The sequence below is a fragment of the Eschscholzia californica genome, unplaced genomic scaffold, assembly GCF_041429995.1.
Source record: "Eschscholzia californica isolate CP2 unplaced genomic scaffold, dmEscCali1.0.p SCAF_5, whole genome shotgun sequence".
Lineage (NCBI taxonomy): Eukaryota > Viridiplantae > Streptophyta > Magnoliopsida > Ranunculales > Papaveraceae > Eschscholzia > Eschscholzia californica.
This window is the reverse complement of record NW_028238472.1, coordinates 19,397,406-19,469,494: the sequence shown is the minus strand read 5'-3', so window position 1 is coordinate 19,469,494 and position 72,089 is coordinate 19,397,406. Positions and strand designations below refer to the sequence as shown.

The 72,089-nt window shown below is 36.8% G+C and overlaps 3 protein-coding genes and 1 long non-coding RNA gene across 8 annotated transcripts; 1 reads left to right on the top strand and 3 right to left on the bottom strand.

Annotated features, from left to right (window-relative positions):
- Positions 1-5,136: 5,136 nt before the first annotated feature.
- On the top strand, positions 5,137-8,799 carry LOC147537679 (7-deoxyloganetin glucosyltransferase-like). Of its 2 annotated transcripts, XM_086640856.1 has the most exons (3): positions 5,137-5,795; positions 7,391-8,372; positions 8,615-8,799. In XM_086640856.1, the coding sequence occupies exons 1-2, from the start codon at positions 5,267-5,269 to the stop codon at positions 8,335-8,337; spliced, it is 1,476 nt and encodes a 491-aa protein (XP_086496982.1). In that variant the 5' UTR covers positions 5,137-5,266; the 3' UTR covers positions 8,338-8,372; positions 8,615-8,799. The 2 variants fall into 2 exon arrangements, with proteins under 2 accessions (XP_086496982.1, XP_086496981.1); XM_086640855.1 differs by having other exon boundaries at positions 5,148-5,795; positions 7,391-8,799.
- Positions 8,800-8,852: 53 nt separating this feature from the next.
- Positions 8,853-10,963, bottom strand: LOC147537678 (cytochrome P450 71A1-like). Its single transcript, XM_086640853.1, has 2 exons — positions 9,947-10,963; positions 8,853-9,653 (listed from the first exon to the last, which is right to left on the bottom strand). The coding sequence occupies exons 1-2, from the start codon at positions 10,928-10,930 to the stop codon at positions 9,042-9,044; spliced, it is 1,596 nt and encodes a 531-aa protein (XP_086496979.1). The 5' UTR covers positions 10,931-10,963; the 3' UTR covers positions 8,853-9,041.
- A 44,743-nt stretch (positions 10,964-55,706) lies between these two features.
- On the bottom strand, positions 55,707-60,229 carry LOC147537677 (uncharacterized). Of its 4 annotated transcripts, XR_015225719.1 has the most exons (10): positions 59,884-60,229; positions 59,135-59,323; positions 58,837-58,984; positions 57,861-58,596; positions 57,647-57,741; positions 57,223-57,495; positions 57,032-57,103; positions 56,544-56,793; positions 56,208-56,380; positions 55,707-55,908 (listed from the first exon to the last, which is right to left on the bottom strand). It is a non-coding gene; the product is annotated as an uncharacterized LOC147537677 (long non-coding RNA). The 4 variants fall into 4 exon arrangements; XR_015225716.1 differs by lacking the exon at positions 57,647-57,741; XR_015225718.1 differs by lacking the exon at positions 57,647-57,741 and having other exon boundaries at positions 57,032-57,097.
- Positions 60,230-64,283: 4,054 nt separating this feature from the next.
- Positions 64,284-66,593, bottom strand: LOC147537676 (cytochrome P450 736A117-like). Its single transcript, XM_086640199.1, has 2 exons — positions 65,405-66,593; positions 64,284-65,086 (listed from the first exon to the last, which is right to left on the bottom strand). Exons 1-2 carry the CDS (start codon positions 66,356-66,358, stop codon positions 64,475-64,477), a joined length of 1,566 nt encoding a protein of 521 aa, XP_086496325.1. The 5' UTR covers positions 66,359-66,593; the 3' UTR covers positions 64,284-64,474.
- Positions 66,594-72,089: the final 5,496 nt, after the last annotated feature.

Sequence of the window (72,089 nt, the reverse complement as noted above, 5' to 3'; positions counted from 1 at the left end):
AGCCGATCTCGTGTCTCCTCGAAAGAAGACCATGAGGTCGTCTGCAAAACAAAGGTGAGTGACCTTCGGTACTAGACACTGAGGGTGTAGCAAAAACCGACCTACCCTTTCCTCTCGATCAATAAGAACCGCAAATACCTCCATCATTAAAACAAACAGATATGGAGATATCGGACAACCTTGCCGTAAACCCCGTTTTCCATCAAAATAACCATGGGCTTCACTATTGACCAAAATAGAGAACTTAGACGTAGTAACACAAGCCCGTATCCATTCTATAAATATCCTTGGAAAATGGAACTTACCAAGGACTGAGAATAGTGAAGACCAACAGACTGTGTCATACGCCTTCTTAAGGTCAATCTTAACCGTACACCGAGCTTGACCAGTAGGTCGATGGTGATTCCGGACAATCTCATGGGCTAGCATGATATTGTCCTGGATAGTACGGCCCGAAATGAAAGCTGACTGGTTCAGACTAATCATCGAATAAATGACTCCTTTCAGTCGTATAGTGAGTATCTTGGTAATGCATTTATACAACACATTACAACAAGATATCGGTCTGAAATCTGAAACTGAAGAAGCATTATCGATTTTAGGAATAAGGGTTACAAAAGTAGAGTTTACCTCTTTGAGAAGTTTTCCAGAGCTGAAGAAGTTCTGAATATCCTCCACAAAGTCATCTCCCACGATCGACCAACACGCCTTAAAGAAGTGAGAAGAAAACCCATCCGGCCCTGGCGAACGATCAGAACCAATAATTTGCAGAGCTGCATATATTTCATCTCTAGTCACCCTCATAATAAGAAGAGCTCCTTCAGCTTCCGTCAGCGGTCGTGAGAACTCCACATTAGATATGTGATCTACTGCTTCATTATCCCCACCCTCTCGACCGAATAAGTCCCGATAGAAGTCCACACACATATTAGCAATTTCCACTGGATCCTCGACCACCGAACCATCCTCTCTAGTGAGTCGAGTGATAGCGTTCCGAGACTTTCGCTCCTTAATAGAATTATGGAAATAAGCTGTGTTGCTGTCATCGAGAGTGAGCCAATCAACTTTAGCGCGTTATCGGAGCATTGCTGTTTCTGCCCGTACAACGTTACTATAGTTTTCAGTAGCTACTCTCTCTTGCCTCCGTAAAATCGGGTTTGCTGGATCTCCCTGCAATCGGACCTGCACTGAATGTAAAAAATTCCGGTTAATGGTTACCTGGTTCGTCACCCTGTTAAACCGATCTTTCTTCCATTCATTCAACCGAGCCTTCAAAGCTTTGAGTTTTGTCACCATACGAAACATCGGGTTACCCCGTACTGACACCTTCCATACATCATTAACAAGAGCTCGAAACGTGAGATCCTCCGTCCAGGCATTGAAGAACCGAAACGGAGTACGCCGGTGTATATTAGGTGCAGCGAGCGGAATAATGATAGGAGAGTGATCTGAATCTCCACGCGGTGGGAAGTCTGCTTTAGCTAGAGGATAGCAGGTCAACCAACCACTGTTAATAAGGGCCCGGTCAATCTTGGAACTGACATTAGCAGCTCCCATCTGCCTGTTGGACCATGTATAGAAACAACCTGTAAACGGGCAATCAAACATGCCCAAATTGGTAACACAGTCAAACATCTCATTGGATCCTTGAGATGGTGAGCTATTACCGCCTCTCTTCTCATTGGCCATCATCGTGGTGTTAAAGTCACCTAGCACTAGCCACGGAGCCTCAGAACCCATTATGAGAAACTTAAGGTCTCTCCAAAGCTCCCGGCGCTGAACAGTGTTATTGCTTCCGTATACCACTGCCAAAAGAAAACCCGAACCATCTGGAAACCGAACACCACCTGCAATAACTTTTCCTCCGACATGGGACACAGTGAAATCAACCCTACTCGGGTCCCATCCGATCCAAATCCGTCCATTTGGAACAACCACATAATTATCAGTAAAAGTCCAGCTAGTATTAAGACTACGTTGAATACGAGTCTTATTCCTTTCCTGGACATGAGTTTCTAAAAAGCCACACAACCCAATATGCTTCAATCTCACAAAATCTCTAACACTCTTCGTACGGAGAGCGTCGTTAAGACCTCTCACGTTCCAACATGCAAGATTAATCATTAAACTATTGAGATAATGTTCCGACCTCCGTGGAGGTCTCGGTGCTACTATGTAAACTCAAAATGGTTGTATTTGGATCAGGATCATAAGGTGGATTAATTGCTAAGTTATTTCCTTCCTCATGAGAGTTATGATCCATTCGCGTCATCTCCTTCTCCGGCTCTCGACTAGGATTATCAACATTAATATCGTCTCCATTAGCTAGAAGAGAAAAGGAGTTACCTGTGGAAGGGCCATGCAAAAGCAGTGGTCCAGGTCGTGGTTCATTTCTTTTTGCCATCTTCCGACGTTGTTGGTCAGATTTATCAGGTTGGCTTACTCCGGTAGTAAATTTGTTGGATTTCGAGTGTATCATAGACCACCCTCCTTCTCTTTCTCGGTCCTCGTTTATGCTAACAGTTGGTGTCTCCCGGTTACTAACCATGGCAGGTCTCTTTCTACCGCCACCAAGTCGGCTAGACTGGTTTCTCCGTTCGGTTGGAATGCTTTCTTTTCCCGTTTTTGCATGGACAGGTTGCTGATTTGAACCTTTCCTAACGTCTAGGCGAGAAGTGGAGCTATTCACAACCTGACCAGCAGTTTTATTGTTCAATTTGTCTCCAACATAAACATTGTTTTCTTTTGTAGCTTTCGGACATTTCGGACATGTTTCCTCGTCATGTCTGAACACTTGACATACCCCACACTTAGCTGGTTTCCAAGAGTACTCGACTTGGATCTTAACCGAGTGTTCGGAGTCACCATCGTCAACCCAGATTTCAAACTCATTTGGTAGGTCCGTTTCCACTTTAACCTCAACACAAACTCGAGCGAACGCCATTCGCTCTCTTGATTCCGTGTGACTATCCTGCATTAAAGGAACACCTAGCACACTAGCAATGTGTGAAATACCGTTAGGGTTCCAAAAAAGATAAGGTATGTTTCGCAAGTTAATCCAAATGGGAATGGTTTTCATTTCTTGTAGTTCCTTTTCCACATTTAGACGCCACGGTCTAACCACGAACGGCCTACCGGCAATGAAAATAGGCTCACATTCCAACGCTCGTCTCCTGTCTTCGAGAGAGGAGAAATGTATAACATAGGCCGAATTTCCAAGTACCGTAAGCTTCATTTCACCTGTTGGAATCCACTTCTTCAATAAGACACTGTTCACTAAACCATAGGCTAGCCTCTCACCCACGAAACAAACAATAAGGATATTCTCAGAGGACTTCATTTCATTTACAAAATCTGAAGTTTTCAACTTTGCACCTAAGGAACCATTTCTTAGTATTGGAGGGACATACCTTAACTCAAAACCATTTGATGTTTTCTTTGTATTAAACAATGCAGTCCAGTTGGAGAGTTTAGGGGCACCCACAGCTTCCGACCCAATTGGGCTTTCCGTAGCCGTGTTTGTTGTCGGTAATTGATTCACCACCGGTGACTCCTTGTTCATGGTGATACCCTCCATTGGATTACGGAGAGATCGTGCAAACATGTTGTTTCGAATCGCATCCGCAAAAGGATTGTTGCCCAGATTCTTTCTCTGACTCCCCACGGTTTTGCCTGTAACAATGGAAGAAACTAGGGTTTCGTTCTCTCTCAACTCAGTCATTTGTAATGTAGACCCATCAGTAGAACTATTTGACCCTTTTGATGCCTTAAAACGCAATCCAACTAAATCAGAACCTTCTTCAACTCGTCTTTGTTGATCTTCTTGAACAGCACCTGAGTTATCATCTCCCTCCATTTCATCATCACTGCAAGGAGAGTTTCCAGCCGAGGGAAACCGCCCCTCACCCACTGCCTCATCATCTTTCATGGTTACCAAAACTTGGACGTGATCCTCGGCCTTGCCTCACTCCTGTCTTCAAAAAAAAATATATTTTATTTTCTCGAGGCAAAATTGGACGGGTAGAATGTAGATCATATTTTTTTTTCCTCGAGGCAAAATTGGAAATGGATAAAGAAACATTTTATTTCCATATTAATATTCATCAAATACAGATAATCCCTTCTAAGGATTAATAGCTTGTTAGTTTTGATCTGCTCTACACCATTAAAACCTCCTTATCTTTATTTAGTGAAGATTAATGGACTGGTAAAACGAGGGGAAGGAACATATTCAAGACTGACGTTCTTGCGTCTTTCTCTCGAATTGCAATGTAACTCGAATCCTCCATCAAGGCGTTGCACAATTGCATTCTTGCAAATCCTGATTACTCTGGTCTCGCCTTGACAAAGATTCATTGGAAGCATATAAATTCCCATAGTTCCCTCACAAGACCTTGGTTTCTTGTTTACTCACACTAATACAACCTCCTCGTATAGCCGAGTCCCGACTCTCCTACGAGCCAAACTAAACTCTAACGATGTCTGCAAACATAGATCCAATCAGACATACCCCGTTGTCACCCCAAATCATTGACTTCTATTGTTTACCCATGGACCATCGTCTTTTTGACCGTAGCCACTTCTATTATCTACAGTTTCACGCCCACCTTGAGCCTCTGACAACAACCAATCGAAGATATCGTTGTAATGGAAGGAAATTTTACCACTTCTTAAATAGATATTTCAATCCAACTTGCTACTCCGATCGATTAGATGCGCAAGAACGCCGAAAATATCAAACAGTGAGGCTAGGGGGACCGTCCAAAATTTGCAGTGAATAACAACAAGGGACTAAATTAGAATGAACCCTCTTGTTGTAACTTAAAAGCACAGGTGTAACCCAACCCAAGATTACAAAGTGGGGACGGATAGGTGGGCTTATGATAAGGAGATTTCAGCTTTCGGTTATTATATTTCTCGAGGCACCCCAATTTAAGGGCTAATGTGGCTCCAATATTTGGTGGCCCAAAACAAGTGAAGCCTAACTGGCTGAATCTACCTAAAATCTTGGTGCCCAAGCTACTCGTGGGGCTGCTCTTCTCACACAAACGTATTGACCAAGAAAAGAGAATGAAGGTATTTGACTATTTCTATGCGGGACCCACATAGATATATATATATAGTTTAAAAAGAAGCACCCTCTACTTGTACTTATTTATAACACTCCCCCCACCACTCACCACAGCAATATATATAGAGAGAGAAGAATAGAGAGAGAGGAGAGAGAGAGAGAGAGAGAGAGAGAGAGAGAGAGAGAGAGAGAGGGATGGCTAATCTGAGAGTCTCAAAGCCTCATGCCGTTTGTGTACCAAACCCAGCACAAGGCCATTTAAACCCAATGATGAAACTAGCCAAACTTCTTCATTACAAAGGCTTTTATATCACTTTTGTCAACACTGAGTATAACCATAAACGTTTACTCAGTTCAAGAGGTTCTGATTCTCTCATTGGCTTACCTGATTTTGTATTTGAAACAATCCCAGATGGGCTTCCTCCTACTGATAATATCAATGATCCCCAAGATGCTCGTGCTCTTTGTGTTTCACTTACCAAGAATTGTTTAGTTCCTTTTCGTAAGCTCCTCGCTAAACTCAATCATTCTTCTTCGATCAATAATGGAAACATATGTCCTCCGGTAACGTGTATTGTTTCCGATAATTGTATGAGTTTCACACAAGATGCTGCTGCAGAGCTTATGATCCCGGATGTTGTTTTCTGGACAGCAGGCGCTTGTAGCTTCATGGGTTGCTTTTATTTAAAGCATCTCATTGAGATAGGCATTACACCACTAAAAGGTACAATCTATATAAATAATCTCTTAGGTATTAGAAATTAGAATTCCGATCACCATCTATATAATTCAATGGGTGGTTCTGTAAGCGCCCCTGGTTATTCTATGGGCCCTTTCAAGGGAAAAATCCAAAGGACATTTATGTGTAATTGGGGCGCCAAACTTTATTTTGAATGAAATGAGCTTAGTAATGAACTTACTTTTACTACATCAAATGGATAATCAAAGCATCGAAACAAAAAATGGGTTAGAAATAAAATCGATTTTCGAGTTAAAATACATTTGTCAGAATGCATTATGAACATTCATAATGTACATTATGAGTGCTCATAAAAAAGTCTAAAATTAGCCAGTTCATAATACATTATAAAGAACCAAAATCCTAATACTCTATAAAGTTTTCTTTTCTTTTTTTGTTGAAAGTAATACCCTGTAAAGTGGTACTCCAAACCAAAATTTATGGGATTTCATTAGAAGTTCTTCCAATTAGAAGTTGGTTACGAGTAGGAAACCCTAATATTACATAAAGGGGTCCAAAAGTTGTAGGCAATTCAATTAGCAAAATTCATTTGTTTTGTTTGTCTTTGGGAGTTTTTCAGTTTTCGATTTTCAGCTAATGTCATAAAAATTTCCCTAGTTTTCCCTTGTGTCAATACTGAGAATGAGAGATATTATAGTTAACACAATCCTTTAATTACATGTTCTCGTGTGTTTATTGTTATACATTCTACAAGTAGTGTTCGTGAGACAAAATAGTAACTCAAAATTTTCTCATGAACACACAAGAATCTAGGGACTCATGTTTGTCACAAAATCAATATGGAAATATGAACATTAGGTAATTATTAACATGAAATAAAATACATACCTTTCTCCATTGTAGAGATTAGAAATAACTTCTTACTATAACTAATATAAGCTCCTTATAACCAATAGGTTTAACACCTTACTTTCTACAAGATGAACTTGTATACTCTTTTCTATTCTATTCTTCAAGCACTAGTGATTGAGAGACCAGCTTGAGTTAATGAGCAAGAGCATAGCTACATCTTATACTCCATCTCTATTTATACTAGTTTAAGTCTCTAATCCATCGTAGAGTTTGTACAAGTTACTACATGGGTGTCATGTGTCCCCCTTATGTGTCAAGCAACAAATCCATTAGGTGTCATGACACAAGACAAGTGTCCCTTATGTGTCAAACAACAAGTCCATTAGGTGTCACGACACAAGACAAGTGTCCCTTATGTGTCAAACAACTAGTCACTAGACCATTACGTGTCAACACAGAAGACGACCCACCTCATGCTTATAAAATCACATAGTTAGTGTCCATAGATTCAATACATGAATGAGTTTTATGAGCACAACAAACCTTTAGCTCAACAAGTCTATACATGGTCTTATTGTATGGGACATACTAATGGGTCTTGTTCATGAAAATTGGCCAATGAGCTTTGCATGAACATAGCCCATGTTTACATTTATTGGATACACCGTGACATCAAAACGAACGTCTAGGTTAGCTTCTTAGCTGACTAACTTTTCTTGTCGGACTAAGGTTTGATTATTTCTATAATTTTATTTCTCTTTGTGCAGATGAAATTCAACTTACAAACGGATATCTTGATGAGACGAAAATTACCTGTATACCAGGTATGAAAGATATCCGTCTTAGAGATCTTCCGGGTTTCGTTAGAGCAACCGATCCAGACGACATCTTCCTAAACTTTGTAACAAGTGAAGCCCAAAATTGCAAGCGAGCAACGGCAATCGTTATTAACACATTCGATGCATTTGAAGGTGAAATTGTTAATGAAATGAAATCTATACTGCCTCCTGTTTATACCATTGGTCCGTTCCAATTACTTCTCCATCAAATACCCCAAGAAAACCACGAAATACACGGTTTTGGGTCTAATCTTTGGAGTGAAGAACCAAAGTGTTTCGAATGGCTCGACTCGAAACAACCCAACTCTGTTGTTTATGTAAATTTTGGAAGTATAACTGTCATGAATTCTCAACAACTAACTGAGTTTGCTTGGGGACTAGCAAACAGTAAGTATAACTTCTTGTGGATAATTCGTCCTGGTCTAGTCTTAGGCGATTCTTCGGTTTTACCACCGGAATTCATGAATGAGGTTAAAGATAGGTGTTTCATAGCAAGTTGGTGTGCTCAAGAGGAAATTCTTCGGCATCCTTCTGTGGGTGGATTTTTAACTCATAGTGGGTGGAATTCTACCCTTGATACTGTCATTGCTGGTGTTCCTGTTATCTGTTGGCCATTCTTTGCAGATCAACTAACAAATTGCAGGTATTCTTGTGCTCATTGGAAATTTGGGTTGGAGATTTCTAATAATGTGAAGAGAGATGAAGTTGAAATTCTAGTAAGAGAATTGATGAATGGGGAAAAGGGTAGAGATATGAAGAAAAGAGTAATGGAATGGAAGAATAGGGCAGAGGAGGCTGCTAAACCTGGAGGGTCGTCTTTTGTCAATTTAGACAAACTTGTGAATGAAGTGCTTCTCCAAACAAAGAAAATATGAATTCTCTTATCTATTCTAATAAAGTCTATTATGTTGTGAAAAATAACACGTTATCAACACGATTCGCTCTACTATGATGTGGTCTTGGGAGGGTGTGTCGTAAAGCAATCCCACATTGGTGGGAGACAGGAGTGTGGTGCTCCTCTTAAGAGGTTAAGCAGCCTTCCTTAGTGAGGCCTTTTAAAACCGTGAGGCCCAGGTGTGCCAAAGCGAACAAAATCACTAGCAGCCCAGAAGGCTGGTCCGCACCATCCTATAACATATTAAATGATTTTAGTATTTTTTTTTCTTTGTGTCGAATGTGTATTTTTGATTTCACTGTATTATGTTTTGTGCTGGAAGGGATGGTACATCGAACATACTACCCTCTCGGCTTAGCACATTTTGTATGTACGTTTGAATTATATGTTGTACTCTGTCGTTTGTAATAATCCAACAATAAGTGTTGACGTGTTGTTTCCACCAAGTGATTTCGATATTGGTAACATTTAATACAAATTACTAACGATACGCAGTAACAAAGAATAAGAAGATAAATATGCAACAAGGGTATCTGGACCATGTACACACACATTGAAACAAAAAGAAGGAATTTGACTTACAATTGCAAAACATATTAATACAAATAAACTATCATAATGATCGGTCGGGCTACTCATAACTCGTCAACTTTAATAGAGGTTTGCCTTGTAATTGTTCTGGTTTCAGAGATGATCAGTTGCCATAACTAGCAGAGGGTTTTTCTTATGAGTTATAAGCCCAGGTCCTGCTTCAACCATATCTAACTCCTCCCCTCTTGCACCACCAGGCAACTTCCAGTCATATCTATACAAAAGATTGGCTAAACCAACTCTAATTGTATATGTTGCAAATGTTATTCCAGGGCAAATCCTCCTTCCGGATCCAAATGGTATAAACTCGAAACTCTGGCCTTTGTAATCTGTAGAACAATTCAAAAACCTCTTTGGATCAAACCTCTCTGCTTCTTTCCATGAATTAGGGTTTCTAGCAATAGCCCAAGCATTAATGATAACTCTAGTTTTAGCTGGAATATCATAGCCTTCTATTTTAGTGTCATTTATCGATTCATGAGGCATAAATACTGAGACCGAAGGATGTAAACGAAGAGTCTCCTTCACTACTAACTCTAAGTAGTGCATTTCTTGGATATCGTCCTCGGTGATGTATGGCTTCCCTTTGCCTACCCTTCTTACCTCTTCTTGCACTTCATTCATTATTTCTGGATGCCTAAGAAGCTCTGCCATCGCCCATACTAATGTTGTTTCCGACGTATCAGTTCCAGCAACAAACATATCCTGCACATTAGATTAATGGACTATCAAATATCAAATTTTAGGTAAATATTGGCAGTAGAAATTTAGTTTCGGAGTGTTACAATCGCTTAAAATATTACCAAGTCTTACTCTATGTATTATCAACAATATGAACATTTGATTTTAAATTATCGACATTTTTGAAAAGTATACAAATGGAATATGTAGTCAGAAAGATGTCAAATCAGCTTCTAAGTTAGACTCCAAGAAGTACGACTCAATTAACGGATGCATTTCTCGTTTTAGTTTGTATTACCCTTTGAAAACTTACTTACCAAGATAACTCCTTTAATGGCATCTCTATCAATTGAAAGACCAAATGAAGCATCTTTCTCAATACCAAGCAAAACATCTACAAGATCTTCATTGACACGACTACCGCCACCATTCGATCTCGAGTTCCCCTCCTTACGTTCCTGAATATGTTCTTCAATTACTCTTCCGAGAAACTCATCGGCTGCTCTAACCGTCTTCTCTACTTTCGCGTTCAATCCATTAAAATTGTTCAAGAAAGAAAGCCAGGGCATGATATCTGCAATGTTAAAAGTACCCATCAAATTGGCAACATCCATAACCAACTGCAAGAACTTCCTCCCCGATTCATCTGCCGTATATTTCTTCTTAAAGGCAACTCGACATATTATATCATTTGTGAAAGACATCAAAATTTCAGTCAAATTCACAACAGTTCCCTTTGATGACAACGAACTTATCTTATCGATCATCACCACTGCTTCTTCTTCTCTTACCGATCGAAAAGATTGAACTCTACTTGGGCTAAGAAGCTGAAGTATACAAATCTTTCGAACTTGTCTCCAGTACTCACTATAAGGAGTCATAGCTATGCCTTTAGTTCCAAAGAAAAGTTTCTTAGGGAGTTCAAAAACAGGTCTACTACCAAAAGCATGATCATGGGTTTTCAGAATTTCTTTCGCATATTTAGCAGAAGATACTACAAGAGTCGGAGCAGGACCTAACTGTAAGAACATGAGATCTCCATGCTTTTGAGCTAGTTCTCGGAGGTCTCGATGGGGATGAATTCCGCCTAGCACACGAAGATGACCGATAATTGGGAGCTTGTTTGGAGGAGAAGGTATTAGACTAAATGAATGTTTCCTCTCTTTAAGATGACTTTTATTGATGAACATCAATGTGGTTACTGCAAGTGTAAGAACTAAAAGTAGTCCTAACAAAGAGAATGGTTGAAGTGATGAGGTTTCTAAGAACCCTAACCATGGTAGAAGGGAAACGTGCCACATTTTCTCTATTTTGGCATTCTTGTTACTAAACACAAATCATAGACTGGCTGTTCGTACAGTGTTGTTTTATAGCCAATTATTTCAATTATGACACGCCTTTACAAATCCTATTAAAGATAATAATAATGATGCTATGCCGGGTGGAAATCCCGTCCAATCCCGGGGCGCCTACATGGGTTCAAATGATTTGCAAGACAATCCACTTGTGAGTAGGGGTGGGAATCGGTCCGGACCGGTCGGTATCGGACTCTAACTTCATCGAACCGGTCGACTCGGACATAAACTGTTGGTGACCACCTATTTACTCGGGCGGACTAGGACGGTCACTCTCAAGAATTCTTTGTCCATTGACCGTCCAAGACCGTTTATTTTACCGGTCCATTCGGACACCGGACGGTCTCGGTCCGGACTTTCCAATAAATTTACTTAATTCAGAGCTTTATTTTTATTACCACAAACAAAATTACTTACAATTGAAGATGTTTAGCCAAGAAATCAAAAGTAAATATAAAAAAGAAAAAACACAGTTGATCATCATTCGACAAGATATAATTAAGCCATTCAGTAATGTTTGGTCTTCCAGAGGACTATATGACTATAGCCAACGAACATCATATATTTATATGTCTATAAAATTCAACGGTCAACTTCTAAAAATGAGGACAGTTTAGTCGGTCAACCTATTCGGTCACTCGTACCGGTCGGTCAGCGGTCGGTCCTTCGACATAAAATTTTGACCGTGACCGTCCGTCAATTCTTTCGGGCCGGTCGGACACTGACCGTTATGACCATCGGGTGTCCATGGACACTTTTTATCTCGGTCGAACGGGTCGGATAGCGGTCTTCCGGATCTTTTTCCCACCCCTACTTGTGAGTTTCCCTTTTTTCCTTCATGTGAATCTCCCTTTTTTCGGAAATTTTCGCACTCTAGAAACCTCACTTTTCCCAAATGTTGGAACTCTTGCAATGAGGTCAGAAGTAAAATTCAGTTTTAGGGATAGGCCCATGTTTCTATGAAGTTGAAACTTGATGGACTCAAACGAAATAAACCAATTTAAAGAGAAGCATTTGTCCACCCAAATCATTCCGTCAAATGCTCGGCCTAGGGATGTCAACGGGGCGGGTTTGGGACGGTTCATCCCCTTTCCAACTCTGTCTCGTTAGTAAACGGGTTTTACCATAACCGTCCCAATAAATAATCGGGGTGGATATTCAATTACCGTAACCATCCCAATTAAAAATTGCTAAACCATTACCATCCCGCCCCGCCCCGTTTAATATAAAACGAGTCGGGTCGGGTTCAAAGTATTTTTTTCACAAAAGTTATTTTAGTTTGAAGTAACATAATAATTGTTAACAAAATTTTATAAGACTTTGAGTTTATCAATCATAAACACTACAATTACTTAAATAATATAAAACATAAAATAATTAAATTGATGATATAAGATTAAAATTTAAAAAACATAACCTTAAATAAAACATATATTTAATACTATCTAATACCAAACCCGTCCCGAACCCGATTAGTTTTTTTTTAACTTCATACCAAACCCGAACCGTTTAATTAACAGGACGGTAAAACCCATCCCATTAGGAGCGGGTTTGGAGAAAAAACCACCGGCGCAGACCAAATTGCCACCCCTGCCTCGGCCTGCACGGTGCATCACGAAGGAGCGGGATTGAGGCGGGATTCCCACCCGGCAGAGCTTCATTTTTGCAAAGACAGTGAGTCCCACTCATGAATGCTGCTTACATCCTATGATGGGGTAGCTTCCCAATTATTTTGTGGTTCTATACTTCTGTCGAGAATTAAAGACATTAAATATAAAAATCTGCATAATTGTTTAATTTTATTTCTCTTGTAGTTGTTTCACTACAAGGTATCAAATTTAATAGTTTGTTTTTTTGTCTTTCACTCATTCTTTTTTGTTGCTGTTATTATTCAATATTTGAACATGTTTGGATGCATCAAAGGATGAAAACTAATATTTGATGGAGTTTTAAATTGGTTTCCTGAATTATAAAATAATAAAATTTATGTATTTATTGTGATATCTAAATTCTCCTTTAATTTTTTTCAACGTATTATTTAATTGAAAACAAAATAAGCAGGTATATCGATAACAGGATCTTAATTTTTTTGTTAAAAAGACAACTTATCTTTTTAACAAGCTAGGCCCCGAATAAGTTTTCAAACTATTCTTGAAGGACAATTTGAAAGACACTCTCATTTTGAAGGTCAAAAATACCTTTTGTCTAACTAAAAATACCAGGAAGCCCAATTTCCAATAAAGAGGAAGTTTCTTCAAACGACTAAAATAGAGAAACGAGCGAAGGAAATTTGGCGATTTCCCCGAGCTAAATCTATTGGATTGAAGTCGATTTCTTGATATAAGATCATCAAACTATTTTAGGTTTTGGTGATTGAATCTCATTATTTGTTGTTGAACATGATTTCGAGTGTTTTGAGTTAGTTTTTTGTGAAGAATTCTAGGGAGAGAAAGTTGCAGTTTCCTTCATAATTTTCTAGGATTTTAAAAGGTTTATATACTTTTCTTCATAATTGACTTATAGACAATCATGAAAGGAGAATATGTTATCGTTTTAAGGTATATTCTTACTTCTTAATTGCTTTATTTTCATGAAGTTATGAGTGATAATTATGAGTTATGAATGACAATTATGAACTATGAATGACAATTTGTTTGAAAGTAATGCTTAATAGTTTCTGAAGTATCTTTAATTTATGTTTTATAACGTTATTATGTTTGCAAGAGGTTTATAGGACCCTATAAATAGTTACAGTGATTAGGTAGTTCTTTGCAGTGTTTTTCAAACAGTGTGTAATTATTTATTATATTGAGTTCTTTTTTTGTTTTACAATTTGATGATGCGTACTATTGTTGGAATATTTCAATATCTTGGTAACTTTGCTTGTTCCAAAGTTGTAGGTGCTAGTACTTTACTTCAATTGAAAGAGTATTTATGCAAGCAATGAAATGATTTGACTACATCTCTTTTTAAATTGAGTTGCGAAATAGGTAACTAATTTATGAAGGTAGATTCTGATTTTTATTTATAATGAGTATTTTACTATTGCTTGGCGAAACATATTCACATTATTGAAGTACAAGTTACTGTTACAAATCATGCAAGTTGTTCTTCATCTATTATTACTACAACGTCATCTTCAAAGCATAACACAAGTCCAAGCACTGTTCCTTTACTTTCTAGTACTTGAGCTTTCATTTTTAAACATGTCGGTCATAAATTTCAAGGTGGTGTAGAAGAATTACGTATCGAGTTAATGAAATACTCTCTTGAATCAGACTATGGATTTCGTTTTGTGAAAAACGATCCTTATAGGGTAACAGTTGAATGTGCTAGAAAAAATAATGGTTGTAAATGAGAATCCATTCCACGAAATTCTCCAAAGAGGTTGATGTCTTTGTTATCAAAACGATGAATAGTTTTCATACTTGTGGTGTTGGGCTTTCATTTTTAAACATGTTGATCAAAAATTTCAAGGTGGTGTAGAAGAATTACGTATCGAGTTAATGAAATACTATATTGAATCAGACTGTGAATTTCGTTTTGTGAAAACGATCCTTATAGGGTTACAGTGGAATGTGTTAGAACAGATACTAGTTGTAAATAGAGAATTCATTCCACGAAGTTCTCCAAAGAGGTTGATATCTTTGTTATCAAAACGATGAATAATTGTCATACTTGTGGTGCTGGACTGAAAGACATTAAGAAACGCCGCTCCACAAATGCTTTGATAAAAACATTGGTGATGCATAGTGTTCAAAGTGATCAATCTACCAAATCTAGGCAAATTAGTGATTATATATTGACTACATATGGATTTGATGTTAGTTACTACTAATTTTATACTGGCAAGGCACTAGATTTGAAGGATATTCACGGGGATGCATCATCGTGTTATCATCATTTAGTTTCTTATGTTGATGCTCTGGGAAGAAGTAATTCAAATAGTTTTTTGAAACTTGAGGTTGATCTTATTTCGAAAGAATTTCAACTTTTATTTGTTGCATTTGTGGCTTGTATTTATGGATTCAGATTTTGCTGTCTGATTCTTTATCTAGATAGAACATTTTTCAAAGAGAAGTTTAGTGAATGTTTACTAGCTGCAACCGGAAAGAATGTCGAAAGAGGTAAAACATGTTCTTTTTAGCTTTGTACTTGGTATTATTTTATTCAAATTATTGCAAACAAGTTGCAACGCATTGTAGAACAGTTCCAATCACTTTGCAAATAGTTTAAATGAAGTTTTCAGTACCTTGCAAGAATTTGTAACAAGTTTGCACTGCTTTACAAACACTTTGTAGTGTTTTGCAACAAGTTTTGCAAGACTTTGCAAGCCACTGCAACTCTTGTACAAATGCATTGCAAACGTGTTGATTATAGTGTTATTCCTTTTATTATTTTTGCAGGTTTTTATCTAGTTGCATTTGCCCTGGTAGACTCGGAAAATCAAGCTAACTGGTTGTCGTGTTTGAAGATTCTTTATAAGATTATTCCCGAAAAAAGTTTCACATTTCTTACTGATAGACATCTTGGGCTAATAACTGGTATGTCTACTATATTCCCTTCAAGTCACCATGGTTATTGTGTTTGACATTTAAAGAATAATATATCTACTAAAACAAGAGATAATAACTTTCCATCGTCTCACATACTTGAGTTTTTCATCCCATTTGCTTATGTACCAAACCAATTAGAGTTTAAACCGCTTTTTGAACAGTTAAAATCTGTTGGCGACCAATCTTTTGAAACATTTCTTAGGACAACACCTGTTGAGAAATTGGCAAATGCTTACTTCCCAAACATTAGATATGGTGATATATGTTCTTGTATAGCTGAGAGTTTTAACTCATGGATTTTAGAAGGGCGCAATCATCCAATCACTCAATTGGTACATTCGCAAAAAATTGGTGGTTTTGTTTTCTATTAGACGTGATCGTGGGGATAGTTGGACCACTATTATTGGACCAGATATGGAAAAAGAACTTGATAAAGGATAGAATAAAGTGAGACTTTTCGAGTGGACCTTGGGAATCGTACATGTTGGGGTTATTGGAGAGGAAATAAGTTTTTTTTTGTTATCATGCTCTATGTTGTATTTCAGGTGCAGGTTATAGTCCATATGACTTCATTAGTGATTTCTATCATGTTTCTCATTACCGTGCGTCGTATGAGAAGGTTATTGGCCTGTTGTTGATTATGACCTTCTGTATCATCATCCCGGCGAGCTTATTGTTTTACCACCGATTAAGAAGAAGAAATCTGGAAAACCAAGGCAAAAGGGAATACCAAACAGTGGATCAAAGAGGAAGAGGTCGATAAAGTGTAGCGTGTGCCATATATTTTGGTCACAACAAGAAGACAAACTTGATGTTTGAATAAGATTTTAGACCTACATATACAAAAAAATACGCTAATCCACATTAACAGTAGCTAAAATCAACATAAATGTTGAACACAATAAAACATCTATGAAAAATAGCAAAAATGTTACTGAAATAGATCAAAAATAGATTAAAGTTACTGAAATAGATCGAAGAGATTGTCATGAATAGTGGCTAAAATGTGTAAGTTACTGTATCGGCCAAAATACATCACCAGGAGCGCCCCCAGAAATCTATGGTTGATGAGCTTACGCGGTGACAAGCCCATGAGTTAATGGCTAATGGGCCTGACCCACTTATCTTCGGGCACCCCGAAGCAAGATCAAAATACGCAAGCACTTCCAGCCATAGATAAAGAGGTTAGTTCTCACCTCCTCAGTGGACCTCCCACCGTGTATCCGTTGAGGAAATTTTACAGTCATTTAAGGTGACAATATCTCGGATATACCCGTTAAAGGGTTACGATATCCGTATTTATGGTGACAGCCCATGCGTTACCACCATTAAAAATGACAGCTCATCACCGGGTAGCAGCCGACCACCAACATTATAAAAAGACCGACAGGAAGATGATACAGATCATCCATCTTCCGACTAAAACACCTGAGCATGTGATCATTGGCAAAGACATCTATTTCTCGACTAATACACCCAATCAACGAATACAACTTACTTTCCCTTTCATAGAGTCCCGCTCTATCACTTAGTCATGCCTCCTTCCTCTCATCCAAATGTTGTCACGGTCTTACATTCATATACAATACCTTATCAGGTACCATTCACGGAAGGTGCATGACCTTATCAAGCTTACAAAGGGAGCAAGACCTTATTGAGTATTCACCGAGGTAGAAGACTTATTACCAAGTACAGGACTTTGAGGAAGCAAACATCTCTTGACAACCATGTCTGATCAAGGGTTTGTCTACTTTATCAAGGGTTCGACCACTTTATCAACAAGGGTTTGCTTATTTTGTTTCCCTTAGAGGTCAGACCCTTAAAGCTTTATACATCACCCACGTGATTATCTACATACAAGGGATACAAGGTCAGACCCTAAAGCTTCCCCTTTATTTACCATACATACCCTGGAAGGCAAACCTCACCAGGGTTGCCTCTTATATGAGGAGAAACCCTTAAGGCTTTCTACTTTATCTATTTACGATACATACCCCTGAGTGAGGCAAACCTCATCAGGATTGTCTTATCCATAAGATAGACCTCATAGGTTGTGTTATATTCTCTCCAAACAAATCAGCATACCCGTATAGATTGAGCTCCGGCCACTCTACGAGTCGTGGCATACTCCGACCATCCCACTAACGGTAACATTCCAAGGATATTGTTCACGTGTCTCTTACTTCTCTTGGAAGCTTACTGACTCGACCGTCGGAGTCCCCTTGAGCCAGCACCATCCCGGTGTCCCAAGGATCTTACGGTCACGTGTGTTTTGTCTCTAGTCATAGGTTGGCCCAAAGACATCGTCGGTGCCCATAAAAATATTAACAGGTGAAGGATTGATTTTTGGTCAATGACCCGGTTCTATGGACATCTTGACCTGCGATTTTGACTTCTCACAGTTACTGAAATTGATCAGAAGTAATTGATTACCTTTAATCGCAAGAGAGATTAGGGTTCAAGTTGAAAATCGTTATTTCTGAAAAAGGAGGCAAATCGTCGATTTTATAGAGAGAAAGAATGAATTGTGGGTTTAGAGAGAGAAAGAGTGAAATCAAAATCGTGTGGTCTTTTGGGAGAAGATTTAAGTGAAATTTAATTTAATTTCTTTGACCAAGGTTAATTTGGTCTTTTCACTAAAATAAAAAAATTAAATAATTGCCCGAGGAGCTGAACCCTAAAAAAGTTTGATCAATCTTTTTTAACTAAAGCCCAAATTTCTTAGGGAGTTTTGGCCAAATTCTCGATAAAATAAACATTAACTTTTAGAAGAAACAACAACAAACAAATTAATTATAGGTGTACAATGTGAAAATGGTTTCCAATGAATAACTTATTTTTTATATAAATTTAAGACTTTGTGGTTCGTTCGAAAATGTTTGGATGCGAAAATAATTTTTTTTTCCTTATGACAAAAACAATTATTATTTGTAAATGTGAAATTCAAATGTATAACTGGTTAGATTTTTTCTCTAGCTTTTTGACGAGAAATACAAAAAAATCTCATCTTCTCATACTTCATCCCCTCTTACACCTTAGTTTAAATTTGCAATTCAAACCTTTCAAAAATGCCTAACTACAACAACAAATGAACTACTGTTTTCTATTAGAGTTGCGAAAATGGGCGTTCCTCACCAACGTCCATCTCCTGCATCATCTCATGTTTTTCGTCCAAAAATTAGGTTTATTGAGAGAGCAAAGAATCTAGATTGAGAAAGGTGTAAGCAATAGAAGGAAAGAGTTATTAAAGGGTTTAAGGGTGAATAGGCATGTCACGAAGAGACAAGAGAGCGAGGGTTAGAGGGAGAGACAAATCTGTGAGAATGAGGGACATGAGCTAGTGCGCAACGATGGGGGAAAAGTGGAAAAAGTTGTTTTACTATTGTTGATCGTGGTAAATTTGTTCACACCTTCCCCACACCATCTTTTACCACGAGAAATGGATTTTCACATTTTTTTAGTTCAACCTAATAATCCAAAAGTTAGTCATCAGTTGAGTAGGTCAATAAGTAAAGGAAGATCAAGAACCAAACAGGTCAACCCTTGTTAAGTCGCCACAGAGGTGAATACGAAAGAGCTTTGGCACTAAATCCCAGAATTTGGGGGTCGGTACAAGTGTGATAGGCGCCTAAGCTCTGCTCTAGTTCTAAGTACAATCAGGTATGCCCTGAATTTTGTAAAGATAAAAGAAGGTCTGCGGAAGTGGAACTGATACCTTAATCTTGAAATATGGGGGTTGGAAGGGTGTCTGATACTTTCCCAACCTAAACTCGAATCTGATCCAGGATCCTAGGCGACAAATATCTTCAGTATTTCAATGACTTGGGATACAAGAATCTCGCAGGGAAGAAATTTTCCCACCAAATCTAGACGATTGGCAATATTGTATGGGACAAAATCTGTTATCAAAAGCGCCCCTGAAAATCCACGATTAATGGGCCTGCGGGATGACCAAACCCATGAACTACATGGCTAATGGCCCCCATCCATTTATCTTCGGGCACCCAAAGCGATAGTTAAATATGCGAGCACATTGAACATTGAATAAAGGTGTCAGTCCCCACCTCTTCAGAAGACCTCCCACCGTTTATCCGTTGAGGATAAGTTACAGTCATTCAAGATGACAATATCTCGAATATACCCATTAAGGGGTTACGATATCCATATTTATGGTGATAGCTTTATGTGTTGCCGCATTAAAAAGACAACTCACCGTCAGGTGATAGTCGATCGAGACACTATAAATGACCGAGAAGATAATGATACTAGATATCCAATGATCTCCAACAACATCCGTGATATCTAAACATTCAAACCACTTTCTCTATGATATAGAGCGATCATCGAATTATTACCGAGTACAACTTACTTTCTCTCTTTCTCTCATCCAAGTGTGATTACGGTCTTGCAACCAGGTACAGGACTTCGTCAAGTGTTGTTCCCAGAGGATACAAGACTTACCTTGAGAAGGCAAGCATACATTTTCTCGCTCCTAACAACTACTTTCTCAAGGAGGTTGACTACTCTATCAAGGAGGTTGGCTACTTTATCTCTCTTGGAGGCTGTCTACTTTATCTCTCCAAGGACGCAGACTACTTTATCTCTCTAAGGAGGCGGACTACTTTATCTCTCCAAGGAGGCAGGCTACTTTATTTCTCCAAGGAGGCAGAGTACTTTATCTCTCCAAGGAGGCTGCCTACTTTATCTCTCCTAAGAGGGTTGTCTACTTTGTCTCTCCTGGAGGTTGCCTATTTGAACAACGATCAGACTCCTTACCCATCATCCACGTGATTCACTTTCACGAAATACAAGGTCGACCATTCACTAAGGTAGGCATCCCAGTTCATTTACGGTACATATCCCTTTCACTTTATCTTCAAGGCAGACCTCACAAGGGTTGCCTAGACTATCCGACCGACCTCATAAGCTGTCATAGTCTCTCTTCAAGTCAGTATAACCCGTAGAGATCGAGCTCCGATCACTCTATGAGTCACTCTGAAGGAGTTGAAGGAGATGTCCTTCGACCAAGGTGACAATGCGAACAATTTGTCGGATAGGACAATTGATGTGGAAGATCATCAAGTCCGATCGATTTAGGGATCGTAGAGTTGTAACTAGAGACCAACTACGATCGTCGAATTACGAAGTAATTCGCGGCTAACTTCGATCGGATCCTACAACGGGTTACACATAAGAGTGACAAATTGATCTAGGATATGACTAGTGGGAGTGAGATATAATCATGGGAGTGTCCCATAAACATATCTCATAGGCCTAAAAGGGAATTAGGCAAAGATAGTACAAAAGGGCCAAAAACAGGGTTTTTGGGCCTAGACCGGTTCGGGTACTTCTAGGACTCGGATTGGGCTGAATTTTGGAGGTTTAGTTGCTGATATAATAAACATTATATCTGCCAATTTTTGTGGTGTTTGGGCACCTCCTCCTTAGGGAATTGAGAAAATACCAATAGTTGCTATTTTCGACTATTTCCCTAAATCTTATTCTAAAGGGTGTTTTAGGAAACCTAAAAGGAGATGGATTCTTATTAGGGTTCTATATAAACACTCTTAGGGCAGAGAATAAGGTGTGGAATTTCTCTCTAAGCTTTCTTACTCTACCACATCAAGTAGAGAGGAGAAAGTGAGCTAATTCCCATTAACTATCTATCTAGTCAAGAAGAAAGGAGTTCTTCTTTTCCAACCACCATTGGTGTGCTAGCTATACAACAAGGTGGGAGATCAAATTGATTGCTCGTGTCCCAAGTAGAGGAGCTACACTTGAAGCTCTTGGTCTTCTTCATTCAATTCAACTAGTTCGAGGGAAAAGCGATTAAGGTAATCTACTATCTCCATTAGATTAATTACTAGTTTTGCATGTGATCCTGGGAATACTAGTGTAGACATTAGATGTCATATTTCCGCTATAAACACTAGTAGAAGGGTGTAAATCCCTACAGTGGCGTCAGAGCCTCTTGCAATGAACTAGTTTTTGCTAAGAATCGAACTAGTTCATATTAGATATGATTGATAGTTTGATAAATTAAGTTTATAAAAGTATTTTAAAAGTGTTTTAAAATTATTTAAACTCACAATTTGATATTATTGAATGGGACTCAATGAATTTCAAATTGAGAATCAAATTGATGATTAAAAGTCTTTTAAAAGTCTCAATTTGATTGAATTTCAAACTAATCCATGCTTGATTAAATTGATAGTTATGTTTAAAAGGATTTTAAACATAAAATTTGATTAATTTTGAATTGGATTCAAAGATTTTTTCAAAATTGATTTCAAAATTGTTCTTTGAAAAATTTCAAAAACCTAGATTTTGATCCAAAATTGGTTTGATTAAGAGTTGTTTTTAAGTTTTGGAAACTTTTGAAAAACAAAAATTTTGGAATTTTAGAAGTGTTCTAAAAAGAGTAGTTTTGAGTTTGGGAAACTCTCAAAACAAAATTTGGAAAATTTTAAAAGTTTCTACAAGTTTTGTAAAATTTTAGAAGTGTTCTAAAAGATTTCAAAATTTAGAAAAGTTTTAAAATTGGAAAATAGCAACTTAGAGTTGCATAAGAAAAAAAAAAAGGTGGAAACTTGAAGTTTTAGAAACTTCAAGGTTGCTGTCCTGGTCAGGCCAGGACGCGACCAGGACGCGTCTGGGACGCGACCAGGACGCGTCCAAGGCCGCGACCAGGACGCGTCCCACTACTGTGGTCGCGTCTTCCAGACGCGACCAGTAGCTATACCAGGACGCGTCTAAGACGCGTCCAGTAGCTACCACCAGACGCGTCTTGGAGACGCGTCTGAGGTTCTGGGTGTCTCGGACTAGTCCGAGACACCTAGTGCTGGTCCGGTCCAGCACCAAACACGTCTAGGACGCGTCTGGTACATGGACTAGCGTCCTGGCTCCGGCCAGGACGAGACCAGGCCTTGATAGGCCTCGGCCAGGACATGCCGGCCCTATGGGCCGTGCTATGTCCGGACCTTGTCCGAGCCCTTTTGTGGGCTTGGGCCGGGACTTGTCTAGGACTTGTCCCGGGCTTTTTCGAGGCTTTTCGGACCACGAAAAGGGACCATCATTCGAGTGGGAGTTTTTGCCAAAAAAAAATTTTCCGATTCCAACCAAATAATTCCAAAATCAATCCGGGCCATCCAAGAGCCCAAAACGGATTTCTCTTTAAATTGATTTATGAAATCATTAAGAATCGAACCAATATTTTTTCCGAAATTGACCCGGGCTTTCTCGAGCCCAAAACGGAGTTTTTCTAAAAGATGATTTTAATCATAAAACATAAAACCGGAAAGCACCATTAGTTGAATTCTTCGAATTTAGACTTAAGGTCCGCAATGTGACATGTGATGTCAACAAAAGTATCTCCCAAGATAATCATGCATATATAATTCTTAGCCTTGATATATTATATGATTGCATGTGATGTGAATGCGGGAAACTAGTATGGCCATAGATTTATTTCCTTATTCTTGTTTTAAGCACGGATGGGTGCATGCTTTGTAATTAATTTTAATTTCAAGTTTATACGATCTGCGAATCGTTAGAGTCTTGTAATTAGAGTTTAGGGTCTATGAGTCCATTGAAGAAACTCGAGGATGAAATCCAAAGGCGAGTGGGAGAAATCAATGGAGGTTCAAAGATGGCGATCCAAGACGAACCAAAAGGCGAAACAAGAAGAAAACCAAGGGAGATTAGATCTTCTAGGTTAGGGGCCATACTAGGATCCATGTCTGCTTGATTTACTTTCTCGCGCGCATTTACTTACTTATTTACGCTTTATGTCGTGGATGTTAGTTAGGCTAAATAGTTCACTATAACAAACGCCAGACTAGCGTAAAAGTCCCCAAAAGTAATCTTGAGTAATCGCCTATCCAGATTAAGACACTCGTTGCGCCCTTGTTCGAGGAAGGTGGGTCGGCCTTCGCAGAGTACCTCCTCTACCTTGGGACAATGCGGGTAGGCCTATAGAAGAGGCCTACACGTCTAAATGGTTCTACTCAACGAGATCAGCAAGAGAGTCTTGGATACTCGAGGCAAAAGGATAGATTAGTCATTCATTAATGAAATTTATTAACCAAGAGTCATAAGGTATGATCAGTGAAGTAGTTCACTCACCTGGAACGACGGAGTCAAAGGGTAGGGCCTTCGTCCGCTTTACTTCGAAGAACTGGGGTCTTGGAATCACTTATTCAATCGGGGACGATTTTTATTGAATAATGTGGGAAAACTAATGTTTTTCAAAAACGATAACGAGTTTTAAAACTTTGCCATTTCTTTTATGTAGTTCAAAGATGACAAAAGATATTTTCAACTTCCGCTCACTTCTCGACAAGGAGAAGCTGAATGAGCACAACTTCCTTGACTGGGAAAGGAACCTAGGAATAGTTCTCAGGATGGAAGGAAAGCAACATGTACTAGAAACTCCAATTCCTTTATTGGATGATAATTCGACTAAAGAAGAGATAGATGAAGAAAGGAGTGTGCGGAAAAAGGCAGAGCCCGTAACTTGCTTAATGCTAGCAACCATGGAACCGACTCTGCAAGAGCAGTTCATAGACATGGATGCTTACTCCATGATGCGACAACTTCGGGAAATGTTCCAGAAACAGTCGAGATTGGAGAGGTTTGAAACCTCTAAAGCAATTATGGACATGCGCCTTGAAAAGGGAAAACCAGTTGGGCCTCATGTTCGCCAAATGATCAGGCTCATAGGCAAGCTGGCTAAACTAGGTTTCCCTTATAGCCAACAAACGGCTACCGACACTATCCTTCACTCCCTCCATAGTGGTTTTAATCAGTTTAAGATGAACTACAACATGAATGGATGGGATAAAAGGTTGGAGGAACTTCATTCTATGCTTCTAACAGCAGAAAAGGACGTCGCTATAGTGGAGACTAAGAAGGACGTTCTTATGGTACAAAAGGACAAAGGGTTTAAGAAAGGTGGAAAACAGAAGAAGAAAACCGCGTCAAAAGGTAAAAGCAAACGAATTGCCAAACCTAAAGACAGAGGTCCTCCTCCTGACACCAAATGTTTCTACTGTGATGGCAAGGGCCACTGGAAAAGAAACTGCCCTAAGTTCTTGGAGGACAAAAAGAATGGAACAGTAGCTTCCAATTCAGGTATAAACAGTTAACTTATCAAATACTGTAAAATTCCCAAATTATGGTATGTAATACCTAAAATTGCCCTTTCATTGTGAATGAACAGGCGCAGCTGGGAACTGAGTATTTGGCTAAGGAAGACAAGATCCAAGAGGGAGCAGAAGCCTCGACTGCTAAGGATGCTGAAAGGGATCGAAGTCTACTTTAGGCATTATTCTAGATTAATCGTTTTTCTAGTTTTTTAACATCATCTCTGTACTAAGTATTATGGAGAATCAATAAAGAATTTTATTTCTAAATTGAGATGTTAATAAGTGCTAAGTTTAACAAACTATACCAAAAGATTCTAAACTTGGTCAAAAACCTATAAGATAGGTTCATCCCAATCGAAAGGGATGAGGACAACAAGTCCACTATAACCAAAACATGAATCAAACTGACAAGAAAGAAAGCCTTGAGTCAAAAACAGAGATTGATCTTCAAACGTACTTCTAACCTATCCATATTTGGAGTGTCCAAAAGGATTAAGATGAAGAACACGAATCAAACTCTATCCTCCAAAATCCATTTAGTCTAGACATAGCTTCTCACAAAACTACCAAAATTCCGTCTAACAGCTAAGCTTGTAAAAGCATTACAAAACTTGCTAATATCTGACGCAATTTCTTTTAAAAGAAATTTGGGCTTCTTCCATGACTAATCAAGAGAACAAAGTGTTTGTTGCTCATGATAGTATTCTTCTAATAATTAGCACACCTAGTAGTCTGGGAGAAAACACTAATTATTAAAAGAATAAGTGGGAGAAAAGTACAAGTCGATTTAATTCGATCATGAGAAAAATCATGGAGGGTCATGAAGAACAATCATGAAACTTGTACAAGTCGATTAAATTCGACCAAGAGCAACAAACTGCGGCTCCTCGGAAAAGGAAAGGTTAAAGACATGATCTAATAAACCCACCGCACAAAAGCGAATGTCATTCGCCGGAGAACTCTCAAAACAAGTGAAAGTGTCTCTAAAGGAATATCTCAAAGTAGTTGAGAAAATTCCAAATTGTTGTTCAAAAGCCCTAAAAGGTCAAATCTCAAAGACACAGAAAATAAAGGTTATTTCTGAAGAGATAAAAGACCTGCGTAGAAACGGAAACTGACTCTAGATTTTGGCTAGAAGCCAAAATCATCGTGGAATCCATATCTCGTCAAGACATGAAGCTTGATAATTTAAGTCAACAAAAGACCTAAATTGGTTTTCCAAAATAGAAAACTGAGAAGGATGGAAACATTCGTGTTTCCCGAAACGAGACAAGAAGAATAAAGATTCTTCCAATCAAGTTATGTCCACAAGCATGCTTCAGAAATCTATCGATGGATTAAAAGCACGCAAGAGTTAGAATCTTCGATTCAAAAGGCAATCAGAGAAATTTGATTCCTGGAGAATGAAGAAAATCTTGAATCACGAGTTTCAAGAAGGTAAGTGGGAGTAAACAAACCTTCCGGGTCCGTATGCAGAGTACATACAAAAGATTGAGTACGACATAAGGTGTTGTATAACAGTAACGAACTGACTCAATAAAGGACCACACACAAAAGGATAAAATGCCATTTTGGGCATCTGAAGATCTATAAGCATAGATCAAAAGGATGATAGGATTAGAGAGACTCAGTACGCTGAGATGCTTGAGATCCGAAACAGAAAATCTAAGACTCGGAAAGTCTAAAAGAATTTCGACCCAAAAACTCATGACAGAGGGCGTTGCAAAACTCGGAGTCTAAAAGACACCGATGAGCTAGCACGCATGAGAGAGACATTTATGTTCGAAAACATAAAGTCAATCATGTTGGACATGATTAGCATTTAAACATCCGAATTCGGATTGGAAAACCGAAACACTACTTAGTACATCCTAGAAGGCTAAAGGATGAAGTAGTACAAAGTTGAACATGTCATCGTAGCAAACTTCCAGACATGGAAGGAAAGTAGGCTAAAAGTGTTTTAAGCCGGGAACTGTTGCAAATACTACACAAAGAATTAAAGGCCTTAACTCTAGTAAAGATTACTAGATATTATCAAGGTTGAAGATAGTAATCTTCAAATTAATTGATAATAAGCAAAGTTTAAAACCGACTACCACGGTAGTCAAACTAAACTGTCACCTTAGACATAGTATGAGATTCATACACAGTCTAAGGCATGAGGTATAATTTTAAACCTCGACAAGTAAAACTGAGTGGGTAAAAGGAGTTTTACGGAAGAGGCTCAGATTTATAACTCTCGTTATCAGAAATAATAAGAATTATTTCACCAGTCGTCTAAACTTGGTTTAGTGTTTAAACGACAGTCCATCGATAATAAAACGTTCCGAATAGGTTTGTCAGATACGTGATCTGATGAATGAAACCCTATTAAGTGAACTTGGAATAATTATTATCAAAAATCCCTGGTCCAGGTCATTGCATGGACAACAATGACTCACGAAGATTAGCACGGGAGTCGATGGGATAGCGCAGTTTCATGGGCTATATGAATAGTATATTCTATTCGACTACGTGGGTGTGTAAAAGGTTTATACACTGGATAACCCTCAAATGAGAAGTACATCACTCGTGATGAACGTCAATACTTCTCATAAAGACAATTGGAGAGATTCCTCAAAACATGAGTGCTCCACTCATCTTATGTAAGGAATGCCTGACTTTGGTTCCGTTAAACGCCGCGCCGTAAAAGGAGGTTATAAAGACGGATACTGGGAAGGACAGGATAGACATGAAGTTAAGTGGGAGCGCAAGAATGGATTGTGTCACCCTAATCACATTAGGTACAAAGTGTCTCAAGGCCACTTGATGAGTAGCAACTGAAAATGCGTGGCCGCGCTCAAACGGATTAAAGTTAATCATTTGTCTTTTACAGTTGTACTCGGATATCAAGAAAGTCTGAATGACGTGACGTATCAGATGGGATACTAAATTGACACGGGAATCGAGGCATTGCACTTGTTCTAAGTCCAAGTGGGAGTCTGAAGGAGTTGAAGGAGATGTCCTTCGACCAAGGTGACAATGCGAACAATTTGTCGGATAGGACAATTGATGTGGAAGATCATCAAGTCCGATCGATTTAGGGATCGTAGAGTTGTAGCTAGAGACCAACTACGATCGTCGAATTACGAAGTAATTCGCGGCTAACTTCGATCGGATCCTACAACGGGTTACACATAAGAGTGACAAATTGATCTAGGATATGACTAGTGGGAGTGAGATATAATCATGGGAGTGTCCCATAAACATATCTCATAGGCCTAAAAGGGAATTAGGCAAAGATAGTACAAAAGGGCCAAAAACAGGGTTTTTGGGCCTAGACCGGTTCGGGTACTTCTAGGACTCGGATTGGGCTGAATTTTGGAGGTTTAGTTGCTGATATAATAAAAATTATATCTGCCAATTTTCGTGGTGTTTGGGCACCTCCTCCTTAGGGAATTGAGAAAATACCAATAGTTGCTATTTTCGACTATTTCCCTAAATCTTATTCTAAAGGGTGTTTTAGGAAACCTAAAAGGAGGTGGATTCTTATTAGGGTTCTATATAAACACTCTTAGGTCAGAGAATAAGGTGTGGAATTTCTCTCTAAGCTTTCTTACTCTACCACATCAAGTAGAGAGGAGAAAGTGAGCTAATTCCCATTAACTATCTATCTAGTCAAGAAGAAAGGAGTTCTTCTTTTCCAACCACCATTGGTGTGCTAGCTACACAACAAGGTGGGAGATCAAATTGATTGCTCGTGTCCCAAGTAGAGGAGCTACACTTGAAGCTCTTGGTCTTCTTCATTCAATTCAACTAGTTCGAGGGAAAAGCGATTAAGGTAATCTACTATCTCCATTAGATTAATTACTAGTTTTGCATGTGATCCTGGGAATACTAGTGTAGACATTAGATGTCATATTTCCGCTATAAACACTAGTAGAAGGGTGTAAATCCCTACACACTCCATACTCCGACCATTCCTCTCGACAGTAACATTCCAGGGGCATCGTTCAAGTATTTATTACTTTCTTGCAAGTTATTACTTGACCGTCAGAGTCCCTTTGGTCGGCACCATCCCGGTGTCCCCAAAACTTACGGTCACGTGTGTTTCCTTTCTTGTCACAGGTTAGGCCAAAAGACGTGGTCGGTGCCCATCAAAACCATTAACAAGTGAAGGTCCGACTTCCGATCAAAGGCCAAATCCTCTTGATTTCTTGACCCGCGATTTCGGCCCAAATATGATCTACCCAAAATAAAGAATCTCCTTGAATAACGGAACTTATATCTACAAAATTTACGGGATAAACCCAACGAAGGAATCTCAATATCTTAGGACTACACATAATAGTTTTATTTGAAGACGATGGGTTTTTGCCGCATCATGATCGCCACTCATCACAATCGGCTAAAAAGCCTTTATAGAGTAGCAGGTTCGCCTTGAACAAGGTATAAGCTATTCGTCAAGCTAGTACAATCAATCAGAGGTTCCATTGTTATAACTTTTAACTTCATAATTAATTAATTTAACTGCAAAAACGATATTGACTTGAGCGTCAGAGAAGTTACCGAGTTCTATAGAGGTTTCGTCCCCCAGTTCGTGAGGAGCGATTCAAGATTTGAAGCAGTGGTCTTTTTATCCTAAATGATAACCTAAAGCCAAATTCAGACATCATTAGATTTGTGCTAGAAGGATTCCTAACAATAACAGCCTTTAATTTATTTTCAAGAGTGGTGGAGAGACATGGAAAATATGTAAGCCATGCAGTCCAGTCCCTCAAAGCTTTAAAGGAGGTGAAGTCCTTGAAGACATCCAAGGAAGCTGGGAAGTCAAAATATTCTCTCCAGAAATCTATCCCCATGTAAGAAAAACAACAATTCAGAAACTATGAACTTGCTATTAAGACACAGTGAGGAGATACAAAGAAAACTATAGGCTCAACTGAAAGAGTTAGAGAAAAAGCAAGAAGGGATTGTTCCTCTGATCGAATCTGAAGGGGTGGAAGTAATTCCAAATACCATAGTAGAAGAAGATTGGAATGAGTTTCTGACAAATAATCTTGTCATACAGCTGATGGAGCTAACTAGAGAGGTCAGGAAAAGAAATATCGGCGAAGGAAAACATTGTCAGACCTCCTCTGAGCTCTGAAATACTAAAGGTCTAACGGCCCAAAGATTTAAAATTCCAGACTTGGAAAGTATGATGGTTCGACATGAAAATGTCCCATCTGAGTTGCCTGCAAAAGTGGCAAGTTAGGTTTAGTTTACGTTTCTTCTGGTTTGCTCGAGGACTACCAAAATTTAAGTTTGAAGATGTTTGATGAGAAATGAAAATGTCTCATCTGAGTTGTTTCACTTGAGCGATTTAGTTCATTTTGGAGCTTTATACTAGTAATGTGATTGTCTTTTTTGATCGAGTTTATTCTACGGAGTTCAGTGCGAAAAACAGATAAAGATGGTAGAAAAACACGATGGACATTTTGGTCACTTGCCAAGAGTATTCTGATAAACTTGGTCAAGATTGGTATGTGGATGAAAAATTGAGTCAAAGATGAACCTTGAGGCAAAACGGAGGTCAAGATAGAAGTGGGTGAAAAAACCCTAAAATTTACATTGCCTTTAATAAGAAAGGGTATTATTGGTTCAACAAAAGTTCTATTATATCCTTAAACTACATAAATAAAACGTCAACCTTGTTATATATTTTGATCGATATTATCTATTCAAATTTGTAGATATGAAACAGTAACATGATGCACCAATTTATGTAGTATTTAAAAATTTATTTAAAATAAATAAAGGTCTCAGCTAAAAACTTTTTGTTTTAAACATTATGAAATCGATTGGAATGAGAAAACAAACGAAATGAAAAAAACTAGAGAGAGTTACGTTCGAGCGAGAAAAAGAATTGCTATGGTGGTGGCTAACCATAGGTTTTAATTTTTTCAGTTGTGATTTTATGTGGAGGGCGATTTTAATAATAGTCATTCTAATGTTTTATTAAGGATAATTTGGTCTATAAATATTAAAACAAAGCATTCCCGGGAACGGGAATCACAAACCCGCCCCCTCCCAGGATTTGCTATTACCCCATTTTGAGGGAATCCTATTCCCGAGGCATAGGATTCCCCCTGCATTCCCGCGAGCCAAACAATAATCAGGATTGTGATTCTCAAGAATCACATTCCATTTCCATGCGATTCCCGCCCGCCAAACATGGCCTAAGAATTTTTAAGTGGGTGTTGCTTGAATGCATTTGCTAATAGGACAAAATATTTATATTTTGGGAAACTATCTTCCCTCACCATTTTTACATGCCACACTCACATTTGGGTTGACTTAATGAATTTTCACATTTGGGTTGACTTAGTCAATTTTCCTTGATCGAGTCGATTTTTGTTCACATTCACCTTTAAAGCAATTGTTCTCGAGATAGATTAAAAATGCCTAAAACCTTCACCAGGTCCCAAAACCTAGAAATTCTTCCATAATTCTACCATTTACCGCACTTACTACCACACCTACTTAAAATTTTCATTTATGAAAATATTCTGAAATCAAACAGCTATCCTCCTCTTAGCTCATATTCAAAAAACTTGAGCGTTTTATTGGTGTTAGTAGTGAAAATCGTGGAAACGGGAGAAACTTCTCATTCTTATTTTAATCTAAATAAAACTAAAAATAAGCATCCACTAAAAATGTATAGAAAAATTCCATGAATCTTTGTTTAGAATTTTTCTTTTAATTTTTTTTTTTGTTGAAATAGCTATATTATATTAACACGAAATAAGAGTTCTATTACAGTATAACTTTAAAAGAAAATATGGTACATTTTTCCAAGCTTTTGTTCTCTTTTCCTTCCTTGCTCATTTTGCCATCTTGTCTGCTGCTATATTGAAGTTCCTGCTCGTATATTCAAATTTAACAATGTCAAGCTTCCTTTTTATTTCCTGAATTCTTTTAATATGAATTTGCGATTGCCAATGAATGTCATGTTTACCATTCTTAAGATTTTTTATAAGGTTTATATTGTCACTTTCAATGATGATTCTGTTATATTTGTGTGATTCTGCCCATTTCATTCCATTGAGTATAGCAATTGCTTCACCTTCTTCCGGGTTTCTACTCCTTGTGGTAGTGACTTGAGCTTCTATAAATTTAGCCTCTTTGTCATGGATTATTAAACTGATTCCTGTCGCCGTATGAATGTCTCTGAAAGAAGCATCCACATTGATTTTCAGGAACGTCGATTCTGGTGGATTCCATTTACTTTGATGCATCTGATTTCTCGTCTTATTGGTTATCTGATTTTGTGGAAAAGTTGTGATCGTTGAAATGATTTTATCTATGGTGTTAATTTCATGCTGGAAGCAGTGATCGCAACGCGTTTTCCATATGTTCCAAAGGATAGTGCCATAATGGATGTTGTTCGTGGTATGAGATATCTGAGATTTATGTTCCCAAGAAAAAATCCATTCTCTGACTGAGTTGATTTTATCAGCTAATATATTAAAGTAGAACCATATATTTTTTGCCATAGGGCAATGGAGAAGAGCATGTTCCATGGATTCAATCTCATTACAGGAAGTGCAGTTCAGGTCATTGTTTATGTATTTACCTATTCTTCCTTTTACAGGAAGAGCCTTGACACAGATCTTCCATAAAAATATTTTTACTCTGGGGACTACAGGGATAGACCAAATAAAATTCCAATTAGGCGATGGAGGGTTTGGTGAGTTCATACTAATACATAGATGTTGATACATGGATTTAACCGTAAATTTTCCTGACTTGGTAAGATTCCATTTTCGTTGATCTTCACTATCAGTCGAAATCGGGATCGATAAAATCAAATTTTTTGTGTCTGTATCGAACTCATTGTGAAGGATAGCCTCATTCCATTTTCCTTGATCAATCAGATGGGAAACTTTAGTGAAATTAGGATTATGGTTATCGTTTGGGAGTAGCGGTAGAGTGGGGATCCAGTTATCTTTCCAAATATTTATCTGTTCTCCATTATGAACTTCCCACATGGTATTATTCTCAATAATGTTAAGATATTTGCTAATATTTTTCCAAATCCATGAGTGATTCGATTTAGCTGGGACTGGATTATCGTAATTTTTGAAATATTTAGCTTTTAGAAGTTGAACCCACTTAGCCTCAGGTTCTGATTTAATCCTCCAAGCTAATTTACACAACAAAGCCTGGTTATCCAACTCCGGGGAGTGGATACCAAGACCTCCGAGAAATTTAGGAAGGCAAATAGTGGACCAAGATTTGGTACATATGCCTTTAGACTTACCTCACCAGAACGACTTTTGCAAAGTCGAAATGCTTTTTCAGATGCCTTTGGGCAGGGCAAAGCATTGCATTTGGTATCGGGGTACGGCTGCCGTTATGGCCGAAATGACTATAGTGCGCCCAGCTTGAGAGAGGAAGTTATGATTCCAATTCTCTAATTTCATTTTAATCTTTTGAAGAATATCATTGAAAATCTTCTTTTTATTAGCCCCGATAAATAATTGGGCTCCAAGGTTTTTTTCCGAAGTGGCTGCATATTTGAATTTAAGGCAACGCATGATTAGACGTTTGAATTTCGGATGGGAATTCTTAGAGTAGAAAATATTAGATTTAGAGTAATTTATCATCTGCCCTGAAGCATTACAGAAATTGGTAAGAGTATTTTTTAGAGTGTGAATATTGTCCAGAGAATTGCGACCGAAAATAATACAGTCATCTGCGAAAAGTAGATGAGAAATATTGAGATTGGGGTTATTAGTCGGAAAACCCTTGAAGTTATCCCTGTCCTGCTCCGCTTGGAGCATTCGACTAAGACCTTCCATGGCGACCGTAAACAAGAAGGGAGAAAGCGGGTTACCTTGTCTGATTCCCCTGGATGGAAAGAATGTGGGACCCGGACGCCCGTTGACCAGGACAGCCATAGAGGAGGTAGAGATACAGTGGTAAATCATTTTGATCCAGTGATCCGAGTATCCTAGCTTAGACATGATATCCATTAGGAATTTCCATTCTATCCAATCAAAAGCTTTGGGCATGTCAAGCTTAAGACCAAAATAGCCAGTAGCTCCTTTCATCGTTTTGAAAGAGTGGATAATTTCCTGTCCCATGATAACATTATCTGTGATTTGTCTGCCAGGGATATAGACCGCTTGGAAGGGGGATATGATATTAAGGAGGGAGGATTTAAATCTGTTAGCCAGGATTTTAATGATGATCTTGTAAGTGGTGTTCAGGAGACTAATGGGTCTGTAGTCTGCTGGTGTTTGTGGAGCTGTAGTTTTGGGGATCAGACAGCTGTGGGTGTGGTTAGTGTCCTAAGGGAGTTCAGCTGAGATGAAAAAATCTTGAACTAGATTATAAGTGTTGGGGCTAACTGTTTCCCAATTAGATTGAAAGAAGAAAGGCGGGTATCCATCTGGGCCAGGCGCCGATTTTTTTTTAAGACTATTAATGGCATTATTGATCTCTTCATGATCAGGAATTTTAACCAGCTCTTGATTTTGGTCTAGAGTGATAGTGCTATGGAAAAGGTTGAGTATATTAGGGTTTGTGTTGTAACCATTAGAAGAACTAATGTTAAGCAGGTGCAAGGTGAAGACAGATTGAATCTCCTCCAAATCCTCTTGCCAATCTCCGTTGATGTTTTTAATCGCTACCATTTTATTGGTCCTATTTCGCTGGATGGCCTGAGAGTGAAAGAATTTGGTGTTTTTGTCTCCAACTGTCAGGAAATTATTCCTCGATTTTTCTTTCCATAAAGTTTCTTGGTATCTGTACCATTCTTCCAGCTGAATATTTAGAAGATTATATTCTTTTCTATTAGTAGTATTGTTAAGCTTGATAATAATATCTTTGATGTTGTTCTCAATGTTACCAAAAACCGTTTTGTTTCATTTTGTTAAGTGTCTACTGAGGTTTTTAAGGTTTATTTGAATATTCCTATTATGAGTCCATTTATTCGAGATAAAATCATAACAATCAGGGTGAGACATCCAGGTACGAAGAAATTTAAAAGGTTTAGGTTTATTATGAACAGTCTCTGTATCAGACAGAAGGATAGGTAGGTGGTCAGAACCTACCGAATCAAGGTGGGAAATGCTAGAAAGCTTATTATGTTGAAGCCAGGGGAGATTAGCTAAGGCTCGATCTAGTCTCTCTTGAATAAGATTATCAGCAAATTATCTATTATTTCACGTGTATGGGTTGCCCTTGAAACCCATATCAAGTAATTGAAGGTGATTAATGTAAGACATAACTTTGGGAGTATGGGAGTTCGAAATATCAGTACCTCCTACTTTGTCCTGATTATCAAGAATGATATTAAGGTCACCTATGACTATCCAAGGATCCTCATTGTTCACTTTCAGGGCATCTAACATTTTCCAAGGTTTAAGTTTATTTTTGTGGTAAGGGCAACCATAAAAGCCAGTAATAATATGATGTGAACTGTTAATGTTGTTATAGTTATCCACGTGAATCATATTAATCCGAGTGAAGAATCTTAATATCTAGATTATGCTTCCAATACATGGCTAGTCCCCCGGATTTGTTAATAGGCTCCACAAAGTGATGGTCATAATGTTTGTTGATCTTAATATATTTATTTATGTTGTACGATTTAGTTTTAGTTTCGGCTAAGAAAATTATATCAGGGTTATATTTATTAATAAGACTCATTAAGTGTTTTCTAGTTTTAAAGGACGAGATGCCTCTCACATTCCAACTAAGGATGGAGGGCCCATTGTTCTTATCCATGGCCACTAAAGATCTACCCTAAGGGTGAAAAGGTTAACTCAGATCTACTCACTCAGGCTACTCACTCGGACTGGGCAGGAGTCCCTTTTGCTACCGGCTCAGAGAATCCAAGGGTGCTATAAAGGGACCGCTAAATAGAAAAACGCCCAGGCTAATGATAAAGGCACCTGTCTAAGACGATGATGGGCCTAATAAAAACCTGGTTATCCTGCCATCACCTGGGCTCTAAGGAAGCAATACCTCGTAGCTAAAAGCACCCGAAGGAAGTAACTATAAGTAATCGATTAAGATAAGATGGTATAATCAGAAACCTAGAGGGGAAATCTTGGGATTCTATTGTTCTTTCCAGAGAACAGAGTAAGACCTAACACCCACCACGTAAAGAACTAGAAGGGTCTAAGGAGTATAAACTTAGGATCTATCTCGTGTTCTTCCTCAGACAGAGAAAACACAAGAATTAGAGGGAATAATTAAAATAAAAGAAGTTAAGATCATATAAATACAGACAATATTAAATAAATACAAATATTAACACAAAAGATGATTAAACATTAACCAAAGTTCATCAAAGTCTTACTTACTAACATCTAATTATCATAAAGACAAAAAATTAAACTAGATTAAAACATACAACCGACTATTGACTAAGCACGACCTCTGTTATCTCATGATACTACAGGTCTATAACAAAATTCAAGATGAGATTACCACTTCTACTATACTATTACTAAACAAAATTAAAATCAAACAGACTAATAACTATCCCAAGAGCAGAACTACTCATTTTCCCCATCACTTCCGTTTTCCATCGGTTGCCTCTCGGAGACTAAGAGTGAGTCAGCAAAGATGTGTCTCCGACGCTCTTCTTGGCTGTCAACAGATTCAGGTGGGGGAGTGTACCAACTCGAAGGACCATAACCCGTAAATGAAGAAGAACCTGAGGAATTACCCGAAAACCACCCATGATGATTACCCGAAAAGGATGAACTACTACCCAAGCTGTGATCCTTAAACTTCTTGCTCATGAGCTGATGGCGAATATCTTCTTCTATTTTAACATCAATCAGCTTGTCTAAGTCCTTCATTTTCCCTTTTTGATGAAATAGTTTGTGGGGTGGGATAGGGTTGGAAGGAGCAATAGACGAAGGGACCACAGTGAGTGCCCAGTTCTCTGCTGGACCATGGGCAACAAAGTTTACCTCCATTGGGACACTATCTAAATGGACAGGAGGTTTGATACATGGGTTGATAGGGTGTTCAACTACTCTACACTTATGACAGATAGCCTTAGGAAACTTAAGATAGCTAAAGTTGACAGGCTTACCTCCATCCGTAAAAATCGAGTTCAGAGTAGCTAGCAGTGGAGTATGAACATCATACATGAATTGAATTCTAATGGTTATGTTCGTAACTGTACTGAAATTCCTAGGTTGAATCTGCATAATGAACCCCATACAAGAGAAGATGATTTCGAGATCATGACGATTCTGAATCGATGATGGCAAACCAGAGAAACTACACCACATTGGTTCCTGCATTAGAGCAGGGACCTCACCATGCAAGGGAAAGTCAACTTCTTGCATAACCACGAGATAACCCCTAATAATCCATGGTCTACCTTGGTTAATCTCATTTAGAGCAATGAGATTCCTCGGCTTAATCAAAAAATGGTTGGGGCCAGTGGATGAAGGGGTAATACGACTTTCTCTAAGGAACCTTGACTGAGCAGAGAGATGCTTACGGATGAAACCAATACCATAGTCGTATTGGCAGCACAGACGAGCCAGGAAACCAGAGGAAATAACAGGAAGTTGCTTATTTTCAGATGGCTTAGGGTAGTTGATGGTAAGTTTCCCATAGTCTGATAGACTTAGTTGGATCGACATCAATTGAGATAGCTCTTCTATGTGGGCTTGAGGATTAGTCGACATTAGCAGGAGATAGAGAAAACAGAGGGTGAACACATAAGGTCTCTTAAAACTGCTACTGAACTTAAGAACTCTTAAATGGTGAAGAGTTGAAAGAAGAAACTTAAGTTGCATGTCTAGAGAATGGTCCAATAAATGACCCCCAAGTGAATGTTCTCCACGTGTTGAAGAACAACCAAGAATTAACCTTCTTCTCGAAGAACCCTACCAGTGTAACTCCAATTGGAAGATCTAAGAGGATAATCAGAGTGGGGAGGCCGAGCGTCTTCGAACCCTTAGAAACCGGCGCACGCGTGAGGGTACTAATGAGTAGTCCTTCTTGGTAAGTGGATTAGTTCTGCCACATGTTAATTACTCTAATAATATCAAGACAGATGTAACTTAAAGAAGATTTAGGGTTACTAACCTGATTATGCCGGTTCTTCTTCCTTTGCTTCTTCCCAAGAAATGTCCAGATCCGTTTGTCTTATCTCTGAGTATAACTTATTTGATTTGTCTTGACCTCTTAATCACGACTTGATTATTCTCTTTATTATCCCATATACCTAGGTTGATTGTAATAGATGTTTCGGTTGATATGATCCAGTTATTGCATGCCCAATAATGGTGGTTTAAGAAACTTAAAGGTGAAGGTTTGATCTTGTTAGGGTTTCGATGAGTTAATACCTGCAGATGGATAAGCTTTAGGGTTACCGTAAAGGAGAGAGTGAGAATCGCCTGATGACGTCAGCTCGGACTCTCTCTCTCCTCTTTTTTCTTTTAATTGAACTGGTTTTATTCTTGAGAAGCAAAAAAACTTCATAAATATAACCTATCGGATGTACCAGTTCGGCAGATTGCATATAGGTCGACACAAAACCACTGACATGTAATGAAACATATTGGTTTTACTTAGAGACGAATTACTGATCAAAATTCTCTTCAAATGTTGTTCCCTTTTTATCTGTTAGTAGGACTGCATCGATGTTTTATTTTACATATTACTTTCAACTTTGTAATAGTTTGAGTATATAATTGGTTTCTTCTTACGGACGGAAACTAATCAACAAATTTGACCAACATGGGTGTGTATAGGGAAAGTGAATGTATTATGGTAAAAATGGGTCTAAGTGTATTTGTGTATTACAGCGAGTGTATTGGGTAAAAACGGTAAGTCTATATATCATTTCCTTTATATTTCGACTAGTAAAATGAACATTTCTTAAAGACCAACTGGTCCATAAAGAATGTGACACTCCAACTGGGCTTCTCAAAGTCACTAGATCTCAAGAACCAGTTCACAAACATCATTTTCACTCATGCTCCCAGGGAATGCAACTCTAACGCAGACGCTCTAGCTAAATGGGGTAGAAATAATTGTCAGAAAAAGTATGGAATGTAGTACCTTCTTTTATTTCCGCTTCAAGTTAGTTGATTTGAAAGATTTAGGTTTTGGGTGAGGAAAACCATATACCTCCATGTTTATTTATAATAGAAGAGAATTACAATGGTTGGAAATAAATAATGTAAACATAGAAATAATCCTAATTCTAGTGTATCTAAATCTTGGAGATATATATGAGAATATTTCCCTAACTTATATCTTGGGTAGGAATTGTTGACTTGAGTACCACTTTTACCCTTATTATGATTTTATAAGAAGTTTATGGTTTGCTTTATATATATCTCATCGAAAAAAAACTGGGCTTCTCCACCAGAAACTACAAAACTGACTGCTCACAAGGCCATTGGCTACCTTTGTACTCACAGCTATGACTAGTGGGAACAATAAAGTACACAAACTGAACTTTTATTACGTACCATCTATTTTTAGTGAGAGTATCAGGCTTAGTCAAATTCATAGTAATCTCTACAATAATGCAGAGCACATACCCAAAACATAGAATCTTCTTATTTTAACACTACATTGAAAAGGTCCCGTATTAAATCAAATAGTTGATAGGTCATAAAGATAGAATGTACTAGTAATTGTCATGAATAAACATGAAATAATTATATACTACTCTTAAAGGCCATTTTTCTACCCTAAAAGTCAATACATTGAGAAGGTCGCATATTTAATCAAATAGTTGGAATACGGAAACGTCATAAAGAGGGAATATGTTCATGTATTGCTCTCATATATGAAACTCACGATCTGAAGGACTTGAGAAGACGCAAACAACTAGACCAAAGACTTACGTACATCATCCCTGTTCCTATGTTTGAGCATAATCTAATAGATACCTGTTGATCCATAATCTATTAAACCACTGCCCTTTTCAAATCATTTTGGCTTAGAAACCGTAGAACTGAATATAACGTCATAGAGATGATTTAATTATCACTCCACTCACTTGCCTAACAAAAGAACTATGTGATGATTTTATCGCATTAAAATTTAGTCCAATTTGGTTTTCGTAACATTTCGTTGCCTATTGAAGAATATGATATATATGAGATGATTCCAATGTGGAAGTTACACAAAAAGAATTTTGGATATCCTGCGTTTGCAAAATGTACTTTTAATTGATAGAATTCCAACTTTATGTTAGCACATTACCTTACCAATATTTCCTTTAGCAGTCTAAAGACTTAACTTGTGCAGTGATTGCATACCAAATTAGCTTTACAAGTAAATGTATAAATGCAATTATTTAAGAATCTCATACATTGAGCTTGTTGTTTGTGTAAATAATATAAAAGAATTTATTGGCATGTAAAATTGTTTTAGCTTTATATTTTCGTACAACAAAACCTCACTTCTATTTTTCAAAAATTCAAGATTGTCAGTTACGTCCCTGATTTGTAGAACTACGGAAGTCAAATTTATCTACTAGCCGCTTTGCCCCGAAAATAAAAGGATACCGACAGGTAATAGCTGGAAAGTTTGATACCGCTCCCCATCCAAAAACCTTTAGGAAAATGAAATGGGGACTCCCTGAGACATACTCCCAAGTGTACTCCCTCTCACAGGACGAGGCCATTTTGGTCTTTTCAGTCTGACAAAAACTGTGAAAAGACAAAAATGGCCTTGTCACTATGAGGGCGAGTACACCTGGAAGCGTGCCCACGGAATCCCCCTATCATCATTGAAAACTTTAAGGGCCAATTGCATTGTGTACCCAACCTTTTAGGGACTACCGCCGGCACCCCATCCGGCCCGCTCTCACCCCTACCAACTTAAAGAGAAAGGGAAATATTATATACACTTACTGTTTATGATATACACTCACGATTATTCACACTGACACTTAAAACTTATTTTTTTCCTAACACACTCAATTTTCTTATACGCACATGGTCAAAGGCCTGGACCAGTTTATGTCGGTAAGGTGAAACCGACCCCATATTCAAACTATCAAAAAGATGAGACCGATGGGTAACATAAGACAGCGGTGCGGTCATACTGACAAATTGCACAGAGAAACATTTGAAAAGAATTCTGACAGGTTTCCATCTGTAAGATGAAATCGTTGTTATACCCAAATTATCAGAAAAAGAAATCGATGTGTAACATAAGGCATCGGTATAGTCCTACCGAAGGATGGCAAAAAGTAAAGTTTAAAAAGAATTTTGATAACTTTTCTGCAGATAAAATAAAAGCTATATGTTCCATTGCATATCGGTAGCTTTATGTCGAACTATAATGCAATCTATAGGGCTGATACGTCCGATAAGTTGTGTTTATGAACTTTTTTTTTCCTTTTAAGAATAACACCACTTTCGTTTAAACGAAGATTCAAGAGATATTTCTATACTTTTTTAATATGTGCTTCTTCCATCTTTTTAGTTTCATTTGGATCAAACTAAGAATGTGAAGCTTCTGCCTTCTCCATGATTTTCACCATTAAAACACCAATAAAAAATTTTAGTATTTGAATATGATCTTATACTGTTTGATTACGGGATGTTTCCATCGACAAATAAACTTTAAGAGGTGAGATATAAATGTTATTAATTTATGAACTAATAGAGGCCAACACATAGGGTTTGAGAGGGGTGAAAGATTTTAGGTATTTTTTAAGCAGCTTCACTAATATTGACTTAGCCAGTGTGAGTTACATTTGACTCTGTCTAGAAAAATAGACCAAGTCACCTCGAACATGAGTGCGGCCAGTGAAAATGGTAAGTCTATATAAAATTTCTCAAAGAGAATGAATGGATAGGGAGATTTTGGGACACTTGTTTGTACTCGTGGACAAATTTAAAAGCACCCGGGAAGGAGAGAAACAACAACTCTTAACTGCATCATAATTCCACTTCTGGTTATGGTATTTAAGTTATCAAATTGAAATTTGGTGAGGAGTAGTTGAACATTTATGACGATGTCTACCGTTTTTAGTGATGAAGTAATGTCAATAATTCTCTTCTTGATGTATAGTTTGATATTGATAGTTGTAGCTATCAATGACAGGCCAATCATGACACCCTTGTTTAAAGAAACATTAATGTTGGGGAACATCTAATTGCTCACGAGCTTCTTGTGAGTTGCATATGGGAAGACAACAAAAGCAAACAAAAGGCCAGAATATTTGAAGTTTAAATATGATGTGGAACTGTAGTTGGATTCCGGGTGGGTTTTTCGCCCGTGGTCCGCCACCCGCTTACGTTTAAAGGATCTGTGTAAGCCTAGTGTCCGAGTCGGTCAAAACTCGCCCACTCGATAGATTTTTAGCGGACGGATGCGGGCAAGGAGATCTACCGAGTATGGCCCGAATTCATTTGTTTAGGGTGTATGTTTACCCGTCCGTAATATTTACCCATAATAAATAGAACCATTAAATGTTTTGGGTAAGATAATAGTGTTAGATTAGATTAGGCTATGATATATAACCATCGAAATCAGAAGAAGCACAATCCCTTTTCTTTGCTCTTCTTTTCGACTCTCTTCCGCTCCTGTTTCTTCTTATTCTTAACAGCAAAACCTTAACCCTTGATCATAATCGATGCTTCCCATTCTTATGATTTTCTCTAAGAAACTTCTTTGTAGGAAAGTGTGGAAGCACTTATTTATCTGACTCTCTATTTTGAGAACCCTTAAGTCCCCAATGTTAAACTTGATCTCGTGTATTTTTGTCATCGTCAAAAGATTTTCTAATTCACGAATTTTTTCTTGATTTTTATAATTTTGTTGTTATTGTTCACTAAGTTAATACACTTTGTTATTTTTTTTTGTCAAATTACAATGTATACCCGCTGCCTCACCGACTTGTATCCGGCATGTCGGACTAGAATAACAAACACAGACGAACAATTTTTCAGAGAAAAACCGAAATGGCCTTCTGGTTTGTCCGATTATCCAAGAGGACAAGTTTGAGTTACGCTTGTTCCGCCGGGACCGAATGGGTAGTTTTCCGTGGACCTGTTCGGACCGATTCTTCCCCTAGTTGGAACTTTGGTGTACACAGAAATCTCCACTAATGTTTGTATAATTGGTTGGAGACATTTGAAATATTCTTAAATGGCTGTGTCATTCATTCAATATCTTTCAAATGTACCGAAAATGTATGTGTTATTTGGTTGGGATATTTCAAATGTCTTCTAATGTCATCTATGTACACCAAGGTTCCAAACATCATCTGATCTCATAGCTTTTCCTTTCAAAGATGTAATCACAGATATTTGAAAAAAGGGTTATTTCTCAAATAGCCCCCAACTATGTGACCAGCTTCCTGCCTAGCCACCTACTTTATCAAAACTACCCAGATGACCCCCTTTTTCAGATTCCATTATAACATCGTTAACTAGTCATCATCTCTCTCTACTACCTCATCTTCTCGCCACCTCATCGTCTTCACCGGCGAAGGTCGTCAGCCGGCAACTTTTCCGGCCGACGACCTTCAAACATAAAAAAATATATATTTTTTCTCTCTCCTCTCTCTCTAAAATTTTTTTTGTCTTCTCTCCTCTCTCTCTCTCAACAGATCTAGAGAGAGAGAAAGAGGTATGTTTGCAGACCTTGAAGGTCTTTGAACAGACCTTGAAGGTCTTCAAATAGACCATTGAAGGTCTGCGAACAGACCTCTCTCTAGATCTGTTGAGAGAGAGAAAGAAGGGAGAGAAGACAAAAAAAATAAAATTTGCAGAGAGAGAGAAAATATTTTCTTTTTATGTTTGAAGGTCGCAGCCCGAAAAAAATGCCAGTCGGCGACCTTCGTCGGTGAAGACGATGAGGTGGCTAGAAGATGAGGTGGCAGAGAGAGGTGATGAGATGGAGGAGAGAAAGATGATGACTAGTTAATGGTGTTATAACCGAATCTGAAAAAGGGGGCCATCTAGGTATTTTTGATAAAGTAAGGGGCTAGACAGGAAGTTGGTTACAAAGTTGGGGGCTATTTGGGAAACAACCCTTAAAAATTGGTTTCATAGACTTTGGTGGACATTTGAGCATCAATTTTTAGAGCTTTTGGAGCAAGAAAGTCTATCAAAATTTAGAAGAATTTTTTTTATCATTTTGATGAGGAAGATAAAGAAAGTAATTAATAATTTTGAGAGCTTCGATTTAATAGCCACGTGGCATGGTCGTTAGGAACTGATCATTTACCATGTGTGCATCTTTTAACATGACTGTATCTTTTGACATGATCAATCGTTTATTTGACACTAATGGTCTATATATGAAAAGTAGATCTTTTGGTGGCCATTTGCATGGCTACCACTCTCTCTCTCTGGCAACCATAGCTCTATGTGCTAACTTGCTTCTACAAACCTCCCTACTCTGCCTCTTTGGTCCGAGCAATGGTCAGGCGACAAAGTTTACTCGGATCCATCTCCCTATTTGTGTTCTTGTCTTTAGTAGGGATTAAGGTGCCGAGAAGTCTTGCGTCGGCCTCTCAACAATCTCTTTTGTTAGAGTTGAAGGATATGTCCTTCTGTCTAAAGAAAATGTCTTTCTGAAGGAATGCCCTTCGACCAAGATGACAATGCGCTCGATTTGTCAATAAAGAGAATGATGACTTTATTCAGAAGATCATCAAGTCCGGTCCAATTAGGGGTCGTAACGCCTAGCTAGCTAGAAGCCAACTACAATAGTCGGGTCACTTTGATGATTCACGACCAACATCGATCAGATCCTACAACAAGTTGCACTAAAGAGTGACGGTTTGATATGAGAGATAAAACTAGAGGGAACAAGGTTTAAAGAGTGAATTAGATCCAACCTAATAGGCCCAGAAGGCCGGTTCAGATGAGATTCAGACAAAGATAGAAGTAGTCGGTCCCGAATGAGAGGCCTAGAACAAAGGGAATGGGTCGGCCATGGCAAAGGGGAGGCTAGGCCCGGCCCACTAATGGGCTGCCCCGACCTGTCAATTAGAGGAATCCCAGATGGGACAGAACTCCCATTTGTGATTCCCACTCAGAAAAAGTTTCTGAGTGTTATCTTTTCTGGAGTTCTTATGGAATCTTAATTCGAATCAGATTCTAATTCTATGGTTCTCTATATAAGGACTAATAATAAAATAGAAAAGGTGTGAAATTTTCTCAAGAAAAATCTATCTCTACAACATTAAGTAAGGAAAGACATTTTAGAGAGAAAACTTTCATTCTATCTATAGAGTAAAGAAGAATAATCCTCTGTCTCAACCTCTCGATAACGTCCTAGCTGACTCTAAAGGCGGGAGATCAAGTCGATTGCTCGAGTCTCTCAAGTAGATGAGTTACAATTTGGAGCTCTCATCATCGGGATAAAGACATCATATTTAATTCGAAGGAAAGCAATTCAGTTAAATCTATATCCCGTTCTAGTTCATCTTTAGCTCTTGCATGTGATCCTGGAAACTAGTGTCAGATGTATTAGACGTCTAAGATTCTGCTTAAAACACTAGGTGACACGAAACCCAACAGTGGCGTCAGAGCCTCTTGCACGGGCTAATTTTGGCTAGACGGACTAAATTTGAACTTGTTTAGATAGATGAGTCTTAATAAGAATTCAAGAATGAATTTGATTGTTTTGAATGAGATTCAAGTTCAATCAAATTGGTTTCAAATCGCAATTTGAAAAGACCTTTCAATATATTTGACCTTAAATTTTCCGTTTTTGAAAATAGTTTTCGAAAAGAAGATTGAAGGATTTAAAAATTTGGAAAAAATGTTTTCAAAATCTGGATTTTGAGTGATGAATCATCGAGAGGGTCTTAGGCCTTGACCAGCGATTATCCTGGGCCATTCCGAGATAGGTCTCTGACCACGAACTGAGATCTTTCAGGCCTTAGCCTGAGTGGGAGTTTTTCCTTTTATTCTCAAATTTTTCTCCCAGTTCCACACAAATTTTTGTGAAATTGACTCGAGCCATTCGTAGGCCGAAATGGAGTTTTTCATAATTTTGGTTTTCGACATCATTGAGGGAAAAATCAGAACGTGCCATTAGTCTGAATTTTACGAAATAGACTTTGGGGTCGTTTGACATAGAGATGTCAAAATCTCCCGTACAACTTTGCATGCTTATTATATTATGAATGTCATATTATTGCGTGTGATGGATGTGAATGCAGAAAATAGTATGGTCATAGAAGTTTTCTTTTTATTAATGTTTTAAGCACAAAGTGTGTCCGATGTAATTAATTCTAATTTCAAGTTTTATGCGATTTGCGCATCGTTGAGTCTTGTAATTAGAGTTTTAGGGTCTATAAATTCCACTGAAGATCAAAATGATGGGATCCTTTTTCGAGTTGGAGAAATCAATGAAGGTTCGAGGATGGAGATCCAAGCGAACAAAGGGGGTGTAACAAGAAGTGTCCTAAGAAGATTAGATCTCTTAGTTTAGGGGCAATACTAAGACCCCTATATGCTTGATTTAACTTCTCGCGCGCATTTACTTATTTATTTACGTTTTATGTCATGGATGTTTATGTTTGAGTTCACAGTAAAGCATGCATGAAAAAAACGTAGAAGTCCCTAAAAGAATTTTGAGTAAGGCCTACCCAGAGCAAAACACCTATTGAGCCGTTGTTCATTGATGACGAATCTGCCTCTAGAAGACGTCATCTTTTACCTTGAGACAATACAGGTAGACCTATGGCAGAGGTCTACATGTCCAAATGGTTATTCTCAATGAGTCAACAAAACAATTTCTGAAATCGAGGCAAATGATGGATTGACATATAATATATGATCCATCAACCAAGAGTTATAGTGACAGTAAAGAGTTCACTCGCTTAGAACGACGAGGTTAAGGGCAGGGCACTCGTCCGCTTAACCTCGAAAAAATAAGATCTTGGAATTATATCATTCAACCAGGGCAGTTTTCATGGGATGATATGGCAAAATAATTTGCAACAAATATTAAATGTAGTACTTAGCAATATCATATTTTTGTTTTATGTAGTTTTAATGGCAAACAAATATAGTTTAATATTGGATTCATTCCTTGAAAAGGAAAAATTGAATCTATACAACTTTCAAGATTGGGTGAAGAATTTGATAAATGTTCACAGATCTTCAAACAAAGAAAGCGTATTGGATACTCCAATTCCAACGGTGACTGCTGCCTCGACAGTCGAGGAAAATGAACACATTAAAGTTATCTGGTCAAGCTCAGAACTAGTGACCCCCATTATGTTAGCAACCACGGAACTTGTACTTCATAAATGTATGGGGACATGGATGCAAACACGATCCTCCCACGACTGAGAAACTTGTTTCAGTTTGAGTCATGGGAAAGAAAAGTATTTAACTTCGAATGCAACCAGTAACTACGTTATGGACTATGAAACGAGTGTCTATGTAATTGAGATAAATTTGATAGATAAAATAGATTCCCTTATGGGTATTTGTACTGGATGTGGAGCTAATATCAATTCTGATATGCAAAAGCTGAAGTAAAATAAGTATTTGACAAAAGAAGATATGGTCTTGCGAGTTGCAAATAAACCAAGGGTTGTTGTTGTAGCAGTAGGAACATATAGTCTCCATTTAGAAACTCGATTAATATTGGTACGTTATAGTTGTTATTATGTAACCTCTATTTCTATAAACATTATCTCTGTTTCAGTATTGGACTGAGAAGGTTATTGTTGATGTCAAAAAATGTCACCTCCGGTTTTCAGTCAGGAAATAGAGACCTTGATGTTGGATCATCTTATTGAATGATGCTCAGTCTAGATAAACAATAATTATCCTCTTGATTCTCGCTCCTAGAAACCTGGGGAAAAACCTGCAAAGAGTTCGGAAACATCTCTAACGCTCAAGACAATCAGGTTGCACTTTGCAGCTAAAATAAGAGTATCGAGTGATCCTTGTGGAACGTAATGAGCTTACCTTGGTGAAGGTGATGAGGTGCCCTTTTATAGGTTGCTTAGGACCGACTGTGATAAACGATGTAGACACAGCGGTTTTGATCCAACGTTCGGGATTAAGACTATTTTTCGTAGTTAGGGTTTCCTTTGTCAGGTTATCTCGTATATAGGATAATTAGAAGTTCCTCTGTTCAAGGATACTTCGTAAATATCCTGCCGAGTTGATAGATCTTCTAGGAGATGCTTCCTCCTTTGAGCCTCTTGAAGCCCAAATTAATTAAACACTTAGGGTCGTAGCCGACTGAGATCTTTAGGACGATTCGAGATTAAGTCGGTAAGCTCGACGCGATTATGTGCACAGTGTTATGAAGAAGCTTTAGATGATGTAAACAAGAAAGAGCGGTTGAGAGCTATGCAAGATGAGATTGGATATTGCTTGAGAACACAAAACTTTTAAGTTGGTTGAAAAATCTAAGAATAAGAAAATTCTTAAAAATAAATGGGTGTTCAAAATCAAAATCGAAGAAAGAAATTCATAGCCACAAAGGCACGCCTAGTGGTGAAAGGATTTGGGCCGAAGAAGGGTATTGATTTTGATGAGATTTTTTCCCTAGAGGTGAAGATGTCCTCTATACGATTAGTATTGGGATTACCTGCAAGTATGAAATTAGAAATTGAGCAACTATATGTCAAGAACGTTTTCCTTCATGGTGACTTGGAGGAAGATGTGTATATGAAACAACCAACAGGGTTTGAAGTTACAGGTAAGGAACAATTGGTTTGTAAGTTAGAGAAGAGTTTATATGGGTTAAAACAAGCACCAAGAAAATGGTACAAAAAGTTTGAATCGTTTATGAAGGATCAAAGGTATCGCATAACGGTTTCAGATCATTGTGTTTTCGTTCATAAATTTCCTGATGGATATTTATTATGGTTCTGCTTTATGTTGATAATATGTTGATTGTTGGTCAGGATGTTAACAAAAATAATAGGTTAAAGTAAAAAACCAAACAAGTATTTCGATATGAAAGACTTGGGTCTAGCAAAATAAACTCCTGGAGTGCATATCTCTCGTGATAGGAAAGCTGGAAAGATTTGGCTATCACAAGAAATATACATGAGAAGTGTTTTGAAAGGTTCAATATGGACAAGACAAAACCGGTGAGTTGTCCATTAGCCAGTCAGTTCAAGTTGACTCGTGACAAGTGTCCATCAACTAGAAGTGAGAAAGAAAAAATAGAGAAAACTCCTTTTGTTTCAATTTTAGGAAGTTTGATGCATGCAATGGTGGGCACAAGACTAGACATTGCATTTGCAGTCGGAGTAGTAAGCAGATATCTTGTCAATCTAGGCAATGAGCCCTGAACAATAGTGAAGTGGATTCTAAAGTATCTTAAAGGTACGTCTAAGGCTCGTATATGTTTTGGTCATGATAAACCCGTATTAACGGATTAAACAGATGCAGACATGGCAAGAAATAGACTCCAAAAGGTTCACATCAGGCTACTTATGTACTTTCTCAGGGGTATTAGGTCATGGAAATCAAAATGACAATAGTGTGTAGCTTTATCTTCTGCAGAGGCAGAATATATTGCCATTAAAGAATGTTACAAGGAGGTGTTATGGATGAAGAAGCTGTTAGAAAAACTTGGAATGAAACATGATAATTATGTTACTCACTGTGATAGCGATAGTGCCATCCATCTAAGTAAGAATTCTAGTTTCCATTCTAAGTCCAAGCATATAAATATGAGATACCAGTGGATCCAAAATGTTCTTGAAGAAAAATTGTTGAAGATCGAGAAAGTTCATACTGATGACAATGGTTCAGATATGATGACGAAACCATTACCAAAGTCAAACATGAGCTATGTAGCAATGTTGCAGGTTTGGACATGGTAGATCCCTCTTCATAAGTCGGGAGGGGGAGATTGTTGGGGTCCCTCCTTATAATAAAAGAACTCCTAGTTGAAATAGGATTTCCCTTATTCCTTAGTTTGGGTTAAAAAGGTGTCCTATTTTAAGCCTAAAAAGGAAACTTTTTCTATCGAAATACGTCCCTATTTATCATTACAAATAGGGAATGAAAGGAAAAAAAAAATATTCGTCACTTTCAAGTCAGAGAGTTTCCTCTCAAATAATTTTCTCTGCCCATATCATCTTGGATTAGAGAGAAAGGTCAGAGAAATGAGATAGATAGAGAGAGATCAGAGAGATGAGAAAGAGAGAGAAAAGAGATTTCTGTAGTGATTCTTTTAAGAGAGATTGAAAGAGAAGAATATTGGTTTGAAGAAAAGAAGATTATTAATCTTGTGAAGCAATTTAGCTATTAAATTTATTCAACCTTTGGTAATCTAGGATTTGTTCAAATCCTAAGGAGTAAGAGAATTCTATCTCCCCATTTCTTGTTCAGTTTATCCACTATAGTTTTGGTGAAGATATGTTATCCAAGATTGTTTCTATACATCTTGAAGAGTTGAGTAATCCCCTATTGTTTTAGGAAGGAATTGTGCAACCCATAATCATAGTGGAAGATTTCTGGATTAGGTCCCTTGTTTTGTTTAAAAGAAATTTGACTCTAAGGTCCAAAAATTGGGGGGGCTGATTAGTTATATATACACTCCTAAATTGTAACATCCCTGAGTACTGTAAAGGGTGCCTATAGCAAGGCACCACCCATATGCCCACGTTGTTGTCCAGATTTGTTTTAGGGATCACTTTCCCTAAAGCAAAAACTGGATATCCCTATAGCATAACACCCAATTACAAAACCCAAACAGCAATTAACTTCGTTTTTCTCTTTGCCTCATCAGTTGCAGCCATGAGTTTGTGGAGAGGGAATAACTTAGAGAGAGAAAGTGATTTCTAGAGAGATAAAGAGTGGGAAAGAGAAGGAACTTCAAAGGGATTTAGTAAACAGTTTGATTTCTTCTTCTTTGTGCTACAAAGCAGGTAGGTTTCTTCTTCCCTAAGGTTTACATAGCCCTCTCAATTTTAAACCTAGTTTTGTAAAGTTAGAACTATAATAGCTTTAAACTATCAATTGTTGCTAGGTTATCATCAATTTAGAATTAATTATTTATACAATAGACATATACTATGATTTAAAACTAGTTCCAACAACAATAGTATAACCCCAGACCATTATAGTTATATTAATGGAGTATATACATATCCGGAAGATAACCTAGACTATTTGGTTTATATAAATATAGTATAAATACACCCGGACAATAGCCTAGACGCTAAGGATTATTTGTATTTATGTGATTGATGTTGATAATTGATGTTTGTGATCAATTAGATGTAGTATTTTGCATCTCTAGACATATTTATGAAAGTAAACTCATCGTGATAGGTTATAGTGACGTTATAACAAATACTTATCATGTTTGACTCGTTTGATTGTATGAGATGATATGTATGAGAATTGGAGCATAAATGCTATCAATATATGTGTGTAATATATTGCTTTAGGTTGTATCCTAGAAAGCATAAGCTAGTTGGAACTAAGAATGGTTGGCTCGACATGTGGGTCGATTGCAAACACTAGTTATTAATGTGATATTCGATAACTTAGTGGATCATGATCTTGACTTCTATTAATGGATTGGACTAAGACTGGTTGGCTCGACATGTGGGTCGATGCAAACACGGGTTTGTCAAAGCGATATTGGACAACCTAGTGGAGCAGGGACTTGAGTTTTAATATGGATTGACGGTCGTAATCCATAACTAATCGCTGGTTGCCTCGACAAGGTGATCGATGTAAACATAAGTTCATTCTTGTAGACCACATACTTCTAGTTTGAGAAGTAATTTACCAACTAGAGGTTGGCTCGCCTCCTGCTCATATGTGAATGTTCGTGTTGCACTGTGCTCGTGTTGTACAGATCCCCTTTTTGGTGCGGTAACCCTTGCCTATTAAGAGGTTTAAGTCGATACAAACACGGATGGCAAGTGAAGCTGTCTTGTGGACCTCGAAATTGGTTATACCCCTTCAAAAGGGAAGTTTATTGTATGGATCTCTTCAACTGTGTATCAGGTTGACTTTAGTGGTGTTGGCACGAAAGGTGAAACACAATAGACTACGTTATTGCCTTTCTTCTATTCGATACTTGGCTTTTGTTGTTTAATTGGTCTATTTAGACCTTAGGTAATTAGAAATCTACTAGTTGGGTTCTGGCCCAACCTACTATTTTTTTCAGGTGACAGAGACCGGGGATTTCCACTAGTTTGATTTCAATTCGTCAGCTTAGAGTTTCTTTCGTAGTTTTTCCCTTCGAGATTAGGTAGTTGTTTGGATTCTTTTCTTCGATTCGTAGTATTTCCTTTGAGACTGATTTGCCATTGATGTAATCGGATACTCCAAAGATTATTATTTAATCTATTCTTCATTAGTTTGATTTGTGATTTCTTATGAGCTCCATATGCGTTGTTTTGCCTTTTATTTGGCTTTCATGTTTATTATGTTATGATTCCGTGGCGAAATGCTCTATATCTTGGTTTTCATGACGGTCGACGTGAAAACTAGGACTTGGGGAGTTACAAAGTGGTATCAGAGCTCTAGGTTCATAAATCCTAGGGTCAGTGTGTAGGGTTCAACCCTGTTAAGCGCATAGTACGTGGTAATTTTTCGCATTTTATTGATTTTAAAAACACAATAATATACTTACAAAAACAAATTCTTCTAGAATGGGGAGAACATCTCTCTAGCATCTTATTGATTCAAACAACATTCTTAGGTGATGAATCGTCTGAACAACAACATAATAATGTAACATATGTTTTATGACTTACTTATATTATGTTAACCAAATTTTTAACATTTCTCTAGCATTTCCTTGATTCTACTACATTATTAAACTTAGGAGAAAAATATTTTAAACATTTTATTAAATTTTCTTTATTTTTATTACACGTAATGCTTTTGCATTTTTATCGACAGCTATTCAACCATTGAACAGATTTCAGTGATGCGAATTCTTATGGATCTTACCTTAAACAGAAAATAACTAAGCCAGATGCATGGGGTTTAATTTTCACCCACGTCGGTCAAGAGTTTGAGGGTGGGGATCAAGCCTTCCAAGATGTTCTCGGTCATTACTCTATCAGTACGAAAAAAAAAAAGTTAAAAATTTATAAAGAATGATCGATATAGGGTGACTGTTGGCTGCCATCGAGATGGATGTCCTTTCAAAGTGCACGGATAAGCCCCAATGAAATCACCTAATATGTTCTTATTAAAAGAGTTCAATTTAAATCACATAGGCTGCACTAATTTTATTCTAAACTCTTCGAAGGAAAAAATTTCGAGCAAATTTGTAGGAGGTCTCATGGCTGAAGATCTTAAAATCAACCCTAACAAAAGCACGATAATGTAAAAGAATCATTTAGAAAAGACTTCGGACTTAGCATTAGCTACTACTTCTCGTACAAAGGAGAGAGGGAAGCCTTAAGCACTGTATTCGGGCAAGAAGAGGATTCGTATTCTAAATAAATGGTATGTTTCGGCTATTAATTGCACTAATCCGGATAGTATAGATGATCTCCAAGTTGACGACCTCACCAGTCGATTTATCCGCATTTATATTTGCTTAGGCGCCTGTCGCAAAAGTTTTATGCACTGTCGCCCAATCATTTATGTCGATGACACATTTGTAAAGTCCAAGTTTCAAGGATCCATTCCCACAATTGTAGCGAATGACGAAAACAATGGTATGTTTAGAGATTCATTTTCAAAATATAGTTGTTGCATCTAACCAGAAACAAAACGTTTTTTTACACATTTCATCTTCTTGTACCATTTCATTAATATCTTGCAAAACTTAGATGGTTTTTTATACATTTTACTTATCTTATATAACAACTCTTATACTCTAACAGAACTAATTTTATTCCATTATATAAAAAAAATTTCTTTCTCTTGTTTCTTTCAGGCATGTTCCCTTTTGCTTATGTTGTTGCTGACAGTGAAAATGATGAGACCTAGGAATGGTTTTTCAAAAACCTAAAACAAAGTGTTGATCCCAACACCAGTTATACATTCATGTTGGATCGACACTCTGGAATACTAAAAGGTGTTAAGGTTGTCTTTCCCAATTCGTTACATTCATTTTGTTCATGGCATTTGAAAAACAACCTTAACCTAAGAGTCAAAAATGGGGCTCAGAAGTCGGGGTATTTTCAGTCATTACTATTTAAGGCAGCTCGTGCGTTACCTAAGTCAGAGTTTCACAAACATATGGCATCGATGGTACATATGGGCGAGACTAATGTGGTCCGATTCTTTGAGTCCATAAACCCTAAAAATTGGGTTGACTCCATTTTTCCTGATTCACGTTAAGGTGCAATATCCTCTCAACTGGCAGAAACCTTCAACAATTGGAGACGTGATGATAGGGTTTTTCCTATCACAGTTACGTTGGATTGCATTCGGGTTAGAATAATGAAAAGGATGAATATGAAGAGAAACAAATATGAGAAATTGAGTCACTTCCTATGCCCCCAAGATGAACATTGAACTTGAATACCGATTTAACTTGGCTAATTCTTGGGCATTAATCCATGCTGACGAGCTTGTGTATGAGGTTTGCTCATTTGTTACTCATTCTGTCAATCTTATGGATATCACATGTAGTTGCGGTAAGTGGTTGATCGATGGCATCCCTTGTCAACATCCCATGTTGTGCATCAAGAATTATGATGGTGATACAACAAGTTTTTTAATCCTATTTTCACCAAACAAGCGTTTGTCAGCAGTTCTCAATATTATGTCTACCCAATACCAAATTGTGAAGAGCCAATGGAGTACAATGATGAAACAAGAACACTACCTCCATTAATAAAGAAAAAATCGGGAAGACCAAAGACAGATAAGAGAGAGAGCTCATGAAACATACCCAAAAAAAGGAGGGTCTGCAGCCGGTGTAAAAAAAACGTATTATCACAATAGTGCCTCACGCACGACAGCTATAATAACTAACTTAAATTTTGATTATGCAACGGTTAACTTGTTTTGCTACAAACAGAAATATGCTACTAGGGTCTTTTATTTCTTAGAGGATTTGATAAATGTTACCAGATTGTCGTATTTAAACTACAGGACTTTGCTATATCTTCTTAAATTTTAAATGTTACTAGATTATCGTACTAAACTGATATGTATTTTGATAACATTTTCAATATGCTTCGTGCATTTTACTTATTCTATTACCAAAATATGTGTGGTATGTGTTATGATTTTACTAGTGTAAGTGAACAAAAGTTCGATTATTACCTAGCATTTTATGGACTCTAACAACATTCTTAGATTTTGAGTTGCTTCTGTTATATTAAATCAATTTTCAATATTTCTCCAGCATTATATTTATTTTAACAACACAATTATATACTTAGACTCAAAAGTTATGTATCATGTCTTTGCTATTATACGTAATAAACTAGAAAAATGTTGGTAGTGTCGAATAAATTTTGTCAACATCTTACTGATATCTTTATACTGGTTGGACCTTGCGCTAAAATATTATTTTGATGTTTCTAGCATTTTTCAAAATATTCAAAGCAAGTTTGCTACAAGTTTCTTATATTTAAAACGTCCACATGTTATCATTGGTTTTAGACTTAGAGGTTTGAGTTCATCCCGTCTTTGCTATTTTACGTAATAAAATTGAAATATGCTGGTATTGTCGTAGAAATCCGCTCAACATCTTTATAGTATCTATAAACCAGTTGAACGGAATCTAAAATATAATTTTGGTATTCTAGCAAATTGCAATATAATCTCATAACTGTTCTAGATGTTCTTCAATTTAAAATGTCAACATGTTTGTTATGTTTTATCGCATAGCCCGTTACAAAAACTAACGAATTATTAACTTAAATTATTTTTTTTCTCCATGTATTTCAGCAACAACCAAGTTAGTTGACCCCTCTTTCTTTGCGCTTGTTTGTCCAGTCATCAGTTTGCATCCCTTTAAGAAAAGTTTTCGTGTTCCATTCGATCACAAGTTCTTTCATGTACAAAATCACATACAACCCACAATCAGGCATGTGAATGTTCAAACAACAAACCAAATCAACATAATAAATGTAGAAATTATAAAATGCTACTAATATTCTTAAATATTCAAAAAAGTTACGCTTCTCATTGCTGGTTATCAGTATACTCTATCAGAGTCTTCACCTCCAATTATGCCTTTGGCGAGTTGAAGCTCGACAAACGCTTTTGAAATTATGCTAGTGAATCTTTTTGCATTACCCGAACACCTTCTTACAGTCTGATGATCAAAGATCATGGAGTTGTAGTGTGCCCATTTCCTATTTTCCAAACAATAAACAAGCAGTGTCCAATGTTAACCCATGTCAGGATCTCTTTAGAGTGGAGTACACAGGGGAACGCATATTTTAAGCATATATCTACTGAAGTCCTTCTTTAATTAGTATTGAAGATGTGGTCTGATGTTTGACTCAGATAAATTACAATTTATCATAGTCTGTTTAAGAAATGGTAATAGTCTAGTTTTAGATTTTTTTCTTGTAAAATCATTACAATTTTAAAGGAGCCAACATATTTAATGTAGTCATGTTAACAGACAAAAAAAAGTGGGAGATTTTACTCGCAAAGAGCTCAGCTGAAAGGAAAACGACCTCTTTGTACTCATTCTTTTTGTTGTTACATTTTGGATCATACCAATTTATTATTTGTACATCACAGTCGTAGTTTAGCATGAGTAGGTTGAGCTGTCGCCCAGTAATGTAGCTGTTCGGGTCCTTTGACCAGATGATTGTTCTGCAATATTACAAATTACTCTTCAAAACCCAGATATTTACTTCCAATACTTTCTAAAATTTGTTTGTAATACCGATACTTTGTAATAAATTACACCTCTAAGGTTTAGCAAAAAAGGGATTTAACAAAACTTCAACCACATAGTTGAGAAGAAAAACTTTACTTTCGATTTCCTTTCTAGTCAAATTCATCAAATAAGGGCAACTCTTCGTCGAGCAACGACTTGTATACGGGACTTTTTTCCAGTTGCCAGGTTTGTTGAAGGCTTCTATTTTTTACACAATTACGATTCTCAGTGCAATATTTCAACTTCAGGATTTCGTAAACTTATATAGTTGAACCTTTCGAATTGATACTCCTTCCCGAACCAGCTCCATCAGTAGAGTTCTTTGCAAACCTCTCTACAACTACACCTGGGCAAAGATAACAGAGAAATTACGAATAAAACATTAAGTATATCTTAACCAACAAAACAATTGGTATAAACATGATAAAAAAAATTCAATACATCATGATAATTTTTTCAAAACATCATGATTGATAATACAACACAACAAAAAAGTAGGAAAACTATTAAAATGTTCACACAGCAAATATGATTTTAAGTGTAGTATTTCAATTTCACGACATCATAAACTTATTTAGTCGAACCTTTCGAATTTATACTCCTTCCTACACCAGCTCCATCAGTGGAGTTCCTTCCAAACCTCTTTACAACTTCACCTAGATAATGATAAAACAGAAATTACAAATAAAACTTTAAAGTATGTCTTTACAAAAAATAATTAGTTTTAGAATAATAATGATTTCATTAGCAAATTTAGAGAATTTAAAATACTTACTTTTCCATCAGCACTGACTTGATTTTTCTCTTTATCCTTATTTACTACCATATCTTTCTCTATGTCTAATCATTAGAAGATAAAAACCGATATTATTTTACCACAACTATTTGTAAGTGTACAATACTTCAGCTACATTTACAGAGTTAATCTCTCCACCTCTCCAAGCAATTCTACTTTCTCGTTTAGGTTAGCTTCAACCAACACCTTAGGTGTATATTTGAGAATTTTCTTTCCTTCATCTGGCACAACATGGATTGCATCGACAATCACCTACAAACCATCAAAGATTTAAACAATAAACTAAAAATCTAACAGCAAAACATAAATGTTACCACAAAATTAATCTTACTATGCTACATAATGTTTCTAACAAAATCATTAAAACCATAACAGAATCTCGAAAATTCTAAAATGTATATACATGCTTTGCCTTCAGTAGATCAACGTGTTTCTGACTCTATCTTCCATAGGTTTCAATGACCACCTAAGAATCCATCGGATCTTTCTAGCCGCAGTCTTGTCTCGGGGAAGATAGTCGTGTGCATGGCGAACCAAAATACATTTACTCATCAAAATGTAATCACATAATAATTATATTGATTTGTGTAAGCAATTTATTTAAGTTTGTTATTTACCGGAAGTAGGATCAAACATCCCGAGACCTTGCAAGGGTCGTTGAGATATTTCCATATTGAAGACATCATGAATGAGAGGATTGCCCTCGACCACGACACCTGGTTAATCATTCTCACAGTTTGCAAGTTATGGAAGAAGCTTGTGTGCAAAGCATAACTCTTTGAGCTCGCAAAGATAAGAGAACACCCAACATACAGAATCAGTAACTTGATGAAGTCTAGAGGAGAACTCGTATGGTTATTGACTTCATTCTTTGAAGCTTTTGCATTAGTAACAGTCGTAAGAGACCTTGAACCATTAAAATGCTTGACAAAAAAGTCCTCCTCTTTCGCTTTGATCTCGCAATGTATGTATGTTGTCCCTCCATCAGCAATCATAACAACAAAGCCACATCCTCAGGAGTAAATTCTAACTCCACTCCTCCAAATATAAATTTCTTTTTATCCGTGTTGAAGTAGCATAGAAGCTCAACCACCACCGGATGTGGTTTCACTTGATTCTCCATAAGTATCTGACCACTAATAGCGGCCGAGTAAAAACAAGCAAAAGGTGTATCGGCAACTGCTTTTTTTTAGCTTCACTCATTAACGGTTCCAGCCCGCGAACCATGTCAACAACCAATTTGACGTTGTATCTATACTGCTGAAATTTATCAGAAGAATGACCATTTTTTTCTTGATCAACCAAATTATACTTCTCCTGCACCTTTATCTTCCTCTTTTCTGATGCAATATCCTGTCAGTGAAATAGAAGAATGGTAAGCATTAAATCAGTTTCAATTTACAGCTTAAACTTTCAACACCCAAAAAGTTTATTACCATGAACAATGCAACAATATTAAAAGCACATAGACAGTTTATGCAAAATCGATATATTGCTATAGCATGATGTAATTCTACCACTTGCATTCATACATTCTTAGAAACAGCATACATTGCATTCACATAACTAAGAATCTCAGGGCAAAAATCTTACACTTTCTGATTGGGATTGAGCTTCCTCCACCAAATCATTATCTTCTCCCCTTTGACTTTTAGGCCTAACACGTTTCGTTTTCTTTTATCTTTTCAGCAGGTTCTTCTATCAAAATACCCCTTTTTGTCCTTTCCGACGAGTCGTTTTGCTACAAATACATCATATATAGCATCTAAATTGTGAAAATGCTAAAAACATAAACGCATGTTACCAAGATATTGCAAAACAAAAATAAAAAAATTCAACTGCTGAATTATATCACTACATTTTCTAACAAAATATCAAATGTGTACCATACCCCCATTTTCTCTTGTTTTCCTCTTTGTTACTGTAGGTTCCACCGTACGCCCCTTTGTCGGTTGTAAGATCATTTTTTTTGGACTTTTTCGCACCTCAGGTGTGTGCGAAACACTATCTTCGCAGCCATCGAATATCGACCGTCTACTTTCTGTTTGGTCTGAAGCTTAATCTAACCATTTGTCTAAATCTGCAAAATGACAGTCAGAACACACAAATAGAGTTAAATTACAAATGTGGGTTGACCAAAATAACATACAACCAGGTGTGGGTTGTAACCATTTGTAAGGTTTTATGATCAACTTCAAAATGCTAGACAAAAAAATGAAATTTTTTATGAAAAACAACATATTCTGGAACTAAAACCCATAATTCAAACTTACATGTTCTATGGCTTTCAACAAAACAGGTCTAGGTAGTAACCATATATAAGGTTTTATGAGAAACTTCAAACTGCTAGACAAAAAAATGATTTTTTTTCTTTGTGAAAGCCAATATATTCTAGAACGAAAACTCATACTCCAAAATTACATGTTCTATGGCTTTCAACAAAACCTATGAGAGATGAGATTTAATCAGATTGCAGGATATCCAATGAAAAAGATTAAAGTTACAGAAAGACCTAATAGCTTGATTTTTATTTTATGTGTTTAAAAAAAATCATCATAACTACAATATAAACCCCTAAATTAGATAACGCCCTAGATTAGAGAGAAACATTGAGAAGTTATAGAGAAGGTGGAGTACTACCTAAATGGTAGATAGAGATAAAGTTGTATGTGGGATTTCTTCAAAGAGATTTTACAATGTCTTCTGAAATTTCTTCAAAAAGATCGGTTTCTTCAGACAAAAAAGGTTCTACTTCTTCTAGGTTTTATATCGTTGAGGACAAAGAAATGATTGATTTCTATAGTTGATGACAAAAGAAATGATCGATTTCTATAGTAGAAGACAGAAGAAATTTAGGGTTTCTCTAGTTGAAGATGAAGGAGAGAAGAAATCGGTTTTTTCTACTACTTCTAGGTTTTGTAATTTGGGCGATATGTTCTGGTTTAGAATAGGATAAAAGCATTCGGTTTAATGGAAAAGGAAACTTTTATTACGGATGGAAACTTCCTTTTGAGGAAATATTTTCATGAAACTGAAAATACTATGTGTATCTTTGAATTTGGGTTTTTTGTTAACCTAGGATAGGTTAGGTCGTAATAGAGAAAAGAGAGGTTAGACATGTAATTTACTCAAAGTGGATTATCTTCGATTTCATATTATTTTTGGGCTCTAGACCCATTAACCCTGCGATTTTGGACTTAAAATCCATCCCCCCTTTTTTTACCTTCTATCTTGGAGGGGTTTTTTGACACGTTAAATTATCTTGGTGTGTTTGCTTTTACTTTCGCATCTTTTATCTTCATATTTTTGAACAAGTTATTTAGATTATTTTTCCTAACATGAACCGATGGGTGTTTTTATTTGTTGTGATGGTTGTTTGAAATCCATTATTTGTTAAAATCATAGCAGACATCTATTTCTCCCTTCAAAAAATTACAATCTATAATGATCAAAATCCATCTGTTCTTTTTATCTTTTATGTGGTGATTTAACCTAGTAAAGATGACAACAAAATTTGCAATCTATATATGATTAAAATTTGAAATGCCAAATCTCGAATGATAAACTTTGAATCTAAAGTCCCAGATCTGAAATTTGGGAGGAGAAATAGAGGGAGAAAAAAAAGTTTTGGTAATAATGAGCCTTGGGACCGAGGTAATTTCTAAAAAGGTCAAAATAATATTGAAAATGAGTAGAAAAGCACAAAACATTTGAAAATTATTATTCAGGTCAAAAAGTGTGCAAATACTAAAATACCTCTTTTTGTCATTTTGTGTAACTAATTTCTTTTATTTTTCTTTAAACTTTAAATCGATATAACTTTTGTTTGAGATGTCGGATTTCTATAAAAATTATATATTTAGAAATGATTTTTCATTAGCTTTCTAACAAGATCCACTTTCAATACCTTTTTTTCAAAAAAAAACCCAGAAAAATAACGACGTTTTTTTTCCTTTACGTTTTTATGCAAACGTGTTTGCAAAAATCTGTTCTGCAAACGTGTTTGCAAATATCTGTTATGCAAACGTGTTTGCAACAATCTGTTATGCAAACGTGTTTGCAACAATCTGTTATGCAAACGTGTGTTTGCATAATGTAAACTGCAAACTGTGTTTGCAAAATACAATCTTGAGTTGCGTATCTTGCAAACTCGATTTGCAAGACTCGCCTTTGTAGAGCATGATTTGCGAGTTTTCAAGACTCGCCTTTGTTGGGCATGATTCTTTTAGGCTTGCCTACAACGATGATCAACTTTTCATCAACTAACCCACTCATATATACATTTACAAGGTACAAGGGTCAAATAACAATATCAAGTTCCCCCCTCATAATTGTTCTACATATATTCAATGATCAAACCCAAGTGCTACTTCAGTCACATCTTTGTTGCTGTATTCCTATCTTGATCATGTCAATGTAAAAATAAAAGATCATTTCTCTACTTGTAAATACTAAATCTTATTCATCCCCACTTCAAAATTTCACATAACACTTTGAGATACGATCGCATAATTAACCCATATGTCCATATGTATTTTGCTGGTGCAAATTAGACACCTCATTCACTATCTAGCAACAGATACAACCGGGCAAACATCACGTTTTGAAAAAGAAGAATAAATTCCTTAATAGGTAGTATACAAGTAATATGTTCGATCTTTTTAGCAGTAGTGGAACATCAATGTGTTGATAGATCTGAAGTAGTAGGTCTAAAACTGGCTCCCTTCGAATGTTTGACCTAACTGCCAACCCACAGGAGCAGCATCGTAGCTAACAGTAGTTCTGCCATCACTGGTGATAACTTGGAAAGAGAGGCTCTTCCCATTAAGGTAAGAGCTACTCTGTCAATTCTTGACCCCAGGCTTGCCATCCTATAATAGACACTTTGATCGACACAGAATGAACGCCTCCGACACCTGCAACGTTTATTACCAATACCAATTTGAAGTAAGAGTGGCCATTAATGGTGAATCTTATTCCTCCTTGCTGCATACAGGGTTCCCTGCCACCACAACCAACAATAAACTATTAATTTCAATTTGAGATATATAGTTAAATGTAATTCAAATGAATAATTTCCTGCATACTGAACCAATAATACTCGCTTTGAATGTGTATCGACCATCAATGTTTGAAGTTGTATGAGTTCCATAATCGTCGACATCTCTAGGGGATCTGAACTCGATTCATTCATTTATGAAAGAAGAAGGATAAGAAGAAGAAAAAGAAGTATCATATCCATCTACATGGGATACATCATTCTCAATTGTTAGCTTCAAACTCATACTTCAAGTGAAAACATTGGGTTGTTGGCCAATCAACATATTAGGAAGTACATAACAGAGAAGGAAATCAACATTTTGTCAAGGAAATCCTCTCAGACATTTTCACAAACAGATTATGTGCAAAAACTTAAATTGCAATTGTAACATGGGAAAAAAGATCAAATACCCTATCAATCAATAATGTATAATAACCACCATCATATTTGATCAAAGTAACAAAAATCAACAGTCAAAGTAACAAAAATCAACAGAAAGAACAAGATCCATGCTTCAACATATTTGAGTAAGAACTATGAATCGAATGAATAAAACAGCAAAATAGATAGATATTACCTCTACCAACGACGAAGAAGAAGAAACTACGACCCTCTCTACCTCACTCTCACACCGTCGCCAGAAACCCTAATATGGTGTTCATTGACTGCATACCAGAGGCTCAAAGAAATGATAAAATCAAGTTCATACAGACTGAAAATAACAACAAAACCAGATTCTGCAACGAATTAGAAATGGAAGATCAGAAGAAGGATGGAAGATTTCGTGAAGAAATTTCGAAGAAGGAGAATCAGGAAGAAGAAGAACCAAAACCTAAAAGTATTGGTGTCGTTTGAGAGAAAAGAGAGTGTTTTAGTGGGTAGGGGTATTCTGGGAATGAAAAAAGAAAGAAATGACCTGATTGTTAATTATCAATATTATTATAAACTTTACCCATTATAATACATAATATTTTGGTAACTTCCAACTAATAGAAAAAGATCTTGGCTTTTTTTGTTATTATGATATTTTTTCCAACCTAAAAAGTCATTTTTCCTTTTTTAATCTGGACGGTTGATTATAATCAACGTTTCAGATCTAATCTAACCTAAATAAACTTCTCACCATCTTCTCCCTACCAAAACACAAAACCCAGCTGCCTCTTTCCCCTTCTCACGAAATTAAGAGATTGATGATCAAATCTTCTAGGGTTTTTGTATCAAGTTTTTTGTCCAAGCCTTGAACTCATTTTTTTAAGAAATCTGATCACATAAATGTGTTAGATTGTCGAAGTTGTGGAGAAGAAATTTAGATTTTAACATATTAGGGTAACATGATCTTTGTTGTTCGTTTGATGATCTTGTAAATTTTGCAAATCGTTTCAAAGGAGTAGGGAAACTTCTAATATCATTTGTGAATAACTAAATTTAGCTAGTACAAATCCAAATACAATACTTAAAGATGCAATTTCAGTTCCTCAAAGGTGTGCCCATTTGGCCATTTGTATATGGAGATTAGCAACTAGTGATCTACTTCGATTCGTTTCCAACAGATTTGGATTAGGCAGTTCATAAACTTGTTCTTGAAGTTTGTTTTGTGCTATTAAAATTGTAATAATGCCTAAATATCTTCAATGGCCTAATAAAGATTGGATATATGGGTCAATCTAAATGAAGAAGTTGATTTTTGTGCTTTGGTAGAGACCGGATGGGGGATCTTTCAACAAAAAAAAAAAAAAAGAGACCGGATGGGGGAAGTTTATCTAGGTTAGATTAGATCCGAACGGTTGATATTAATCAACCGTCCAGATTAAACAGTAAGGGAGGGACCAAATATTGAACATAGAGATCTAAAAGATCAAAAGGCAAAAAACATGTTCTCATTCTTCAAAGGTGCCACCACAGGGACTAATTTTCACTCCCATTTCACTCTTACTTTCCCTTTTTCTATCATTTCCGAGCCTTTTACTTGTCCTAAACTTTTCCAGTGCACATTAATAGATGATATCAACGAGTTCATCGACTCAATTTATTTCTGAAAATACAATACCATTTGAAACAAATAAGCAAATAAATATAAAACTATATAATAATTATAAATCCAAAGACCATGGGGAACCCTCTTTCCTAGGCTTGGAGCAGTTTAGGACCCAATTCTAATTCACCCTGGTATTCATTTCTTTAATATTTTTCCTACGAATTAAGGCGATCTTTTGCGTAAACAAGGAGAGGAGACTTCTTATGAATTACAAGTCCAGGGCCCGATTCAGTCATATCTAAATCTTCAATTGTAGAAGGCAACGTAAAATCGTAACGATACAAAAGGTTGGCTAAACCAACTCGAACGGTGTAAGTTGCAAATGTAGCACCAGGGCAAATCCTTCTACCTGATCCAAATGGAATAAATTCGAAATCGTGTCCTTTATAATCCATAGGAGAATTCAAAAACCTCTTGGGTTCAAACTTTTCTGGTTCATTCCACGATCGAGGATCTCTTCCTATTGCCCAACAGTTAACTAGAACCCTAGTTTTTGCAGGAATGTGATAACCTTGTAGATTAATTTCACTTAAGGACTCATGGGGAAGAAATAATGCAACTGGTGGATGTAACCTTAGAGTTTCTTTAATCACTGCTTGCAAGTAATGCATTTCTTCGATTTCGTCTTCTGTGATGTTTGGTTTACCTTTTACTATCTTTCTTATTTCATCTTGAGCTTCTTTCATTGCTTCTGGGTGTCTCAAAAGTTCTGACATTGCCCATTCCAATGTTGTATGTGACGTATCAGTACCCGCAACAAACATATCCTGCACATTAAAAAGAACTAAATTAATAAGACCTCGATATAGTTAAAATCTATCGGATATCTTACTCGAGGCAAGTCTTAATAAGGGTATAAGTGTTACTCAAGTCAAATATCTAGTGTATCCATATCTTGGAGATATATATGAGAATATTTTCTTTGATTTATATCTTGGGTATGAAGATTTGACTTGAGTACCACTTTTACCCTTATTAAGTCTCAAATCTTACTCGAGTCAAATCAGACCTTCGACGTCAAAAGAAAACAAATCTTACCAAACATTAAGAATTATAAGTGAAAAATCAATAATATTTATACTTACCAAGATGACAGCTTTGATGGTATTTCTAGTAAGTGTGACACCTATTGAAGCCTCCTTTTCAATTCCAAGCAAAACATCAACAAGATCTTCATGATCTTCATTGCCATCACCACCATTAACACGGTTTAATTTACGTTGAATATGTTCATCAACTACACCTTCAAGAAACTTATCTGCAGCTCTTACAGTCCTTTCTACCTTAGCATTCAAACCATTAAAATTATTCACAAAAGCAAGCCATGGTATAAGATCAGCAATATTGAAAGTACCCAATAAATCAGTAACATCCATGACTAACTGTAAAAATTTAGCTGAAGAAGCTTCCCCAGTATACTTTCTCCTAAATGCAACCCTACAAATTATATCATTTGTATATGATAACAATATATCACTTAAATCCACCACACTACCCTTTGAAGCAACCCGATTAATCTTGTTAATCACATTCATGATTTCTTCGCCACGAACAGCATGAAATGATTGAACTCTAGTAGGGCTAAGAAGCTGAAGGATGCAAACTTTTCGCATTTGTCGCCAATACTCACCATAAGGCGTCAAAGCAATTCCTTTAATACCATAGAAAAGTTTTTCAGCAATATCCAAATGAGGTCTACTAGCAAAGACATGATCATGGGTTTTTAAGATTTCTTTAGCAAGTTTAGCTGATGATATAACTAGGGTTGGAGCAGGACCTAACTGCAATATCATCAAATCTCCATGTTTTTTAGCTACAACTTGAAGGTTTCGATGAGGGTGAATACCTAGAAGATGAAGATGACCTATAATTGGGAGCTTATTAGGAGGTGAAGGTAGTTTAACCAAATCCTTTTTCGCTTGGGAACGAGTATTTTTAATGATAAAGGATGTTATAATGGTAAGTGTAAGAACTGCAAGTAGACCAGGAAGAGAGAAAGGTTGAAACCCTAACAATGGTACAAGGAAAGAAGAAGACATTTTCTTTTTATTTGGAAACTGTTACTACTGAATGCCTATATCCTTTCTTGTTAATCCTTCATGTATATATAAAGGGCTGAGCTGGGGAGTCTTGCTAGCTAGTGAGTACACTATTATTATGTATGTAAATGAAAGTAAATGTGGTTAATGTTAGGGATTACAATTTGAGTTAAAATGTTGCGAGCCAACCCGTCCCGCCCCTAATGGAACCTGATTTAGGTTTTCTTTTTGAATCAAGTAGGACATATGAATTAAATAGAACATATAAGTGAGAAACTCAAGTTGATCGTGTTGTATCACGTGCTAGTTACGTTCAAAAACGTATTAAGACCTCGCTGGGTGAGTTCTATATGGTTTCGTGAATTAACTCCGCTAATATACTATTAAATTATCAAAATTACTTGACTATGTAAATTTGAGTTTCATTTATTTCTTCATCTCTTCCCATTTTATGTACAACTAAAAGTGTAGATTTTATTTATTCAATAAAAATCTTCCTTGTCAACATTTGGCAGTCCAAGTGGTGGATAATGTTGACATAAACTCCAAAATCTTTGAGGTTCCAAGTTTGATTCCTGGAGATGGATTTCATGGTTTATGTTTTTATTGATAATGTTAAGCGATCTAATGGCTTAATATTTATGTCATTGTAATGACTATCGTAGGTCATAGTCAATTTCCAAAAAAATAAACACTACAAAATAGTCAGGCTTAATATTTATATGCCATCGTAGATCATTGTAATGATTATCGTAGATCATAGTCAATTCGAGTTTCATGTTGGACAGGGTCATGATTAATGAATTTTTACGGCTATAAAGATTTAAAAAAATGCAAGAATTTTTGCTATGGATAATTCCATCACTACTAGACGTTCAACAACCATATTTTTTTCAATACTACTTACAGAAAATCTATAGGAAAGTGAAATGATAGAGTGACTTAGAATTTAGTACTTAGAGGATGACATATTTCCTCATTTGGAAACAAAAGCGGTCCCCACTATAGTCAAACTTTGAAAAATCTTGTCTTTTAGTAAATTACACGTCATTATGTCATCCTCTAAGTCACTCTAGCATCTCCCTGATAGGAAATACGTTTAACTAGTAATTACGGATGAAAGGCGTAGCAGAAAAATCGTAGCTAAAACCTATTATGACGGCAATATCAGTTACGAAGTAAAGACCGTAGCGAAATGTCTTTTGCTACGTTGAATAACTGCAACAGCCGGCGCCCGTAACTAAATCCCGTCTGTTTTCTAGTGAAATGAATTATTATTATTATCTATGTTAACTATCTTTATTAATTTACACTAGAACTATTAAATGTCCCGATTGGATGCTCGGAAATTTACAGACTCTCACGAGTCAAGCCTTTTGTGATACAAACATACCCTCTACACATGGATCTCCATTGTTACCATGTTCATGGTGTATGTTTCAATTATTTTACCATTTGTGTCAAAATTCTTAACAGCGGTAAACATGATAGACTTATCTAATAGTGTATAGTAATCCACTTTACAATTCTATCTCAAAAATAAATTTATCATTTAAATTTATATTTATGATTATGAATAGTTTCTTTTGTTTTCATCAAGAAAAATGAATGGAGTAATTTCTTTTGTTATAAGTACTTCACAGCAAACAGTAGTCTATTTATGTATGGTTTTGAATTATTGATGAATAACAAATTGTTTCAGTATAACACCTACTTGCAAATCCTATTAAAGACAGTGAGTCCCACTCATGCATGCTAGTTACATTTAATTCAAACATATATAGATGTTTAGTTACAATAGGTCTTGTTTTCATATCTTCACGGGATGTTCGTGAGTGGGTGCTTGGTAAGGTATGAACAAATTTGTAAGAGTAAATCATTATATTTCATAATAATTTCGAAAGTATTTTGATTATGGGTTGATATCTAACTCGATTTGTGACCCGCAAAACCACTTTCAGAAAAATATTTAACAAGACTGACCTTTAGAGCAGGGCTCATCTGTGGCTTATTCTGGTCTACGAGATAAGGCGTATGTTTCGGCACTTATCAATGTAAGAGATATCTCGTATCCATGTATATTTTGGATTTAGAAAGAGAGGTGGCGAGACTGTAGGATTAGGATTTTTCAGCAATATAAACTCAAATCCTACAGATATCTTAGTATCATATTGTAACTTGTTCTTCTTATCGTAGTGGAAATCGTCGCATCATTGTTCATCGTGAACTAGGTCTAATAAACCGAACCACGTATATATCTAGTTGTCCACATAATTTTGAGCCCGTTAAACAGGACTGACATCAGGCTGACCTCTAGTTTTTCGGCGAGGCAGGGTTTCGGAAAAATCGGTTATCAATGTTAAGAGTATCCATGCATGTATATTTCGAAATTAGAAAGAGAGATTAAAAAGAGAGAGTTAGTGAGGTGGTTGGATTAGGGTTTAACGGTTATAAATAAACTAAAACCCTATAGATATCTTATTCATTCTCATGAATCCCTTGTATAACTTGTAATTCTTATTATAGAGGAAATCATCACGTCTTTCAGTAGGTCTAACATACCGAACCGCGTAAATCTCTTGTGTTCTATTAGATTTTTTATTTTTGTATTGCTTTTCTTTGTTACTTGATTTTGTCATAACAGCTTTATGTTGTGATTGATTGTTTTCGTTACTATTGTTTTTTGTTGTTTATTCTTCGTCATAACAAATTGGTACAGAGATTAGGTTGCTAGATTCGAGAATAACGAAATTCAAGATACAAAATTTGTTGGAAGTAATGATTTTAATCTGTGGAATATCAAAATGCTAGATGTATTAAGTCGACGGAGTTTGTTATAAATGTTAGGGAAATTTGGTCAAAACTCCCTAAAAAATTTGAGTTTTGGTTTAAAAAAGATTTATCAACTTTTTATAGGCTTCAACTCCCTATGGCATTTTTGTAAATTAATTAATATAGGGAAAAGACGAAACTAACCTTATTGCAAACCAGATTGCAAAGCTTTGCAAGACAATCAAATTGCAAAGTAATGCAAACCAGTTTGCAAAGCTCTGCAAACCAGATTGCAAAGCTCTGTAAAGTGTGTGCAAAGTTTTGCAAAGTCATTGTAAGGAAAACCAGATTGCAAAGCACTGCAAACGGGAATGCAAAGCACTACAAACCAGATTGCAAAGCTCTGTAAACCTGATTGCGAAGCTCTGCAAACCTGATTGCAAACCAGTGCAAACCAGTTTGCAAACCTCTGTAAACCGATTGCAAAGCAATGCAAACCAGTTTGCAAAGCTTCGCAAGCTAAGATTCGAAGGGCAATTTCAGCATTAGAAATGGGAGTGCTTTTAGAATTGTCCTTCAAGACTATTTTCAAATTATATATGGGGCCTAAAAGGAAAAAAAGATAATTTATCTTTTTGACAAAAAAAACATTAAATTGGGCCTCCAGCCCAATTTCCTGTAAACGTTAATTGAATTAGAAGGATGCACTCGCTAGATCTCTAATAGAAGAAGAAAAGGGAGATCTCGTGGAAAGAGCGCATAGACAAATTCTATTGTGTATGAGTAATGAGGTTTTACAAGAAGTTGCAACGGAAACGAGACGAAATCCCTCACTAATCGTCTGTATTTGATGAAAAAACTATTTAGATTACAAATGAAAAAAGGGGGGTCGTTGAAAGACCATATAGATGAAATTAATTGAGTATTTTTATATTTGACAAGTATTGATGTGAAATTTGAAGATGATTTAGATAAGGCAGTACTATTGCTAGTGTCTCTACAACCATTATATGAAAGCATTCTTAATTCTTTTATGTCTAGAAAACAACTATAACATTAGAGGATGTTAAAGCAGCATTAAACTCAAAGAAGTTTAGACGAAATCAATGGAAGGTGGCACTTCGGAGATGGGTTAGTTGTAAGGGGAAGATCACAACAACTAGGTGATGGAAAAGGTCGGTCAAGGTATAAATCGAAATCGGGGGAGTAGTGGTGCTATAAGTGTAAGAAAGAGAGACACTTCAAGAAGAATTGTCCCGAACTCAAAATAAGGGGGAAAAATCAAGGGAGGCAACAGTGATTGAAAAATATGAAATTGTTCTTATAATCATTGAATAATATGATGATGTTGTGGTTTTGGCTATCAATCCCTGTTTTTCAGAAGATAGGTGGATCTGGGATATTGGTTGTACATTCCACGCTGTCCTCATAGGGATTGGTTTTCTAGTTACAAGTCTTTTAATGACAGCGAGGTTTTAATGGGAAATGATGCTCCTTGTAAGGTTGTTGGAATATGTACAATTCAGATCAAGATGCACGAAGGTGTTGTGAGGACCATAACAAATATCATACATGTTCCGGATTTAAAGAGGAATTCAATATCCTTAAAGGGGTTGTAAGTTTACTAGTGAAGCTGGTGTTCTTCGAATTTCAAAAGGCAGACTTACAGTTATGAAGGGGTTAAAGAAGAATGGTCTTTATGTGCTATAGATAATACGGTTATTGGATCTATATCGATATCATCACCAGACAAAGAGGTTGAAACTACTAAACTATGACATATGCGATTGGGGCGTATGAGAAAGAAGGGGTCCCATATATTGAGTAATTAGAGATTACTTTCTGGACAAAACTTGGAAAATCGGAATTTCTTGAGCACTTTGTTTTCGGAAATGGGTGTACATACTGAAAAGCAAATATGAGGCTTTTGTCAAATTTAAGCAGTGAAAGACCTTGATTGAGGAGCAAACCGAAAAATTAATCAAACGCTTAAGGACTCACAATGGAATAGAATTTTGCGAAGATGATTTCAATAGGTTTTGTGAAGCTGAAGGGACAATAAGACATCGTACAGTCAGGAAAACACCACAATAAAATCGTATTGCAAAACGTATAAAGAGGATGTTATTGGAAATAGCTCCGTATATGTTTTCAAATGCAGGGCCGTCTAGAGTGGTTTTGGTTGAAGCAGTTGACATGACAACTAATCTAGTGAATTTTTCTCCGTGTTAATGTTGGTAAACTAAAACTACAGACTATGAAATGTATATTTCTTGGGTATGATCCTGGAGTAAAGGGATTTCGATTATTGAATACGGAAGGAAAATCAAATAAGTTTCTTGTTAGTAGAGATGTTACTTTTGATGAGTTGTCTATGATAATTTCGAAGCAGAAAGTAATGTTTATAGACACTGCATTAGACATGGTGAGTTGGAAGAGGAAATTTATATGCATCAACCAAAGGGGTTTGAAATCCAAGAAAAGGAAGACGTTTTGATACCTTTATCTTTAAAAACAGGTATTTTAGAAGCAAATATGATAGTTGTCTTTACCACAGACAACTATCAAATGGTTTTTATGTGTATTTACTCCTATATGTGGATGACATTTGGAGACCTTGCAACAATATGTCTGAAATCCACAACTTGAAGATTCAGTTAAATGGTGAGTTTGAGATGAAGACTAGGGTGCACCAAAGAAGATTTTGGATATGGAGATACGTATGGATAGATCTGTTGGAAAATTGTTTTTTGACTCAGAAGACGTACATTTTGAAATGCAAGAAAGAAAATTAGTGAGTACTTTATTGGCAGCACATTTTAAGCTTTCAGGTTAGGTGTCACTAGAAACTGATGAGGAAACTATATGTCTCGGGATCCTTATGCTAGTGTAGTGGATAGCAACATGTATGTTATGGTTTGCACAATATTGAATACTTCACATGTTGTAAGGGTAGTCA

Coding starts and splice junctions, on each gene's coding strand:
- LOC147537679 (XM_086640856.1), top strand. CDS start 5,267: ATGGCTAATCTGAGAGTCTCAAAGCCTCATGCCGTTTGTGTACCAAAC. Junction 5,796..7,390: donor AGGCATTACACCACTAAAAG/GTACAATCTATA, acceptor CTCTTTGTGCAG/ATGAAATTCAACTTACAAAC.
- LOC147537678 (XM_086640853.1), bottom strand. CDS start 10,930: ATGTGGCACGTTTCCCTTCTACCATGGTTAGGGTTCTTAGAAACCTCA. Junction 9,654..9,946: donor CCATTAAAGGAGTTATCTTG/GTAAGTAAGTTT, acceptor TCTAATGTGCAG/GATATGTTTGTTGCTGGAAC.
- LOC147537676 (XM_086640199.1), bottom strand. CDS start 66,358: ATGTCTTCTTCTTTCCTTGTACCATTGTTAGGGTTTCAACCTTTCTCT. Junction 65,087..65,404: donor CCATCAAAGCTGTCATCTTG/GTAAGTATAAAT, acceptor TTTAATGTGCAG/GATATGTTTGTTGCGGGTAC.